General features: G+C 40.6%; 2 protein-coding genes and 1 non-coding gene across 4 annotated transcripts; 2 read left to right on the top strand and 1 right to left on the bottom strand.

Annotated features, from left to right (window-relative positions):
• The first annotated feature begins 39,374 nt into the window (after window positions 1-39,374).
• On the top strand, window positions 39,375-41,405 carry PSAF (photosystem I subunit F). 2 transcript variants are annotated; one of them, XR_016102509.1, is made up of 3 exons: window positions 39,375-40,437; window positions 40,932-41,031; window positions 41,145-41,405. XR_016102509.1 is itself a non-coding variant. In XM_088955805.1 (2 exons), the coding sequence occupies exon 1, from the start codon at window positions 39,756-39,758 to the stop codon at window positions 40,425-40,427; it is 672 nt and encodes a 223-aa protein (XP_088811931.1). In that variant the 5' UTR covers window positions 39,375-39,755; the 3' UTR covers window positions 40,428-40,437; window positions 41,145-41,405. The 2 variants fall into 2 exon arrangements, 1 of the variants encoding a protein (XP_088811931.1); XM_088955805.1 differs by lacking the exon at window positions 40,932-41,031.
• An 11,083-nt stretch (window positions 41,406-52,488) lies between these two features.
• On the top strand, window positions 52,489-53,937 carry LOC148846316 (uncharacterized). The gene is made up of 2 exons (XM_088955960.1): window positions 52,489-52,806; window positions 53,182-53,937. Exons 1-2 carry the CDS (start codon window positions 52,489-52,491, stop codon window positions 53,935-53,937), a joined length of 1,074 nt encoding a protein of 357 aa, XP_088812086.1.
• LOC148846317 (small nucleolar RNA R71) lies at window positions 52,717-52,823 on the bottom strand. Its single transcript, XR_016102657.1, has one exon. It is a non-coding gene; the product is annotated as a small nucleolar RNA R71 (small nucleolar RNA).
• Window positions 53,938-72,089: the final 18,152 nt, after the last annotated feature.

Raw genomic sequence — 72,089 nt, 5'->3', positions numbered from 1 at the left:
CACTTGCATAGCTTACAAACCTGAATCCAAACCTGGCTCAGGTTTGGTTGTAGCCCAATTTAAGCCCTCTGAAGGCACATTGACAATTCAGCTCTGAATAGCAGCCCACAGTATAGCAGATGTAAATGGTGATGTGCAATAATTCCAATAAGTATATTCAATTCAGACTCCAATTTTTATGGTTTGTTAATTGCATATTTGGACTCAGATAAATTGTATCTGAATTCAGATGCTATAATTAAGGAATGTAAATAAGATTGTTGGTTTGGATTCCCTTTTTAATAATCAAAATCATTTATGATCTAAAATCAGTGGTTATTTGAATGCTAATAACCACTTATTTCAGTATAAATGACTACTGTAATTTCAGATCTGAACTCAGATCCAAAGGTGACTGTTCTCAGTAGGTAAGTTTGCAGATCTAATTTCAAGTCTCTGCAATTTATTGAGGCATACAAGACATATAAGTTGGGACTTGAAAAAAGAAGTCTTAAACTCTTGAGTTCGGACTTATTTCAGACCTAATTGCATCATAATTCAGACTTATTGATGTTAGGTTTTTTTTGTAAGACTGTTCTCAAAAGCTAAGACTTCAGGTTTGATTCTATTAAGAGCCTGAAGAGCAGCCTAAAGATACTATATTCAGCAATTGATTTTAGATCTGATTACAGTAGATGTTAGATATGTTTACTTCTATTTAGTCTAGAATAGTGTGTAATAATATCTATTGCTAATTTAGCTAGGTTTCTTTTTCATTAATGATCTACTTCACACTTGAATGCTGGTTTTCAGTAATGGAGCTCTATTTTTCTTGTTTTTTTTTTTTTAAAGAGAGAGAGAGAGAGAGAGAGAGAGAGAGAGAGAGAAAGAGTGAAGCAAATGACTTTGGTTTGTCTTATTAATTACTTGGCTTTGTAAATTTTTCTTGTATAGCTGGTAGATTAGGATTACTTACATTCTTTTGAATTGTGAATAATAGTCTTTTTTTATTATTTGGTTTAAATTATTTTTAGTTAGAACAAAGCTTCTGATCTCTGTTGCAAGTAAATTCTAGCAGAAGAGGCTCCCACCAAAAGAACTCTTGCATATCTGGAAATTAATCTTCAGGAAATCCTCTTTACCCTTCTCTTTACTTGGTATTTCTCTTGTTGGTTTTATTGTGATCCCCTAACAGTAGGAACATTGAGGACAATGTTCATCTTAAGTGTGGGGGAGTGAGCCCAAGGCTAGGGTATGGGGGCTGAAACCATGCACCTCATTCACCCCAACACACATATGCAGGCAATGACATAACCAAAAAAAGACTGGAACTCCTCAAGTTCATTACTATTTATTTGATGATTTTTAAGAAGGAATTCAATAAGTTGAGGGAAACTGATGTACTTGTTAAGTTTTTATTCTTGTGAATAACCCAGTTTGATATATGCATGAGAAAAGGGGAGCTGAATATGCCTTTCAGCATGACTAGCCCTAACTATCTTCATGTGTATGGAAGCCCTTGATTTCATGGTTAATGGTCAAGAGAGCTAGTGCACATCTGAAGTGCTGATTCTTGAGGTTCAATAATTGCAAAGAAAAGCCCAAATTGACTCCACTATTTTGAGCTGAATAGTAAAACTAGCAGCTCAGAACATGAGTCCTATTTACCTACCTCAAGTAAGTACCAGTGTGAGATGGAGCATAAGATGCACTCACACCAAAAAAAAAAAGAGAGAGAGAAAATTGTGTGAGATGGAGCATAAAATGCACTTACACCGGAAAAAAAGAAGAAAAGGGTGAGATGGAGCATAAGATGCACTCACCCTTAGAAATAAGTAATTGTAGTGACAACTGAGGTTCAAAGGGGCACTCTAAAGTTGAACTCTCATTGAGATTTAGTTACAGATGTGAAACTTAGTGAAATTTGATTATTAACCTTGACAATTAAGGAGCTGATTTATATATGAATTTGGAGTGAAGGCTAGACTATGATGAAATTCATATTCTCCTTTCCTTGGATCTGATACATATCTTAAATGGTAATTTACAAGAATAAGAGTTGAGCACTTACAAAAGTTCCCCGACTACTCAATGCATTTCTATCTAAAAAGTTCACTAGGTAAATGGTGAGAACAGAAGGGGGGAATGTTAAGTTTATGGCTGATGTCTTTGCTTGAGGACAAGCAAAAGCTTAAGTGGGGGTATTTGATGAACCTACAATTTATCTATAATTTTTGAGGACTTTAGCATGGATTTTTACTTGAACAGCTAGTACACTTGCTAGTGTCACAATGAGCCACACATCAAGTTTTTGGCACCGTTGCCGGGGATTTAGGGAAGAATATTAGGAAACATTGGGCATTCTTAATCTGATCAAATTCAGCATTGCACTCATAGTTGGTTCAATTTGCTTAATTTTTCATTTCAGCTTGGATTGCAATTGTTGTACTACTGTAGTTGTGCTTTAGTAGATTACTTTATCTTCCTTGTTTCAGTTTAATTTGAATAAAGGGAGACATGTTTTCCTTTCTATCTTGAAGTTATTGCCTTCTAAAAGAAAAAAATAATAAAATAATAAAAATAAAAAATAAAAAAAGCTGAATGTTGCAGATCTAAGTTGCATTCGGCACTCAGATCTGCTATAGCAGAACTGCAGCACTCAGCTGAGAAAATCTGTTTATGTTTCAGCCCTTTATCTTCTTTTTCTTTCATCACAAAAAAGAAGAAAAAATATATATATAGAAATTGAAAAAAAAAGGGAGAGAGAGAACCGTATAACCAAAAGAATGGAAACCAAGTATTTAGATCAGAACTCAGACCTGAGTTCAGATATGAGTTTTGTTGTAGCAGATCTGCAACAGTTCAGATCTAAGTTCCCTTGAACTCAGACCTGAACTGTTGTAACTTTCAAGGTTAATTGGGGGTTATCACCACCCCAATACACCCTAGAACAAATCTGCTATTCCCCAAGAACAAGTGGATAGCCATGGTTGAAGAAATTCGGATCTGCAATCACCTAGATCTGAACTGGGGTTGTGAACAGAGCAGGAGGTAGACTTTGCTGTGTTAGATAACTTGTACTCCGATCTATCTGAGCTGATTTGGTTGAAGAAAAGTACATTTAATCTGAGAATTTTCTTTTTTGCCTCAAGAGATTTCATGCAAAGTGGCACTTCCACACCATTTTTTCTATTAGAGTTCAGACCTATAGCAGGGCTACTATAGCAGACCTGCTACAGCAAGACTGAATCAGGGCAGGTTTTGAATAGGTTTGTATTACAATTAACATTACTAAATTAGCATTGTGAATTGTCCTGGGCTGATCTTTGAAATTTCTTTCAAGTTAGATAGCTCTGATTTCACCTGTGCATGAATAGAAAGTCTAGCAGATCTGAATGGGTTTGTGCAGCCTTGTGTACTACATTCCAATAAGTCTATATTCCAGCAAGGGCTACATTGATGGAGCCATGTTTCTTCTCTTGATACTTGATTGTTCCATCCTTAGTTCCAGTTTTAATGTAGCTTATGCAAATCAAATTTCTCTTCTTCTTTTGGTTCTAAAAAAAAAATTAAATCTCAAAATGAGTTCAGATCTGAATTGCATTCATCCAAAAAGATTTTGGTTGCATTGCTGTATTTTGTTTTAGTTTTTTTCCTTTAAAAAAAAGAAAAGAAAAATAGAAAAAGATAAGAAAAAGAAAAAAAGAAAAGAAAAAGAAAACAATGACAGAATAACATGTGAGCTTTCAGATTTGAAGTTCAGATCTGAGTTCAACCAGTTGTAGGACTGCATTCTGCTAGGTTCAGATTTGAGTTCATCTTAACTCAGCCGGTTATATTTTCTTTCTTCTTTCTCCTTCTTCCATTCTTCCTTGATGTATTTCAGCTTGTAAAATTTCAGTTAAGCAATCGAATTCTTTTTGATTCATTCGAATGGTCATGAATTGTGCTTGGAGTTTTTTGAATAAAGGTGTTATTGTAGATTAATTCGGCCAACTAACCTTCAAAACTCAGATCTGAATTCTCAGATCTGAGATTGCAAGATCTGAATTGCTTGAAAGAGAATTCAGGTCTATAATTTTCAGATTGGCTGAATGGATCTAAAGCTTGGAATTCCTAGAATGCTTGAGAGAGACTCTAGGAATTCAGATCTACTATTCAAAAACTGAATTGGATGCAAGATTAGAGATAACTTGCACAATTCAGTTGGTGATCAATTCAGTTTTGAATTGATGCCTTAGAAGTGTTTGAAGAAATGCATGCATGGGGATTAGATTCTTGTTAGAGATAGAAGAATTGTCACTCATGCATAGGATGAACATGCGCTTGAGAGAGGCTGTTCATGACCTTGGGGTTTCACCAAACCAAGGCTCAATTATGATTTATTCGAATGATCCAAATTGATAGGTTGCTGAATTCTGAGATTGAAATTTACTGCTTACTCTTCTAACCTGATTTGAAGGCAATTGGACCAATGAGTTAGATAGATTTTAATTTAGGATTTTTTTAGCTTTCATTAAAGTTTTGATTTATTTGTTAATCAGATAAGAAGTACTCAATTTAGTATTGATACTTGTTTCCTAAATCCTCGTGGGAACGATACTTCACTCACTACTTTATTACTTGAACGGCTAGTGCACTTTCTAGTGTCACAATGAGCCACACATCACAGAGCAAACAAAGGCGAACTATGTACCAACCTCGACCTGCTATAACGCCAAGGTCAAAGGGAGTTTCTCCCGTGGTTCTCCGCGTACATCAGGACAGCAGCCTATCAACAAAGGATAGCTCGGTACTATAATGCCAAGGTAAAAAATTGAACTCTCCGCATTGGTGACCTGGTTCTCTGCAAGGTTATGGTGCCTGAGCCCGGCGTTGGCATGCTTGGTCTGAACTGGGAAAGACCCTACCGAGTAAATCGAGTACTCGGGAAAAAAACATACAAACTTGAAACCCTAGAAGGGAAACAAGTACCTCGGGCATGGAACATCGTCAACCTAAGACTATATTACCCGTGAACCACTGAATTGAGTGAACCATGAGCCACTCCCTTCTAGCCTTAGGGCCAATTCGCCGAACTAGCGACGACCTCGGCAACACGAGGTCCAGTCACCCCCTCAATAGGGGCAGACTCCAGGAAAATAGCTCGGAATGACCACGAGTCACTCCCTCCAGCTTAAGGGTCAATGCGCTAGGTCAACTGAAGACCTCGGCACTATGCATGACTCTACTGCCTCGCCAGCATAGGCTTAGCACACCAAAGACCAAAGGCATCTCGAGAACAGAATTTTCGACTCCTAGCCTACCTCGGTATGCGCTACTAGAGGTAAACACCAACCTAAATAGCCAAGCAGGCAGGTTGGGCACGCGCCTTACTATGCCTACCTCGGCGTATGTTGCTAAAATCTGATGATCACCCCTACTAAGTGTAGGAAGACATTTCGGGGTGACAACGGTAAAGGGTCGCTCACCTCAAGAACTGAATTCACTAACTCAACAGTTCAGATAAGATAAACACCCCAGCATAAGTGAACCACACAAGCACTTAACAGAATATATATATATATATATATACTCCCATCACATAAATGTGATTTCACTACAGAATCCCAAGTACAAAGAAACAAGAAAAAGAGAATACAAGGAGCACACAACTATTTGGAAGGCTTATCAGCCTTACTTGGGGCCTCTTCGGGGGCCTCCTCGGGGGTGTCAGCTAGGTCAATAGTATCAACCTCCTCGTTTCCGCCCTCATCATCGGAGTCTAGGTTCCGTGGCCTGACAGGCCATGTCATCTGTAATATTATAGGTGGTGAAGGCACTTATGTCAAGGTCAGGGTATGTGTGCCTTATCCACCACTTGTTGAGCTTAAACCCCCTACGGTAGGCCTGCGACATTGCATCGTCAAATCTAGACGACTTGACATAGTTAATGACAGCCTGAGCATTCGATTCCCCAAGAGCTTCGTCGAAGATCTCGGTCTTCTCTTTGATGTCAGCTTTGAGGTACTCCACCTCGTGCTACAAGGCCCCCTTGGCTTCCTTAAGCCTCTGCACCTCGAGCTGTGAAGCCCTCTGACACGCCTTGAGACTCTCCACCTTGAACTTCAAGGCTTCCTGACTGACTCTGAGCCCGTTCACCTCAACCTTCAACCTATCCCTCTCACAGGCCAGCTCCTCCTTCTCTAATAGCAGGGCTTCGATAAAGCTCTTCTGGGCGGTAGCGTCACTCTCCAACTGGTGAATCTTGCCTCGAGCTGCCCTCAGCTCAGTGTGAGCCACGCAAGATGACTCCTCAGCAGCCAAAGCACGCCTTAGGTGTTTGTCGGACTGGAAGGTCAGTGTGTGCACAACAGTGTTCACCTGGTAGAAGGAGGTTGGTCAGTACTAAAGAAAGAAGAAAGAAAGGAGAAAGAGGTGGCTCTTAGGGTGTGAACTCACCACCATGGTGTGGGTTGCAGCGCAGGCCCCGAGCTGACCAGGGGAGACTTCGGCCCAATCTACAACCTCCGCAGTGATAACAGTCCTCCTTCTTCTTTCAAGGCTGCTATCGGGATTCATGATGCTCTCTTCCTCCTCCTGAGTCTCCAAGCTAGATGTCGCCATGTCTGCGGCACGATGAGCCGATCCTTCGAAAACCTCAGCAGCAGTCCAGTAGGATATGGGACTTCAGCGGTAGCTCTAGCTAGCTCAACGATCAACTCTGCTGCCGTTTCAGGCCCCTAAGGTGCTAAGTCCCCCTCCAAGTCTATCACTAGAGGGGCATCAGGGAGCTCGGGCCCCAAAGGGGGGACCTGCGAAAGATCAGGTTCAGGGGTGGGGGTCCTTGGGGATTCCACACGCACCTTCTTGGCAGCCCGTTTCTTCCTCTTCTTCATCTGACGGAAGAGCCTCAGACCGGTAATCCTCTCTTCCTCCATGGGACCTACAACAGAGTTCGGCGTCTATAAGCTCAAAGACACTAGGCTGATTAAGCAAAATACTAAAGTAGAAATCGACCTACCCGAGCTCAAACCGGCCTGAATGAGCTTCCCTTCGGCAATGTAGTCCCTATGATCAAACCCGGCCTGAGACCATAAGTGAAAGGTTTCCCACGTCTTCCGGTTAAGAGTAATGCTGGGAGCTTGAGTGGCCACCCTCCAGTTGGTAAGGAAAGGCCACTCCGCGCTACTCCGGACTACAAAGTAGTCCCGCTTCTAGGCCGGGACCTTGCTTGGGAACTTATGCAGCATTTTGAAACCCAGGCGAGGGGACATATAGTATGTCTGCCCATGCTCGGGGGGAGCACCAGAGGCACTCTTTTTTATTAACAAGATGGAACAAAGGATATCCGCATCTAAAGGAAAGTTACATTTGGAACAAAGGGAGATGGTCCCGACCAAGTTCCGAATAGAGTTGGGGTGGAGTTGGTCCAGCGTGATGTTGAAGTGCGTCAACACCTCAGGAATAAGGTGGTGGAGTAGGAGACGAAGCCCGCTAACAAGTTGTTCCCTAAAGATCACGATCTCATATGGACCGTGCTCCCAAGTGAATTTGCCAGTGGGATGACTATACCAATACTCTTGAGGTAGGTGGAATTGTCGGATGAGGTGCTGAAGCCTCTCTAGCGTCATAACAGATGGACCGAACTGGTCCGGCGCCCAACCTCGACGAGAGGTAGACCCTAGTTTACCCGAGGTCACCCGGGCCTCGTGGGAAAGCCGAGCGACAGTAGGGTCACCCTGACCCAAGGTACCCACCTCGGGTTCGTCTAAGAGACTGTCCCCGCTAGACATGGAAGGGAATGAACTGGAAAAGAGAGGAGAAAGGGAAGCTTGGGGACTCACCGGGAAAAAGACGCAACTAAACTAGAAGACCCGAGCTGAAGACTCCAGACGTGAGCTTAAGGTAGACAAAAGGTACTTAGTGGCGAAAGAAAATGACCAGGGTCCCCCGTTATTTATAGCCACTGGGCCCAGACGCCAATGGTCAAGATCGAAGCGATCTGATGGTCCTCAAGAAAACTGGCTGCGAGACTCTCAAGGCAAAATCAGTTTATCACATTTTTTGGCATCTACGAAGTCTAGATCGCGTGACGTTTGCACGTAAGTTGTACAAGACCTAGGTTCTCTTTCCAAATGAACCGAATGCCAGATCGGTTCGGCCAACGAGTTACCTGACAGGGTGGCATGAGTATCGAGCCAAATCCACCCGGCGCATCATGAACTCCTCGTGCTGGGTCACCACCCCCAGCACAGGGAGTGGGGGGCAATTGATGAAGGGTGATTTGGCTTGACCTCGTAGTCCGGGGACACGTGTGTGTGACCTAGCCCAATGAACAGCTCAGCTTAATAGCACGACCGCGACTCGACGAGAGAGACACGCCGAGTCCAACGCTGGCCACTCGGCGAGTTGCTTAACTCGCCAGGGACTGACACCTGGCCAATTTTAACTCCCACCAAGTGTGGAAGGTCCCGAGCTCCCCCAGGGGTCCGAGCTCACCCTAAGGGGCCCAGAGTTCTCCCTTCCCAAGGATGGAGCACCCCGGTTTTTTGCTAAATGTTCCGAGGGTGGAGCACCTCGGGTTAGCACCGCCCCAAGTGCAGGCACCTTGGCACCTCGATACCAAGACAAACCTGACCCAAGCAGTTTGATGCGCAGTAGCTTGATTGGCTGTGGGGAGCTCTGTCTGACATTCGTACCCGCCGGACCCGGTGGCAGGGCTTTTATCCCTTGCCAAGCGACATTCTGTTTGCCATCTCTAGAAAGTATGGCACGTCTGTCAAGCCCGTACCTGGCAATGGCAGTTTGTGGCAGCAACCTGCGCCTGCCACACCTGCCCTGGCAGTAACGGCTAGGGCGGTGGCGGTTATGCCAGGTATGACCGGGCTTCAACATAAAAGAACTCTAACTCTTGCAAGGAAAAGGTATTGAAGCTTAAGCACTTTCAGCACTCTTACTCTCCACTCTCTCTTTGAGATTTTCTCCAGTTCTAACTTAGCCATCGGAGTGTTCCCATTGAGATAACTCCCTGGGAACCCTTCACTTTCTCCTTCCTCTCAGGTGCCATTCGCTCCAGTCAGAAACCAGATCACAGCCAACTAGGAGTGCCCAGATCGTGCAGCATCAAAAAGAAAGGTCATCAATAACTTCTTTTGTTCTTTTTTTTTTTCTCTTATCTATCAACATTAAAAAGGAAGAACTATTCTTTCTTGTTAATAGTATTGAAACAAAATCTATAGTTGTAACCATTGATGATGACTAAGATAAAGACATGGATAGTATCAACCTAGGTGGTGTTTATAACCAATGTTGTTTTTTGAAAACAATGCTACATTGGCATACTATTTTCTTAGTAAACATTTGGCACCATTATTGTTGCTACCACATAGGTGTTTTTGAATGGCATGTCAATTTTATTGCTATTATTGCTAACAACAGATAAAAAAATGAGGAAACACCAAAAGGGAATTTTCTCAAACTACATCTCTATTTTTAAGGCATGGTCTAAAAAATCATTTTATATAAAAACACAAAACCAAATACAAGGTATTGTCTAAAAAATGGATTTTGGATGTGACACTAATGTGGTATAGTTTTTTCAAGAAAATGACATTGATTTTAAACACCTATGACGTACTTAATCAACCATGGATGATTTTTATTGAACGAATCAAGTGTGGTTTCATACTTTGTTTTTCATATCTAAAGTTTGCTTTTCTTTAGTCCTCCTATCATACCATTATATTGAGATCTATATATGATTTTTGTAAAATTGGCTTAATACCATAATTAACCAAAATTTTTTATTTTAGTACTTATTTAATTGTTTAAGATGATGTTTTAAACATAGGCATTGTTTATCTTTTTTTTTTTAATTTTTATGTTTTGAAATCTTCATTTTAATTTTAAGTGAATTTATAATTATTTAATCTCTCACTCTTGTCCCAAATAGGTTGTCTAACTAAATTTATTATAAGTACAATCACCTACATAATGATTTTGAAGATTCTAAGAATTAATTAAATTAATACTAATCTTTGCTCCATACATAAAGTGTTTTGTTCACCAAATTACAAGAATTAGTTCTTTCACCTTATTATTATTAATAGTAATATTTGAGTTATTTAAATATTACATTCTAGCTATGGTGAATTTATAAATATTTATTATATGTTAAATTAAGATTTCAGCCAATCTCATAAAGATATTACATGGTTCACTTTTCATTAGTTCACATTTCATAAGTACTTACATTGATTCATAATTATGGTATATCATTTTATCATTAATTCACAACTTTTTTCTTCGTACTGCAGTTTATGTATCATAGATTTTGCCTTTAAATAAGCAGCAAACATTTATTTCTCTAAATTCTTCTTCTAAAGTCAATTATTATTAATCAATATATTAAATTCTACTTTTGCATCACTTAATTAACTGAGACTACTATTAAAGAATACTTTACTTAAAAGCATAACTTTTTCCTAACAATTTCCTATTTTATTCTTGTATGGTGCACATACTGCTCTAGTATTGATTTGAAACAAAAAACTTTTAGAAAGAACTTGAAACTCTTAAACAAAATTTAAGTCTTATGAATTTTATTAATGAAATTAGTTTGTCATTTACTTGTTTTAACTATAGTTTAATCTTACTTTACTATTGCAATAAAACTTAGCAAAATTAAAAAGTTAAATAGAGCAAATTTTTAAATGTGGAAGCATATAATCACTTGAATCTTAGAAAGGAAAATGTAAAACATATTTTAACTAATTGTAATCTTGATGTTTTAAAATGAAAAGATATTGCTACAACTAATAGTAATTATGTTCAACTAATTTACTACTAATTTATTTTGTATATTTTTATCTAATTTTAGCATTATATCAACTTTTAATATATATACACTTTATATAAAATGGAGGTTGAATTTGTATAGAATTAAAGTGTTGACAATGCTATAACATGCAACATGTTTTATGTTTATATGTTTTTTTTTTTGTTGCAAATGTAAGATTATATTTTATATATAAGATTAGAATAAAAATCATGAATTTTTAATGCCAAATTTATGTTTATATATTATTTTATGTTCAATACAAAGTAAAAGTATAAGTGTTGTGATTATTATCAAGTTAAGTAAGTCATTATTAGAGATTAATGTGCAATGATATTTAAGAATGACTAGGCCGATCATTCTAGTAACAATATTATCTGTCAATATAGATATTTAAAACCTAATATAGTGAAAAATAATACCATCACTATAGGGTCTAAAAAATGAATATAATGACAACCTAAATCATCATTATAGATATTGAAGACCCAAAACTCAATATTGTAACAGAGAAAATAGTCATCATAGATACTTAATATTAAATATAGTAATAAATAAAATCAAGTGACAAATAAATTCATCGCTATAGAGATCATGGCCCAAATATATTGATAAACCAAACTATCACCATAAATACTTAAGATCTAATATAATAATAGATAAAACCATCACTATAGCATCATATAATCAAATATAGTGACAAACAAAAGTTTCACTATAAATATTTATAGTGATGGATATATATTCATTGCTACATATTGTTATTAGCAACAGATAAAGCCATCAATGTTAGGGGTGAGCAAGAAAAACCAATCGAAATCAAACCAAAAATCCAGTTAACCAAATAGGTCAGTTTGGTATTTTAAAAAACCAAAGATACCAGTTCGGTTTCGGTTAACCAATATAGAAAACTGGTGGTTAACCGAACCAACCACTATACATATATTTCTATATATTTTTTATATATTTATGTATATTACATATATTTTATATATTATAAATTAATAAATATGCATTAAATATATATATATATATAATATATTATTTATTATTTAAAATATAATATTTTATATATAATTCTAGTTTTTTATTATATTTATATATTAATATAATATATATTGTAAATATAAAAAACCAAAAAACAGATGAATTGAACTAATGGTTAACTGAATCAATCAACTGGCTAATTGATCGACTTCGGTTTGTTTTCGGTTAATGGTTTTCTAGAAACCAATAATACTACTTTGATTTGAAAAATAGGCCTATGGTTCAGTAATTAGTGACAAATATATTTGTCATTATGAAATATTATAGTTATGGAAATGTTCATTACTATATTTGTTATTTTAGTTATAAATGAGAATTGTGTGACTATAGCAAAAATCTTTAGTGGGAAATGTAGCCGCCACTATAGATCTAAATTAATAATTGATTTTTGAATCTGATATTATAGGCTATAGTGACTTTTCTTCTAGTGATGGACATAATTTTTTCACCTATCCTTCACTGTAAAACTTAGATTTATAGTGGTGGATTTTTCCGTCACTAAAAACCGATTTTCTTGTAGTGACTAATCTACCTAATGACCATTATATCAAATCAAAGAATTGAATTGAAGATTAAACAATTAAAATTTATAAGGATTTTAGGTATATAGTGATGGATTTTGTCTTTCATTAAAAACTAATTTTTTTGTTGTCACTGATCCACATAATGATCATTAAATTGAATCTAAGAATTAAATTAAAGATTTAATAATTAAAATTTATAATTAGTTAAGGAATCATTCTAGAAAGTGATGCAAAAGTAAAACAAGAAACTGAATTGAACAATGCCCTAGAGATTAAAAAGATAAATGAGTAAGATAAATCAAGATTGTAAAATGACTCTTATATGAATGAGAATTAATTTGAAAACGTAGCACTTCTATCATGAAATTTCTGAAAAGCAAATGAGATTGTGAATATACAATTATAAATACGTGCAAAAGAGTGATGAATTATCTTAATGATAGAGATGTGAATCTAACATGCAAAATGAAACAATAAATAAGCAAGATAAAAAAAAAAAAAAAATTAACTTAAAAGTGGGATTATGTAGAAGAGTTGACTGAAATATAACTAAAACCAAAACATGGTAGAAGTATACAAATGATTTTCATGTATGCATGTTGAATGCACTGAAATACATAGTGAAACTAAATCAAACTAAGTGAATTGCAACCAGAAAAAGTGCCCATGGATTTAATAAATCATGTAAAAATAATCTAATGATGAGATTCCTAGTTAGAAAACAAATGACCGAGCAGGGGAGAACTGTAGATACTTGAATGAAAGGAAGCTTGTTGGAATTCTCCATTTATCATGTTTACAAGTCTCCAATTGACTCCATCATTCCTCCAACTTTTGGACTTGATTGTTGCACGAATTAATGGGGTTTTCAAGACTCAAAGCATTTTCTAAATTGTCTCTACGCTCGTTGTCCAAGAATCATTACAAGATTCTTTAAACTCTCTTTGCTCTTCTTTGTAAGACTCTTGTGTCTTTAGGTTTGAAGAGGACCTCTATTTATAGAGAAGTTTGGGTTTATCTCAATTAAATCTTAATGGCTGAAATTTGGTGTTGGAAGATCAATGGTTGTGGTTAGAGTCTTTCTTAGGTTGGGAAAGAGAGTCTTAGAGGTTCACCTATAAGGAATGGGCATAAGAGGTTAGAGTGTGATCCAAATTTGTTTTGGATTAAGAATAAGCTTGCAATATAAGATAGAATACTTTACCTAGACTCCCAAAAGGATGAGACATTCTAGTATCAATCAAAGAATAAGTAACCTATGTGCTTATTATGGGTGGTGTGCCAATTTGAAGGGTATGATTGGATGGGAATAATTTGAATTCGGGTCTCAGGATAGGTGGGCAAATGGTATTGGATTTGGGTGATTTTGGTACCGTTGGATTCAATATTTCAGGCTCTATGTACTTATCACTTCGGATATCTGTCTTGATGTGAAATAACATGGAGGATTAAAGTGATTCCAAACACACGATCAAAATCGGTCTCAACTTAGGGTCTTAGGACAATACAAATGGTGTTAATTTTAGGTAATCTTGGTATCACTGGATTTAGAATTTCATGTTCACATGCCTGTCAAGTTGGATTTGTAATGTTAATCTTGGAATCGAAAAGATTCTAAACCAAGGGCCAGGATCAATTCTAGATCTAGGTCTTAAATGGAGGCTTGGGATTGAAAATATTTCAAACTAAGTGTCAAGATCGGCTTTGGATCAGGTTCATAAAACAAAGGGGTAAACAGTGTCAGAGTTGGGAAATATTGGTGTCGTTGGATTCAAAATATTAGGCTCTACACATCTGTTAGGTTGGATTTGTGATGTTAGGCTTGGGATTGAAAAGATTCCAAACCAAGGGTTGGGATCCATTCTGGCTCTAGGTTTTACGACGGAGGGGTAAATAATGTTGGGTTTGGGAAATCTTACTATTGTTAGGTTCAATATTTCAGGATCTACGTATACGTCAAGTTGGATTTGTAACATTTGGATTGGCATGAAAAAGATTCCAAACCAAGGGTTACAATTGCTTTTAGTTTTGGGTCATAAATTGAGTCGGTGAATAGTGTCGGGTTTGGAAAATCATGGTATCATTGGATTCTACATATCTATCGGGTTAGATTGGTAATGTTCGGATCAGGATCCAAAAGATTCAAAATCAAGGGTTGAGATCGGTTCTGGCTCTAAGTCATAAAATGAACGGGTGAACAATGTTAGGTTTGAGTCATATTTGTGACGTTAGGCTTGGCACCAAAAAAATTCTGAACCTCGGATCGGGATCGGTTCGGGATATGGGTCTTACGATGAAATGGTAAATAGTGTTGGGTTTAGGTAAGTCAGATTTGTAATGTTCAGCTTAGGATCGAAAAGATTCTAATCTGAGGGTCGGGATTATTTCTGGCTCTAGGTCATAAAACGGATGGGTGAACAGTATTGAGTTTGGCCAAATTTGGTACTATTGAAATGAAACAAACACTTTTTATACAAGTTAGAGATGATTTTGAAATCAAGTGTGGATTAACGGGGATTGGATTAGAGATTTTGCTTTCATCCTAGAGAAGATGACAAGAAGTCGCCAAAGATTCCACTGGGTATAGAGATCTCAACTGGTTTAACGTCTCTCTTCATCTTGGAAGAGATGGTGATAGGAGTCAAGAAAACAAAGGTATTCTTTTTTTCAAGCAAACATTTTTTTCATCTGTTGTATTTGTGTTTTTTTTTTTTTTTTCTTTCTTTTTCTTTATAACCTTTGTAGATTTTGATCTTGAAACTTTTTGATAGATCCCTCCCATTTTGGGATTTCTTACCTTTCCTTTCTTGTTTGATCTCGTTCTTTGAAATAAAAGATCAAAATATTTCCTTTAACTTTAATCTGCTAATTTTCACTATGAACATATGAATTTTCACCAATAGTGCATTTTTGGAAAACCTTTGCGGAAGATCTGTTTCTCTTCCACAAATATGGAAAACCCTTCTGTTTTGATTTTTTTTTTTTTAATTGGAAAATAGGGAAAAATAAAAAATGGATATCTCTTCTATATCTGTTAAAAATGGCACAATCCAAGAGATTGTGCAGGAGATCCGGACTCCAATAAATAATCCAATATTAAATGGGTCAATGCAATGGTTCTAAGAATAGACGACTCCGTAACCGTGGTGGTTCATTGATACAATGATAGGTAGTTTTGGGCTTAACCCATTTTCAGTTAGGGCCTATTAGCCCATAATTCAGCCCATGCCCATCCAATTCAAAACTTTGGCAGTTGGACGGCCCACTCCATAGGTCCTACACTCCTAATGTCTCACTCAATCCTTGCACCAAAAGTGCTTCCGTGATTAAACCAATAGGATGGCCTTATTTTCGTACCCTTAAGCGAGTTAACATCTTCGCCCCCACAGTACATCATCGCCGTGTATTGGAAACATCTCCCGATGATAACACTACTTCCAATGATCTCCCCTTGCGGGGTGGTCCCTTGTGGGGTGGTGATATGATCTCCCCTTAGGCATGTTGCAAATTAGGGGCCGGATCTGCTCATAAGTCATAATAAAATGTTCTAACACGTTTCAACATTATTGTATTTACACACCACAGACATGGTGGGTTCCAATCTTTGGGATAGTATTTGTTATGAACAGATCCATGTGGATCATTAGACTCATCTAGCGTTCCAAATTTCCAATATCTCAAAGAATATCGCATTCTTGTAGTTGGTGATTTTGGCCCATCCTAGGCTCCTAACACTTTAATTAGGAAAATAAAAAAGGCCATTAACCCATCTAGGGGTGTAATAGAGCCAAGTCGAGCTTTGGGTGGTTCGAGCTCAAATTAAACTCAAAAACTTGGGGCTTGAAACTTGATTCAAGCTCAACCAAGTTTTGAGTTTCATACTTCAACTTGATTTGAGTCGATACTTGTGATTGTGAGCTATTCGAGCTCTGATTCGACTTGAGTTAATTGTAAATAAATTAATATGTAAAATATTATTAAAATATATATATTACAAAACTTGATTATAAGTTAATTTATTTATATTATAAATAAATTAATATCTAAAAGTTAACATTTATTTATGTTATAAATAAAAAGTATATTAAAAACTAATATTTTATTAAAATCTTCATTAGCCTTGCGAGTTGCTCGAGTTGGATACATTACAAAGCTCGAATTCTACTCAAGTTGATAAGCTTTGAATTAAGTTTAAGTATTTAACAAGTCGAGTCCGAATAACTTGTGAGTTGATTCACTTCCTGATGAAGGAAGATTTTGCCTGACCTCTTGACCACCCAACACGTGGAAACAATCGAGGGTGGCCTCGCAGAAGTAACAGTTCGGCACGGCAGTACGCTCAAGGCGCGAGCTCCGAGAGGAGGAACCAGCGGTCCGAGCTCCCCAAAAGGAGCCCGAACTCTCCCAAAAGGAGCCCCAACAACCCGAACTGGCCCACCCCAGGGCAGCTCGGGCCACACTTCTACCCGAACTCAAGACTTCACCTCGCACACCAATCCAGCACTTTGTCTCCAGGCCGCCGAACTGAACAACTGTACCTGACACCAAAGGAGTCCGTATCCTAAGGCGGTGCACATGACTGACTTAGGATCTGATGCTTGACAGCCACACCCCAACAACCCGAACTGGCCCACCCCAGGGCAGCTCGGGCCACACTTCTACCCGAACTCAAGACTTCACCTTGCACACCAATCCAACACTTTGTCTCTAGGCCGCCGAACTAAACAACTGTACCTGACACCAAAGGAGTCCGTATCCTAAGGTGGTGCACATGACTGACTTAGGATCTGATGCTTGACAGCCACACTTCAACGGCCACTTGCCACCGCCACCTCTAAACACAGAGGCGGCTCCGACAAAGAGAGTAGTGGCGGTTGTCTACCCTAGCAGAGGTGATGACACCCGAACTAGCAGAAGTACAGAGGTAATGATACCCGACCTAACAGGAGCTTGGGAGTGAGTGCACGAAGTGGTTATAAAAGGCCCTCTTCCGATGGATGGGATACCCAGCCTGAATGCGCTAGAACAGTGGCGCCATGAACGTCCCCCTTCCTCTCCCTATCGAGACAACCTTTACCGAACCAACTGTTGTCCCCCTGGCAACTATCCAAAACCAGTTTGATTACTTGATGCAATGCATGCGGGCAATGCAAGCCCAAATGCAGTAGTTCCAGCAGCATCAGCTCCAGCAACACCAAGTACTACACCACATCTCTCAGTATCACTATCAACAGCAGTTTCCCCAACTGCCTCTGAACCAACCACATCTTCCACCTCAGCACCCCGCTCTGAAGCCGGTTAAGCCCTCCCCTCAAGGTGAACGCCTTCACCGAGGAGAAGCCTCCCAACTTCAGAACCTCCCCAAGAGCCAGGCCTCATCCCGGGCCGGGGGGAAAGAAAAATCACCCCCGCCTCATAGCTCGCTGGTGGGTTGGGAACCTCACCCGCCAAGTCAGCACCTCGGCACACCAAGTATGAGCTCCTGCCCACAGAGAACCGATTCAGCATCCTAGCAGCGGACTACCAACAGTTCGGGTCCATCGAGCTTGGCAACACCGAGGCCAGCAGTGCCAGTACCAGGCCCACTCAGCAACGAAGATGCCGGCGAAGTCACCGAACTACCACCTGCGTCCTACCCGAGTTCCAAGGTAAAAAAGAGACAAGCTTGGATGAGGTAAAAGCTGCCCCTATTCTCTCAGTCCCTTCCCCCCTCTCATCAGAACTCCTTGCAGTCCCCATGCCCAGAGATTTCAAACTCCCCCCTTTAGACAAGTATGATGGGTCCTTCGACCCCAACGACCACGTCGATGCCTTCCAGTCCCAAATGCACCTGGCAAGGGCCAGTGAACCATGCATGTGCGTGGCCTTCACTACCACCTTCAGAGGGGTGGCCCACACCTGGTACAGGAACCTGACCCTTGGATCAGTAAGAAGCTGGACCTAGTTCGTGCAGGTCTTCACCGCACACTTCGTTACTAGCAAGCGGTGCCCCAGAACCAAGGAGAGCATCTTTGGAGTAGTCTAGAGAGAAGGAGAGTCTATCCGGGGCTACATCAAGTGGTTCAATGATAAGTGCTTCTAGATACCGTGACTGGACCCCACGGTGCAGCTTGCGGCAGCCAAGAGAGGAGTGATACACAAGGAGTTCAAGTGGCACACGGTAGTTAGCCAACACGCGACCGTAGCTGAATTCCTCAAGTTCGCGGATAAATTCATGAGAACAGAGAAGGAAATCAACCAAAGGGCCAAAAGCGGGATCGAGAAAAGGAAGAGGGAAGGCGAGCCCTCCAACCCAAATGACAGAAAAAGGAAAGATCCAGCTCGAGAGACGAGGCCGAGCCAACCGTTCTGAGCTCCCTTAGCAGCTCGGACAAACTACACACCCTTAAACGCTAAGTGGGCTGAGATCTTGATGACGATCAAAGATGCCCCGTACGTAAAGTGCCCACCTCGCCTAAAAGGGAACCCCAATTAGAGGAACAAAAACTTGTACTACAGTTTCCATAGAGACCACGGTCATAGTACCGAACATTGTAATAATCTCCGGGACGAGATAGAGGGACTCATCCATGCGGGTACTTGAGAAATTTTGTACAACATAATAATAATAATAATAAGACAGGTCGGCAAGGAGAGCACGGTAAGGATGCCCCCGAGTCCAGTAGCAGGTCGATCGAACCGTCGCAAAGACAGCCTCCGGAAGAGAGGCCAGTTCGGGGAACCATCCACGTGATAGTGGGAGATTCGGTAGTAGCGGGTTGTACTTCAGCAGTGGCCCGGGCGTCAGTTCGTGAAGCTGCCCGAGAAGAACAGCACCCTCCGAAGAGGCCGAAGACGGAGGAACTGATTTTCTTCATGGAAGACAATGCGTGGGGGGTCCACTACCCCCACGATGATGCGCTTGTCATAAAACTAAGGATCAACGACTTCGAAGACAGGCGCGTGCTTGTTGATTTAGGTAGCTCGGCGGACATTCTCTTCAAATCGGCGTTTGACCAGCTTCAGTTGCAGAGAAGCGAGTTGAAGCCCGCAAGCACTTCTCTGGTGGGCTTCAGCGAAGAGGAAGTCAGTCCCCTTGGGAAAATAACAGTACATGTGGAAGTCAGCACATGGCCCTGTGCGATCAGACTCAACCACGATTTCCTGGTGCTCGTGACCCCCTTCCCATACAAAGCCATAATAGGGCGGCCAATCACTCATGTCCTACGGGCAGTGGTCTCCACCTACTACTTGGCAATGAAGTTTCCTATAGACTTCAGTGTGGGGGTAGCGCGGGGCGACCAGCTTGAGTCCCGCAAGTGCTATGTTGCCACCCTGAAGGGAAAAACCAAGGTGGCCGACGACCTCGAACTGGAGCGGCCTACGGAGCAAGGCGATGAACGAGCTTCGCCCATAGAAGAAACGGTCGCAATCCCAACTTCAGCTGCAAACCCGACTCGGACACTACAGATTGGTGCTTCCGTCTAGGAACCTCTACGAACCGAACTAGTGAGTTTCTTACTTCAAAATTTAGATATTTTTGCATGGTCCGCGGCTGATATGCCCAGTATTGATCCCAGCCTTATAACTCACAAACTTAATACTGACCCTGTAGTCAGACCAATTAGACAGAAGAAATGAAACTTAGCCCTAGAATGCTGGAGGGCAGTCGACGAGGAGGTCGAAAAGTTCATCGCAGTAGACTTCATAAGGGAAGTTCATTACCCGAGCTGGGTAGCCAATCCAATGCTGGTAAAGAAGGCAAACGACAAGTGGCGCATGTGCGTCAACTACACCAACCTAAACCAAGCTTGCCTGAAAGATTTCTTCCCCATCCCCATAATTGACCGCCTAGTGGACGCGACCTCAGGACATGAGTTGCAAAGCTTCTTGGATGCCTACTCGGGCTACAACCAAATCAGGATGGACCAGTTCGATGAACAAAAAACTACCTTCATAACCGAGTTCGACCTGTATTGCTACAAGGTCATGCCCTTCGGACTGGAGAATGCTGGGGCGACCTTCCAAAGACTCGTGAATAAGCTGTTTCAGCCCTTAATTGGCACAAAGATACAGTGTTATGTAGATGACATAGTCCTCAAGACACAATTTTCGCATTAATTAATACAAGACTTACATTCTGCCTTCCAAATTCTGCATCAATTTAGCAATAAACTAAACCCAAACAAGTGTGTCTTCGGAGTCACCTCGGGTAAGTTCCTAGGGTACATCGTCAACCAGTATGGTATTGAGGCCAACTTGGACAAGATAAAGGCCATCCTAGATATGAGACCACCCCGAAAGATAAAAGAGGTTCAGAGGCTAAATGGCCGCATAGCCGCTCTAAGCCGCTTCATGTCCAAGTCGGCAGACCGCTGCCTGCCTTTCTTTAAAGCAATTAAAGGTAAAGGGTTTGAATAGACCCGAGACTGCCAGCTCGTGTTCGACAAGCTAAAGAACTACCTCGCTAGTGTGTCAGTCTTAACCAGGCCCAAGGAGGGTGAGGTCTTGGAATTGTACCTCTCGGCAAGCGACGAGGTGGTCGGTTTTGGTACTAATAAAAGAAGTAGATTGGGTCCAACGACCCATCTATTATGTTAGTAAAATTTTGTAGAGAGCAGAGACGAGATACCCGCAGATAGAAAAGTTGGCATACGCACTGATAATTGCAGCTCAGAAACTCCGCCCATATTTCCAAACTCACACTACCATCGTCTTGACTAACAAACCTCTGAGGCAAGTCTTACTCAAGCTCGAGGTTTCCGGTCGGTTGACGAAGTGGGCCATCGAGCTTAGTGAGTACAACCTCCAGTATAAGCCACGAACTGCTATTAAGGCCCAAGCCTTAGCAGATTTCATCGCCGAGTGCACGTTCAGCCTCAAAGTCCCTAGGCCAGTTGAGTCTGAGATCCCTAGTTCGGGTGAGCCGGAGCTCCCAGGCCAATAGAGTTTGAACCCCGTGAGGTAGCAACAAGGGTGGCATCTCTCCTAGTTAGGCCAAACACAAACTAGAATGAGGAGCCCTAGATCCTTCACATAGATGGCTCCTCAAACCAACAGGGTAGCGGGGCTGGAATAGTCCTACACGGCCCGGGTGGCACAAAATTGGAATATGCACTACGTTTTGAGTTCGTGGCATCCAATAATGAGGTGGAGTATGAGGCATTCATAGCCGGGCTAGCCCTAGCGCAAAAGGTAAGAGAAAAACACATAGTTATCTGTAGTAATTCCCAACTTGTGGTCAACCAGGTTACGGGCGAATACGAAGCACGCGAGCTAACTATGATCACATACTTGGCAAAGGTAAAGGAGGCTCTGCTCAACTTCCAGTCACACTTCATCAAGCAAATCTCGAGGTTAGAGAACACTGAGTCTGATGCCCTATCTCGGTTAGCCAGCATCAGTCACAACGCCATGAGAACCGTGTACATAGAGGACTTACCTTGGCCTAGCATTCTCGGTGGGGCAGAGGAGGTTGCTCCCATCCTTGAAGCAGAGTCGAGCTGGATCGACCCACTCGCGAGCTTCTTGCTAGATGGGACCCTCCTTGCGGATCGCAATGCAGCCAGAAGGGTGTAGCGCTAGGCAGACAAATATGTCATAAGAGACGAACGGCTGTACCGATGATCCTACACGCTCCCCTACCTACGTTGCTTGCGGCCTGTCGAAGCCGAGCTCATACTCCGCAACACTCATGAAGGTCTGTGCGGCGGACACTTGGGGGCAGGACCCTCGCCCAGAAGGCACTTCGACAAGGGTACTATTGGCCAACGATGAAGGCAAAGGCCATCAAGCTTGTCAGAAAATGCGACAAGTGTCAGAAGCATGCCAATATCCACCATCAGCCTGTCACTGACCTCAAGTATCTCACCAGTCCATGGCCCTTTACGCAATGGGGCATAAGTTCCTAGTGGTGGCGATAGATTACTTCACAAAGTGGGTAGAAGTTGAACCTCTCACAACAGTCACAGCTCGAAATGTACAGAACTTCTTTTGGAAGAACATAGTATGTCGCTTCGGGTTACCTCGGCTACTGATCTCTGACAATGGCAAGCAGTTCAAGGACATCAAGTTTCAAGAATGGTGCCAAGATATGGGGATTCGGCAGAACTTCACATCTGTCGCGCATCCGCAAGCAAACGGTCAAACAGAAGTGATGAACAGAGCTATCCTCTGCGGACTAAAAGCGCAACTAGACCGAGCTGAAGGATTGTGGGCGGACGAGCTACCACGTGTTCTATGGGCTCACTGAACTATGGAAAAAACCGCCACGGGAGAGACCCCCTTTAACCTCATGTACGACACTAAAGCGGTAATCCTTGCGGAGATTGAAGTACCTACATTGCGACTAGAAGCATACGACGATCAGACAAACGGAGATAAGCTACGTACCAACCTCGACCTACTAGACGAGGTAAGAGACCTCGCGTACATCTGAACCGCAGCTTACCAGCAAAGAGTAGCTCGGTACTACAATGCCAGAGTAAAAAAGCGAAACTTTCGCGTCGGCGACTTGGTTCTTTGTAAGATCATGGCACCTGAGCCCGACATGGGCAAACTTGGACTGAATTGGGAAGGGCCCTACCGAGTAAAGAGAGCGCTCGGGAGGGCATACAAGCTCAAAACATTAGAGGGAAAACAAGTACCCTGAGCATGGAATGTTGTTAACTTAAGACGATACTACCTATAAATTACCAAGCGAAGTGGACTAGGAGTCGCTATCAGAGCCTGAGGGTTAGAATGACGAGCTAACAAGGACCTCGGCACCATAAGACTTAGTCACCACTTCGGCATGGGTATGCAAAAGCAAAATGCTAACACCAAGCTGACAAGCAAAGTGATAACAACAAGTTGATAAGGACCTCAACATCTCATCATCAAAGGCATATGGTCAATTTGACAATATAGTCAGTTCGGAAAAAAAGAGGGTGACAGAACAACTTAATCAAAAGAACGTTTCATTACAAAATACTCTGCTTACAATCCAATATATATATATATATATATATATATATATATATATATATATATATACTCTTTTTACATTTCAGCAGTCTGACAATCTCAGTCCTCACCCTCGGAAGGCACATCGGCGATACCCGAGGGTCCTGCCTCATCCTTAGAATCCGGTTCACCATCAGCCGCGGCCATCTCCCGAGTAATGCGTGAAGTAGTTATGGCGCTGATGTCGAGCTCGGGGTATGTATTCTTGATCATCCACCGACTCAGATTAAAACCCCTTCTGTATGAGCCCACCATCAAGTCGTCAAAGCGCGGCGATGCGATATAGTCTTCAACGACCTTCTTCTTGGCATCCTCGATGCCCTGAGAAAAGATCTTTGTCCTCTCCCTAATATCCTCTTGAAGGTATTCGACCTAATGCTGCAAGTCTAGCCTCAGGTCTGCCATATGCTTCACCACCACTCCCATGGCCTTGGTGTCTCTCAGAGACCTCGCCAGCTTGGCTTATGCAGCGCAAGAAGCCACTTCAGCAGCCCGAGAAGCCGCTTCGGCAGCGCGGGAAGCCTCTTCGGCAGCTCGTGCCCACCTCGAGCTCCTTTCCGCTTGGGCCACTAAGGCATGGATGGAGGAGTTCACCTACCAAAAGGAAAAATAACAAGAATATTCAAAGAGCAATAGCAAGAAAGGTAATGACAAGGAGCCCGACAAGAAATTGCTGACTTACCACCACGGCATAAGAGGCAGCACGCCCGGCTACATGGTTCAAAGGAAGCTCGGTCCACACCACGACCTCCTCAGGGTAAACAGCCTCCCTACTTTTTTGAAGAGCATGGTTCAGTGACAACAGCTCCTGAACTCGCCTTGGCCTCCTGAGCCTGAAGGTCCAGCCCGCGTATAAGCAGCCTCAGCGTGAGGAGCCCCCGTATAAGCAGCCTCAATGTAAGGGGCCTCTGCCGCTTCTTGTACTGGAGGGGCCATCTCGGGCTCCCTGGGCGGATCCACTGGCGGATAGCCCAATACCTTGGGCTCCGCATCTCGGGGCAGTTCGGCACGAGTCCGTTTGGCAACTCGCTTCCTCCTCTTCATAGCTGAAACAAGTTCCCACCACGAGCCTTTTCTGCGTCCATCACACTTGCAAAAAGAGTTCAGCATTAGGAAAATGAAAGAACGGAAAGCAAAACAAAAGGCAAGCCTCTAAGCAAGGAACCTACCTGAACTCAGGCCAGCATGGATGAGCTTGGCCTCCATCAGATAATGGTGGCATTTTATCCCAAGCCGTGCCCATTCCCGGAAGCCCTTCGCCGTCTCCCTATCTAGTGTAACACCAGGATCGGGGGCAGCCATCCCCCACCCGATTTGGAACGGTCACCCCATTGCACTTCACACCCCGAAGTAGTCCCGTTTCCACGCCGGAACCTTGTTGGGAAGATCGTGTAAAAGCTTGAACCCTGGGCATGGAGACAAGTAGTACGCCCGCCTACGCCTGGGAAGGGGACCCGCTTGCTTCTTAAGCATTAGAATGGGAGAAAAGATCTCCAGGTCTGAAGGCAAAATGTGTTCGCAAAAGAGAGAGATTGTCCCAACCAAATTACGGATAGAATTCGGGTGGATCTGACCAATGGTAATGCCAAAGTGGTTCATAACCTCGATGATGAGAGGGTGGAAAGGTAGGCGCAACCCAGCGATGAGCTGCTCCCGGAATATCACGATCTCGTCAGGACCGCGTTCCCAAGGGAAGTCACCCAAGGGTATAAATTAAGTATACTCCATAGGTAGGTTGAACTGAGTGATAAGGGAGTAAAGCCCCTTGGGTGTCATGGTTGAGGGCCCAAACTTGTCTAACATCCGACATCGACAGGAGGAGGACGCCAAACTACCTGAGGTGACTCGGCCTACGGGTTTGAACACTTCCTCGAAGAACTGTCTAAGCTGTCCGAGCTAGACATCAGGAGGAAAAGAATACCAGGAAGAAAGTACTGACTCACTCGGAAAAAGAAAACGGGCTACGGAAGGTTGATGCGAGCTAAAAACTTGGATGCGAGCTAAAACTTGGACGCGAGCTCAAGAAGCAAATGTAGGAGAATGGCAATGAAAAGCGACTAGGGGTCCCCCACTATTTATACACACAGTGACCGAAAACCGACGACTCTGATCAAGGCAAATCCAATAGCCCATGATCAAGCTGACCGCACACCTCCTAAGACCAAGACGAGACTGGCCGCACGTCTTTTGAAATTGAAGCAGCGTCGGCGCACGTCTCCCAGGATTGAAGGCAGCAGCAACGCATTTTTTCAAATTTGAAATAACGCCCACTGTCAAGTCTCCTAGCGGCGCATTTTTTAAAATTTGAAATAACACATGCTGTCTTGTCTCCCTACATTTAAGATGGATTGGTGAATTTCCTGACTTTTTGGCGCTCGAGGAACCCGGAAATCTCCTGACGAACGCATACTTCGTGCTATCAGTCAACCGGTTCAAAGTACGGGTCAAATCCACCCGTCACCTTGCAAACTCCACGCGCCAAGGCAAGCCCCTTAGCGCGAGGAGTGGGGGGCAATTGATGAAGGAAGATTTGGCCCAACCTCTTGACCACCCAACACGTGGAAACAACCGAGGGTGGCCTGGCAGAAGCAACAGCTCGGCATGGCAGTATGCTCAATGCGCGAGCTCCGAGAGGAGGAACCAATAGTCCGAGCTTCCCAAAAGGAGCCCAAACTCTCCCAAAAGGAGCCCCAACAACCCGAACTCAAGACTTCACCTTGCACACCACTCCAGCACTTCGTCTCCAGGCCGCTGAACTAAACAACCGTACCTGACACCAAAGGAGTTAGTATCTTGAGGTGGCGCACCTGATTGACTTAGGATCTGACGCTTGACAGCCGCACTTCAACGGCCACCTGCCACTACCACCTCCAGTCACAGAGACGGCTCCGACAAAGAGAGCAGTGACGGTTGTTTGCCCCAATAGAGGTGATGACACCCGAACTAGCAGAAGTGCAGAGGTAATGATACCCGACCTAACAGGAGCTTGGGAGTGAGTGCGCAAAGTGGTTACAAAAAGCCCTCTTCCCCCCAAGAAGGAGGTACATGATAAGTTTGCGCCATCTGGTTTTTCATCTTGCCTTTGAGGAAATACTAACTTGAGCTTCAGAACACTCTCACCGATCTCCTCCCCGAAGATAACTCGCTTTCTTCCCCGTTTTAGGCACTTTTGCTCCAGCTAGAGGCAAGACCGTTAATAGCTAGGACCGATCGGATTGCGCTCCATCACTTCCCTCACACCACAAAAGCTACATTTAATATGCCTTATTTTAAGGACTCATCTCCTTTTTTGCAGTTAAAAGAAGGAAGTCTAGGAATTTTCTCATTTTTTGAATTTTTAATTTTTATTCCATGTCATTTTTGAAACAACTAATGAGATGCTCTCTTTCCCCGTAAGAGGAAGGACTCTCTCTCTCTCTCTCTCTCTCTCTCTCTCTCTCTTTTCTCTCTCTCTCTCTCTTTTTTCTCTCTCTCTCTCTCTCCCTGCACATTCCCAATCACCTAAATAATCTCCTCTCCTAAAATTTCTCTCAAACTACCTTCACCATTTTCTCTTACATTATCTCTAATTCCAATTTATCTCCTAAATTATCCCCAATTCCTATTTATCCTCTCCCCCACTTTTTTTCTATATCTATCTAAAGAAAGTTTAAATTACAAAATTTATGAATGATTTAAATATTCTAATGAAATTATATAATAAATTTAAAATATTTATTAAAAACAAAAAAATAATTATAATAGATTTAATAATATTCATATTATTAATAATTTTATATTTTTACAAAATTCATCACAAAATTATGTATTAAAATATAAATTATGATTTTTTGGATTATTCAATTTAAATTTTACACAAATAATAAAAATTTAACATTAAAAAATAAAGTATTATTTAAATATTTCAATAACTAAATATCTTATATAAAATATACTAAAAATAGCTAAATAATTATATAAAAAATATTTAATACTATGTAATAACTTTAAAATAAATAAAATTCAAATAATGAAAAATTTTAAATATTATATATTATTTAAATACTTAAATAACTAAATATTTTAAATAACAAAATATTTAACATAACTAGATTTTAAATAGTTAAAATAACAAAATAATGTAATAAATTTAAAAATTTCCTTAAAAGAATAAAAAATTATAACATAATACTCAAATTAATAATAATTTAATATATTACAAAGTTAATAATAAAATTATGTAATAATATCATAAATTATGAATCACAACTAATAAATTCAATAAATAATTAATGTTTTAAAATTTAAAGAATGATATTATTAAATAACCAATTTCACTCATATCAATTAGTAATTCTAGAAAATAACTTTATAATTCTAGAAAATAACTTTCAAAAAATTAATATTTATGAAGAATAATTTTAAAATATTATTCTATATTTATTCTATATTTGTATATATAATAAAATTAATTTAATTGTATTTTAAATAATTATTTTTAGTTTTTTGTGATAAATATATTTTGAATAATTATGTATGAATCTATTTTTGTTTTGTTACTTAACAAAAAATTTCAATAATTATTGGAGATTAAACTACTTTTATTTAACTCTTTAAATTTTATTTATTGTATTTTTGTTATAATTTATTGATTAATATTTATTAGACATTAAACTATTATTTGAGATTACACTATTTATTGACTAATTTAATATATTTTTAGTATTTATTGTTGATGTAGGCGCTTATGGCAGACCAATGGCACATCCACGTGTGGTAGAGGGCGGCGTACAACATGGACCCAATAAGGACATCACACGGAGTAGAACTTGGCGTGTGATGTGGGTCATCCACGCGTGGCACAGCCACACGCGGTGACCTCAGATGGCCGTGCACACAAGGCCGAGCTGCTTCCTGGAGGTTCTCACCCACCTACCTACAAGCGGTCTCAAGTATAAATAGGGGATGACCCCCCCCCCCCCAAGGTGAGTATCTAGACACTCTACTACTTGGAGCCCAGTTGCTTTCCTCATGACCCGGTCCGAGCTATCCTAAGTTCCTAACTCAAGCCTCATCCACTCATCATCATACTTTCACTAACTTGACCGTCGGAGTCTCCGCCTCGTGTTAGCACCCAGGGCCTCTAACGTGTTCACTTCCTATGTAGGACTGACCTACAAGCCCTCGGCCACCTCAGATCTCGAACTCATCAACTAGCCCTTGGCTCGGAAGTGTAATTACCTTGTTACCCTCATCCCATCCAAGGTATCAACAATTGGCACCATCTAAGGGAAAGACTACTAAGACTTCCCTCAACTGAACTTTAACTTAAAATTCATTTTAAAATCAACCTCTAGTTTTCTGTCGAGATGGCAAGAAACACAAGGAATGGTCAGAACTTGGTCACAATGGACCAATTCCAAGTGGTCCTCAACCGGCTCGACAACCTTATGCAGAGGCTGGACGAGGTGGGGTGCCCGGTAAAAGGCTACCAATAGGGTAGCCGCCTAGCTGGGAGCTTGGGAAATCATAGCGAACGATCATCTCTAGACCCACTAGCAGCCATCCGAGGTCACCCCAACTTTGGTAGCTGTCGAGGACCTCCTGACCCCCTAGTCGACGAGGGGATGACTCAACACAGTCTCGCGATCATCGCCGAGACAAAGGACATCGTCACCAACAAGAAAGCCCCCAAGATGAAGGCGGGCGATCGAGCCACCTCAGCCCACCTCTAAGGGCTGAGGGACGATGCCACACCTCTCCCTCTCGTGTCTCAGACCTCTGATAGCTCCTAAACAACCGTGCGCCAGAAGGAACTGAAATGCACCTGCGTCGAAGTACTCGGGGAACAGGGCCAACCCGTTCTGTGCCCGAGAGAACTAGGATGAGGCTAGGCCTCCATCGACCAACAGATTGTCAACTTACAGGTGGAGCTCGAAGCCGACAAAGATGAACTCTGCTTAGTTAGGGAGAGCCAGTCAATGCTTCGGCAAGTCAAACCCTTCGTTTGGGAAGATGGGCGCCTTCACTGTTAACATCACCTTAGAGCCCCTCCCATCGCACTTCAAAGCTCCAGCACTCAAGATGTATGATAGAACCACCAACCTGGATGACCACCAAGAAAGCTTCAAGGCATTCATGCTCCTCTATGGGTATTCTAATGCCTTGACGTGTCGAACCTTCTAGATGACCTTCAAGGGGATGGCCCGCCAATGGATTTCCAGGCTCCCCCCTAGATTCATTAGCTCATGGGAGCAGTTCGCCAATCTCTTCCTCACCCACTTCATCAGTAGTTGACGGTGCTAGAAGAGCATCGTCTCACTCATGACCTTTCGGAAAAAGCATGGAGAGAGCCTATAGTCCTACATCAACCGCTTCAAGAAGGAGGAACTAGAGGTCTGGGACCTCGACCCCATGGTCTCCATGCATGCAACCATCAATGGCCTCTTGTCGGGCTCGGTCCTTAAATGCTCTGTGGCCAAGGCACCATCCAAATCCAAGGTAGAGTTTTTGAAGAAAACCCAGAAGTACATCGCCGTCAAGGAGGCCTCAGATGGCGACCGCTCGGAAGGAGAGACCGACCATCACCATAGAGGCTCGAAGAAGAAGAGGAGAAATGGAGATGACCATAATGTCAACAACAACAACAACAACAACAACAACAACAACAACAACAAGGACAACAAGAAGCCACCAGCCTCGGCCCGGTCTTATAACAAATACATTCCACTCCACCTGAACACAAATTCTCATACAAGTAGGGAAGGAGGAGTATGTGAAGTGGCTTGAAAAGATGAAGAGTAACCCCAAGAGGGGTAACCCAAAGAAGTACTGCAAGTACCATCATGGCACCGACCACAACATTGAGGATTGCTACATGGGTGGCAAGGCCAGTGCCCCATCCTTGCAACAACAACTATAGCTGCAATAGTTAGTTGGCATCATCAACATCATCATTGGAGGCATAGCCTTGAGTGGTGCCTCGACCTCGGACTGAAAGGCCTATGCTAGGCAACTAAACATCCATGGGCTGGTTCCCAATAAGCCGAAGCAAATCAAAGCCCTCACCTTTATGGACGAAGACTTGAAGGGGACATCCGTCCCCCATGATTACATACTAGTAGTATCTATCATCGTCACAAACTTCGTGGTGAGGAGGATATTGGCCAATAGCGGCTCCTCAGTCGACATCCTCTTCTATGATGCCTTTGACAAGATGAAGCTAGCACCTAAGCGCCTTCATCTTGCTGATGTGCCACTCATCAACTTCTCCGAGAATGTTGTTAAATCGGAGGGAAGAATCACCCTACCAGACACAATAGGGAAAGAACCCAAGTAGGTGACAAGGATGAATGAGTTCCTGGTCATGAAGATCGACTCCCCCTACAATGCTATCATCGGGCGGCTGACCTTCCATGCACTCAAGGTAGCCATTTCCTCTTACCACCTCGCTCTCAAGTTCCCCACCGAACACATCATCAGAGTCGTCTGCAGGGATCAGCAAACTGTCTGCCAGGTCCAACCTTCCTCTAAACAGCCTTTCTAAACTAGTAAGTTTCTTCAAAGATAATGCTGACATCTTTGCTTGGTTTGCCGCCGACATGCACAGAATTAACCCTTTAGTCATTACTCATAGGCTGAGCATGGACTCGAGCTCTAGGCCAGTTCGGGAAAAGAAAATGAACTTTGCACCAGAATGATGGAAAGCTATCAGAGAGGAATTTGGCAAGCTACTCGACGTCAGCTTCATTTGAGAGGTACATTACCCTAACTGGTTGTCCAATGTGGTTATGGTAAAAAGAAAGCTAATGGGAAGTGGTGGATTTGTATTGACTTCATAGACCTCAACTGATCCTACCCCAAAGACAGTTTTCCTTTGCCGAGAATCGAACCAAACCAAATCTGAAACCAAACCAAACCAAATCTGAAACCAAATTAAGGGAGGGATATACCTGATACGGAATCTATGCAAGAATGTTCCTCCCAATGTAGGTGTTCACGCCCAAAGAGAGTACCAAATCCTCCCTCCACTGAAGATGATACAGCTTAGGGTGAGGAAGGATCAATAGGTAGTTCTTCACCAAGAACTAGTGATTCTTCAGCAAGAATCGAATAGGACTATGAGCACAACTTTTAGATTGTTTCTTTTTGCAAGAAACAATATCAAGATCCAATCTTGGTTGAATCCAAGAACTAGAGATCGAATAGGGTGGGGCAGCAAGAGCAGGAAGAAAAAGAGCAAAAGGCAAGAGTTGTCTGACTGTTTGTCTTTTCTCTGTATTCAGCGAATGTGTCTTTGGAGGTTCTCCCTGCTCTCTTATTTATAGCCTTAAAGAGAAAATCTCGTAATCCCCTTAAGAGTTTCCTAATCCAAATCTTTTATTTGGATCTGGACTCTTTAAGTGATAAGGAAAATCCCTTATCTTATCTACAGATAAAGATCAGCCTTCCTAATCAAATTAGAAGTTCCTTTGATCCAACTTGTTCTGCGTTCGATGGCAGGCAGCCCTATACACCCTCCTCGAATGAAGGCTATATTAAAGGTCTTTCACCTAGCCCTACCACCGATGCCTCTGTCGGGAGAAGGGCGAATATGTGCTTCGAGAGATCAATGAAGGCATCTAGGAAACCACCACTGAGGTAGAGCATTGGCCCAAAAAGCACTAAGGCAAGGATATTTCTGGCCAATAGTATAGAAATGCAACTGATGCCAAAGATATTCCAATATCTCCCATCAACCAACCACAACTGTTTTATCTCTTAGTAGTTCGTGGCCTTCCCTTACCTCAAGCTACTGGAAATATGAAATATCTCATCATCACCATCAACTACTTCACTAAGTGGGTGGAAGCCGAGCCCTTAGCCACCATCACAACCAGAATGATTCAAACTTTCTTCTAAAAGAGCATCATCTACCGCTTTGGCATCCCCCTCATGCTAGTCACTGACAACGGGAAACAATTTGACGATGTGAGATTTAGAGAATGGTGCACCAGCCTTAGCATTAAGTAGCAGTACACCTCGGTAAGCTATCAACAAACCAACGACGTAGCCGAGGTCACCAATAGGACAATTCTAGAAGGACTGAAGACCAAGCTTGATAGAGCCAAAGGCCTCTGGGCCGAGAAACTATACAACGTCCTATGGGCCTACTGGATGACACCTTGGACTACCACAAGAGAGACCCCATTCAACCTAACTTACGGCATCGAGGTTGTCATTCCAATAGAGATCGGCCAGCCGACACTTCGAACTGAGGCGTATAATGAATCCGAAAATGGTGAAGAGCTCATAAACAACCTAGATCTATTTGAAGAAGTCCAAGAGCAGGCTCAACTCAAGGTTGCAACCTATCAACAGAGAGTGGCCCGTTATTACAACTCTTGGGTGAAGGAAAGACACTACAAGGAAGGTGACCTCGTCCTTAGAAAAGTTATGTTGCTCGAGCCTGATGTGGGCAAGTTTGGCCCCAACTGTGAAGGTCCCTATGGCCCCGGTACATTTCGGCTCAAGTATTTGATGGAAGACCAATCCCTCATACCAGAATTCGGAAAATCTTCGGGTGTATTATCAATAAATGTACTGCTTGATGGCTAAACAGCGAATAAAGTGCAAAGCTCCTCCCTCACGGCTTCAACTTTAGTCTATAAGTTCTTGTTTTGCATAACTACCAGGACCCCTCAGACGTGCAACCAACCAAAGCACGCAATCTTTCCCAAGGTTATACACTCGGACTAGACGGTAGCCTAGGCACACGGTTCCTTATGAGCCATACACCTACTTGCCCTTCTCGCTAAGGCAAGGAATGGCAAGTACCTTGGCCATAAGCATCGACCAATAAAAACTTTGGCCCACCTTGAATAGATACACTAAAAATAATCTAAGTACTTCACAAAGCAGGAAAAACACCATGAGCTCGGCCAGGCACGCTCCCACGGCCTTGGCCACCCGAAGGCTCACACCCTAAACAACCCTAAGGAAAACCAAGCTTGGTTAGCTAAGGCACGCTCCTCGCCCTGACCTCTCGGTGGCATCAAGCAGCCTCAGCTTAGCTTCCTTGGCAGGGATAAAGAATAGGATGAAAAAAGTTAAGGCTTTCGCCTCCCTTTCCTTCTTGCTAAGGAAAAGGGGCCTCGAGCCTTTTGGCAGCATAGCTCTGCCTTGGCTAAACTCCCTTAACTTAGATTCCTAAGAGCATCTAAGTAACAAGCCACTTCGGAAAACTTTTTTGCAACTTATGACCTCTCGGAAGGGGGCATCAGCCCCTAAGTAAAAAAAAAAAAAAAAAACAATAGGCAACAAAGGCACAAGTTATGCAAAAAGACTATTTCATTGATATTATCTGTTCAGCTTTACAAAAGTATGGCCTCGGTTGGGGGAGATTGAGCCCCTTACAAAATGTTTTGAACAAAAGAAAAAACAAAAGGGAGGAACAAAGGAACAACTCATGTGACGTCCTCGGTGGGAGTAGGAATCTCAAAAAAAGGAGGGACGTCAATAGCTGGGACCTCGGTGGTAGGGACCTCAGTAGCGGGCACTTCGGCAGAAGGAGCCTCAATAGGTAACCCCAATTGGTTGACCGGAAAGTCGGGCATCAACTGCAACACCTGGAGCTTGGTGTCCTTCATACCCTCCAAATAAGACTCAGCCCCATAGTCAGTGAGCGCCATCTAGTACTCTATCATCGTCTTCCACACCTCAACGACAACCTTGGCCTTCTCCACCACCTATGCCCGAGCAGCCGCTAGAGCCTTGTCTAGCTAGACACGCTTAATCTCGGGCTACTTCAGCATGTCATCGGCCTTCTTCAAGGCTTCCTTCAGCTCCATTGTAAGAGCCTTCTCTAGGTTGAGGTCCTCCTCCAAAATCTCCTTAGCTCCTTCTCCTCCTGCATGGCCAAGGCAGTTGATTATCGGATGCTCTTGGCCTCAACAACCCACACCTCAAGCTTTTCCCTCTTCTTCTCAAAGTTCTTCAGCTGTTATAGAAACACTTCAAACTTGTCACATAGGTCGACGAAGTACTATGACATCTACAACAAGAACACCTTCGTCAGTAGCTTAGAGTCAAAACAAGCAAAGTTTCATTGAAGAGACAAGTCAAGAATACAACATACCTCGGCCAAGTAATCCAGAGCACTATTGCGAAGGTCCTATGGGCTCTAGTTTGTCATTGCAAGATGATCCCCTTAAGGAATCACCTCAGTCACCAGGGCCCTTCCGCCACCCCTTTTGTTGAACGAATCACCCTCTTTGATGTTCCACTATGGGTGGAATGTACACTGTGTCACTAACTGACCTTTACCTCGTGGCTCGGGTGAAGATTAAGGGTCTGAAGGATGAGACCCCCCTATGGCCCCCTTGGCTAGAGGCCCCCTTTGCGTGTTGCTGACTTTTCCTCCTCTGTTGCCACCCTCGGCTAGGTGATCCTTGTGTGCAAACCTCTTCCCCGCTTGGGGTTGAGGTGGATCAACTGGCCTCTTTTGGCTAGACTCTCAGTGCCGGTCTCCCTCGACTGGCCTCTTTCCTCGATTAGCTCCGACACTAGCAGGCACTAGCGGCTGATGGGTTCTCTCAGCTAGCACCACATCCCTCGGTGCCTGTCTCTATGACGAGCCGATGCTTGGCATCCTCTTCAAGGACTTAGCCTTCTCTAGCAACATTTGCTTGGCATCAAGAAGCATCTCTGTAAAGAAACAAAGTAAACATATCAGTACTCATACACAAGAGAAGGAAAGTTGATGTGTTAAAGCCGACTACAGAAGTTCTCCTACCAAGGCAGGTGAGGCTGAGACCAGTCAACACCAAGGGTAACTCCTCTACTAGGGGCTTGGCCTAGATTGTCCCTGACACGCGAATGTGGGTAATCACATCAGCTTCATTGTCCCAAAAGATAAGGGGCTACCTTCTCGACAGTCAGATTCTACTCCCCCCAACCTGACCTAGGTAGGTGAGGCTGAGACCAGCCAACACCAAGGGTAACTCCTTCTCTACTAGGGGCTTGGCCTAGATTGTTCCTGACACTCAAATGTGGGTAATCATATCATCTTCATTGTCCCAAAGATAAGGGGCTACCTTCTTGATAGTCAGATTCTACTCCCCCCAACTTGACCTAAACGACCAACCCTCAGGACAAGAAACAAAGAAGAATTTCCTCTTCCAGTTGTGCGGGATGTAGGGTTGTATACAGCTCGGCCGCAACAAGCATAGAAATAATATATGCCTATCTCTTGAGGGTGCGGCCTCGACACGAACATGCCTCAGAAGATCTTTTTGGTCAGCTCAACATCTCAGAGTCAAGCCATCACCAACACCACTATTATTGTCTTGAGGGCGTTGGGGGCTAGCTGGCTTATTGTGATATCGTACCACCTCAGCAGCTCGGGGATTAGGGGAGGAAGAGGAAACCTAAGGCCAAACTCTAAGTAATGTTGGAAGACATAGATTTCACCCTCCTCCAATGCCCATGGCTGATCACTAGTGTCTGGGACCCTAAGCCTATAGTTCAATGGGATATAGTACTTTTTGGCAAGGGCCTTCACTTGCTCAAGGCCGAGGACGCTATCTAGCTTAGAATGGGGAAGATGCCTCATTGTCACCCTCGAACCATGTACTCGGCCATTGTCATCGAACTGGGCTCAGGAACTTCCTCGCCCTTGACTGCCTTGGGGGACCCCAGGGACCCCTCAGCTTCTCTTGGCCCCATGGACCCAACACTTTCATAGGGAGAATCACCGTCCCTTCGTCTGCACTAAGCGCCTATAGGAGCAGTCCTTTCCCTCAACACTTTGACCTCAGGACTTGAAGCAGGGACCTTGGGGTCACTAGAATGGCCTTCTGTACTGCTGGGCGACGTCAGGGTGTGGAAGGAGCTCACTCCAGAGGAGTGAAGGAGGTCATAGTGCTCAAGGCCAGAATCTGAATAAGACATCACCATGGGTTGAAGTTCTTTACCTAACGAAGGAATCCTGAAAAGCTAAGGGAAAGAGAAGAAGAAAGCCGAGGTCTCTGAAGTCTAAAGCTCTTGGAAGCAAATGGTAAAGGCGGTCTTGACTAAGTCCCCCATTTAAAGGAAAATTGATAGCCCAAATTGCCTCCAATCCAGTGGCCATGAAGTGGTTGCCTCTACGACCCAATTCAGCCATCGACACACGTCACTCATTTCGAGAAGAAGAAACGATGCCGAGTGAGTCAACTGGTCCACTCACTGAGTCAAGCGGTTTGCCCAAAGATCTTGAACTAAAAATAGCATGACCTAACAAACTTGGTGATCATCTCACGTATGGACATGGCACGACGATCCATCCCACGTATGGTTACAACCTGAAGCCCGTCTCGGGCATGGTCCTGACCCGTTAACATGGGGACCCATACCACACACAGTCTACACCCAGTGCCAAGACCCGTTTTCTATACGATCCTCAGCCTATCAACAACAACACTCGTCTCGCGCACAACCACAACAGACCCACTTGTCACCCATATCTCACACGGCGACCACCAGCTGAAGCTGACACCTTCCAAAGATTCTTCATGATACTGGTAAAGTGCATAATTGGGGGCACATATGTCTCATACCCATACATAGTATAGTACTGAACTCCCTGAAGTTGAGGCCAATGCCTCTGCACGACTGGTCCTCCACTACACTCATCAAAGGTACAATCAAAGCCTAAGTTGATGCCACCGTTATCAAAGACAAAGTACCTCCTTAACAAGCCGAACCGAGGTTGAGGTCCTTATCAGAGAAATCCACTCAGCACCTCTTAGCAAGGATAACACACTCTCTTCGGCCAAAGCCGAGGTCCTTAGTTGAGACCTCCACCACGGCCTCGAGAGTGGGGGGCAAATGATGTAGGCGCTTATGGCTAACCAATGGCACATCCCCACGTGGCAGAGGGTGGCGTACAGCGTGGACCCAATAGGTACATCACACAAAGCAGAAGCCGACATGCGATGTGGGCCTAATGGCATGGCCACTCACTGCGACCTCGAATGGCCGCGCACACAAGGCCGGACTGCATCTTGGTCATTTGCACCCACCTACCTCTAGGCATTCTCTAGTGTAAATAGGGGATGACCCCCCCCCCACACACACACATACCCCAAGGTGAGTATCTAGACACTCTACTACTTGGATTCTAGTTGCTTTGCTCATGACCCGGTCCGAGCTATCCTAACTTAGGCCTCATCCACTCATCATCATACTCTCACTAACTTGACCATCAGAGTCTCCACCTCGGGTTAGCACTCGAGGCCTTTGATGTGTTCTCGTCCTACGCATGACTAATCTACAGGCCCTTGGCCACCTCGAACCTTGGACTCATCAACAAGCCCTCAGCTCGGAAGCATAATTACCTTGTGGCCCTTGGCCCATCCAAGGCAACAACAATTGTATTTTTATTGGTTATTTATTGTAATTTCATTATCAATATATTTTCAATAATTGTATATTTTTGCTATAAATTTTCAATACTTATTCGATATTAAATTATTGTTATTTATTAGAGATTTGGCTATTAATTTAGCTGAAATTAAGAATGTTCACGGGTTGGTTCGATTTAGTTCTAAGCTGTTTTGCCAACCAAATTGACCTAGAGTTGGGGATTTGGTCACTTGAAATCGACTAACCATTAGTGAAAACATGCTAGCTCGGGTTGTATCAGTTTGGATTGATTTTTGGTTTGCTCGGTTGGTTCAAAAGATTTAAACTAAAAGAAACTATATTGAATTTAAAAGAAAATCTACAGTGACATTATTAAAAAATAAATTTTAAAATTTAATTTATCATATAAAATATTTAGTCTAAGAAATATGGGAATATTCCCACTTTCCCATGCTAAAAGTTATATTTAAAATACAAAATATTAATATATATTTATGGTTTGGTCGTTTGGTCTTGGTCGGTGTACAAATGGCCAAATAAAAACTGATCCAAAGCCCAATAGAAATACTAGAAAACTGACCAACTCAGGTCAAGTTGATTGACTTGGTTAGTTTCATCAGTTTGATGAAAAAGCCTAGCTAAAAGAAATTATCATTTTTTTTTTGTATTATAAAAAAAATTATTAAAAGTAGTATATAAAATATTAATAATTATTAATTATTTAAAAATTTAAAAATATAAAACAATCATATACTCGTATGTGCTTCTATTATTTCATTTTTACTTAACAAATCCCATACATCACAAGGTATGCCAAATGCGGCATAAAACCCATCTAAAAATGTTGCGGTCCAATGACCCCTTACATATTTACATTGTAATTTAGTTCGTGGAAGGCATGCATACACATGCCTACCCTATGGCAAATTGGCAAGTGTAAAGCACACCATATATGTAGACAAACTATAATTAATTCTTTAGGGAGAGCACATCTGCACCCCACAAAGGGTGCCCTACAAACCCCTCACATCCAAGTGGACAATGAACCAATCAGGGGTTTGGTTTTTGGGTCAAACGGTCTGATTATTCAAATTGAACGGATGATCAATTTTAACAAAAAAATAAAGGATTAAAAAAAAGAAAAACCAACCAAACCATTGAACAGTTCGAACGGTTTAACCACCAAAATCAAGGATTTATTAACCAAATCAATAATTTTTGAGAAAATATCGATTCTAAAGCAAAACAAAACGGATCACCTAACCGGTTTCTAGTTTTTCCGGTCCCATCCGATTTTGAAAACCATGCCCACATCAACATCTCCCACTAAAATTGGAATATGCTTGGGGCGTTGGGGGGCGCAGATGTGAATTCCCATATAGACATGGCGGGGCCCACCAAATCACATTCTCCAACACAAAATTATCTACAAATCCCACTTTGTCTCCAGGAATTCCATATACTCGTTGCATAGTAGCATTTCCTCATCTCAGAACAAATCAGCCAAGAAATTTAAATTTGAGGACCCCCTGTTTCCACGTACACTAAGCAATTTCTTCATTACTTATTGTCCATTGATTAATGATCGATCACTCCTGGTTTGATGAACGGTCTTGATTGATCCATAAAAAAACTAAATACCTCTAATCTGTAGGGCCCACACAGCATAAATTGCAAATATTTTATTTTGAAATGATTTTGATTTCACAATATAAAAAGAAAAAAATGTACAAAGAATAAAAGAAAAAAAAAGGAAGAAATAATCCCCCCTTTGGAGATAGAAAGAAAATCTCATTAGACCCCAAAAACCAAAGACAGGCACCCTCAACCAATCACCAAGCCCCAGCTCAGCCATCTCACTCCTCCTAACCTTATCCTCTCCATCTCTCCACCTCGCTTCTCCACCTCTTCTACCTCTCACCGAATCTAAAACCAACCCCTCCACACTCCCTTCTCAATCTCTCTCTCTCTCTCCCTTCTCTGCAAACCCTTTTCTTTTTTATTCTGCACAACCCAAAGCAGGGAGTAGCGAAGAAAAGATGTCTCTCACCATTCCCACCTCCCTCTCCAAACCCATCTCCAAACCCAGATTCATCTCCCAGAAAACACGCACTCCCATCCTCTGCTCAGCCTCTCCAACCCCAAACCAACAGCAATCTTCCTCCTCCACATCCTCCCTCCAAGCCTTCTCCGCCGCGCTAGCACTCTCCTCCATTCTCCTGTCGGCTCCGCTCCCCGCAGCTGCCGACATCTCAGGCCTCACACCATGCAAGGAATCAAAGCAATTCGCCAAGCGCGAGAAGCAGCAGCTCAAGAAGCTCGAGAACGAGCTGAAACGCTACGCTCCCGACTCTGCACCCGCGCTAGCCCTCAAAGCAACCATGGAAAAGACCAAGCGTAGATTCGACAATTACGGAAAGCAGGGGCTGCTCTGCGGATCTGACGGTCTCCCTCACTTGATCGTGAGTGGGGACCAGCGCCACTGGGGCGAGTTCATCAAGCCCGGGATTTTGTTTCTGTACATCGCTGGGTGGATCGGGTGGGTCGGCCGCAGCTACTTGATTGCGATCAGGGATGAGAAAAAGCCGACTCAGAAGGAGATCATTATCGACGTGCCGTTGGCCTCGAGGTTGCTCTTCCGAGGCTTCAGCTGGCCCGTTTCAGCCTACAGAGAGTTCGTCAACGGTGAACTCGTCGTCAAGGATGTCTGAATCTAAGGAGGTTCGTCTATTTTCTCTATCAATCAACCGACTTTCCGTTAAGAATGGTTTGTACTTTGTATTGTCGTTTAAAAATGGTTTAAGCCCATGCCCGGCCCATGAACATATCTGATTACCACTACATAATGTTTAATGGGCTGAGGCCCAAACAAGTAACAAAACTGAATGACAGGAACGGATTGCCTGCGTTTTATCAAGAGCAAAGTTGTTTGGGGCTTAGGCTTTGGATCGGGCCCATTCAAGTTTTGCCAAAACCCGGCCCATGAACTGATCTAATTACCACATAAACTGAATGAAAAATGCTTAATCCAGAGCATTGACATTTCTATTTTTTATTTTATTTTGATTAAATATATTGCAATGGACATTATGGTCAAAACCGTTATTTTTCATTTCCGTATAATGGAAGGTCTATTAAATCATTTTAAACTATTACGAGTGTTAAAATGAGCCTCTAAGTCATTATAATCTTTTGTAATTTATTTACTTTTTCAGTGAATGTGCGGTGGTGATTACTTTCAACGATGCATCCATCAATTGGGACCATCTAATTTTACCCGTGGGCCCATCTACGACATGGGCTTCTAGTTGGCTAGTAGATAACTGACTCATTTCTCACGTCTAGGAATCTGGGCCATCCCATATATATATATATTCAAATTACTTGTATTTATATCTTATTTCTTTTATCCATTGATAATGGTTCAGGTGCATTGGGAGAAGGGAAGATAGGAGGGGAAGAGAAGAGCTTCACATTTGGTGGTTATTGAAGAGAGAAAGAAGAGATGAATGAAAAAGTCTTGTACTTATAGTTGTAATTGTATTTATCTGTATTTTTGTTGAACACAAACTAAAGTTCTTCATGCTACATTTTGTGATTAGTGCTTTAGTTATCTTGTTTGATATCTGTTCCAAACAATGGATTTAGCAAAACCAATCAAGAAGAACAACCTCTGCTGGATTTGTTTAGATTTTTTAATTACAGATTTCTAGTTAACAGACTAAAGAAAAGGGTTGTTTTTTATTGTTTAGATCATTTTCTTGCAAATTTCTAGTTAATTCTACAAATTATTCAATGCTAACAAAGCAAAAGTAAACTAATCCATTCAATAATCCCCTAATTGGATAATTTTTTGCTTTTGAGCTTTGTGCACTAAAACAGCTTTAAAAGCTCAAATCCTGTAGCTTATCCAAACCCAATTTAAATTATACAAATGCACCAACTATTAAGTAACAAAATGGGGGCCATAGGCATGTATTAAATCATAAATTTCTTAATTCAAATCTAAATCATGCAATTTAGGGGGCGTTTCTATAACAACTTTTGTTTTTTGGAATTGCTATATTAGTAAAAAATAAAAACATGTTATTGAACTCTATTTTTGTTGTCAAAGGGAAAAACAAGTAGGTTTTATGTTGAAAATACAATACATATTTTTGAAACCAACAAAATATTGATTTTTAAAACAAAAACAAAATTTCTATTATAGAAAATATGATTTTATGGAGCATGGTATTGAATATTCAAGAACATGTTTTTTTTTTTATGTTTTTGTTTTAAGAACAATCTGTTTTCAAACATAATGGTTTTAATTTGATTATGGAACCAGCAACAAGAAAAACAATTCACATTGTAGAACACCCTCTTAAATTTAATATGTCCTAATATATGGTTATTTGCAAACTCTGGACCTAGTCATCAGTGCAGAGACCAGTTCATGCCAAAATTGGACATGAATCCAATCTACTAGTCAATTTTAGTCGGCTTTCTAGGTTCTACAATTTTTAGAGGCTGGATGATCGAGTTGTTAGTTAAAATGGTAAGCTCTGCTAACACAATGAGCTTTCCAATTTTATAGGGATGCAAATTAGGGATGGCAATTTCTCCCATAAAAATGGGGCATCGCCTCAAGTTTTACCCGATCTTAAACAGGGATGGGTGGGCACAAGGAAAATATTTTTGCCCTGAATTGGGGACGGGGTGTGGATGGGGTTTGCATATAATTCTCTGAGCCCGCTTTGAACCTAATGGTAAATTAATAAAATATCTCTAGATTTAATATTGTTTTTTAAAATATCTCTAAGTTTTCTCCAAATTCTTAAGATCCTTGGATCCCATAATTCTGTTTGTAAAGTACCCCCAAATTATCATAATTCAATTTCTAAAATACCCCCAATTATCATTATCCTATTTGTAAAATACCCACAAATTAGATTATTTTTAGGTGATTGCCTTGGAATGGAAAAAAATCGGGGATTCCCCGCCCTTAACGGGGAGTGAGTTCCTTGCCCTGAACCCACCTTGACAATGGGGACAAGATGGAGATGGAGCAGAGCATCTTAACTTTGGGGTGGGGATGGGGACGGGGTGCCCCACCCCGAACCTGTCCCATTGCCATTAATGCAAATGGTATCTTGTCCTAATTTGAATTCAAATTTGAATTGTTAAGGGTAATCTGAATTCGATCATTTTATAATTAAATCAAATATAGATCCTTAAGGTTATGCTTGGTTTGAAAGAAAAGGCAGAGAAAAAAAGGGAAAGAAAGCAAAACCTATCTATACAAGATTTATAAAGGTTTCCCTACCTTTCCCTACTTTTTCCTTCAAACCAAACACACCATAAATGTTATATTACATTAATTAATGAAGTTGGTTTGGTTGTTGTTGTGTTGTGCTTTTTCTTTTTTCTTTTTAAATTTCCATAAAAAATGAAAACCTCATCAGATTTCGATGCTCCCCTTGAGGGATGGCTGTGGCTAGGGCACTTTGACATGCAAAAAACAAACAAGGGATTTGAAACATAGTCTACTAGAGCAGTATGCAATGGAGAGCTCTCCAATCTGAACTGGGCTAAAAATAGTGGGAGGTTATTTTCCCTTCCCAATATGTTATCTCACATATGAGATGCCATTATGTAATGGCTTAATCCAATGTTTATTTCCCTATTTTTTAGGTGAGGAATATAATTAATTTGCATGTTGGGAGAAAGAGACTCAAAAGACCAATTCAAGCTCCTCTAGACTGAAACAAGTGTCTCACTACCCAAAAATCTTATATCACTTAATCATCTATGCTAAAAACCAAGCCAAATGGCTTTCCATTGACATAGTAAGAGTTGGAAAACAGAAATAAGATCTAATTTAATCCAATAACAGTGGTTCTCGGTGCATAAAAAATCATCTTCAAAGAAGCAAACGCCGAGAATAAATTTTTTCTTTTATAGAAATAGGATCTAATGTAATCCAATAACAGAGGTTTCTCCATACATAATAACCTATATTCATATTTATACTACTGATGTTGTTCAATTCGAGGTGGTGCACGAACAGAGGAGAGCAACCATATAGTCCTTACCAATAGGGCGGAGCTGAGCTACAATGATCAGGCCGCGTTGCAAGATCTGCGATCAAGAAATGAGAAGTCAGAGGCCCGAGGAGCTATCCCCGGGTAGATACTCCGACTTTCAAGTTAGTAGGAGTTGGTAGATGGTCGGGCCAAGCAATGAGAGAGATGGTCCGAGCTAAGTAGTAGTATGGGTGTCAGAAGTTGGGGGGTCCCTTACTTTGAGCATGGAGTACCTTTTTATAGCCGAAGATCCATGTCCTGGTTGGATTGGGCTTCTGGGGTTGTCGGGATGAGGTTAGCCACCGAGGTATTTGGAATAGAGTCTCATTCCCCAGCGGAGTCGCCTTCCTTACTTCTCTTTATCCATAGTTGTGCTCATCCGTGTGACGTGTAGCTAACGTGGCTGAAAGGATAAGATGGGGTAGTGGTGTTCGGGTCATGGTTGAACTGGTCCTGAAAGACACGTGGCCGCCCAGTTCCCTTGATGTTCCTCAGTGTTTGCTAGAATGTGAGGTCTTCACAATGTGGGCTGTAACCGGGGAGTCCTTCAATCGTCGGTTGCAAAACTCGAAGAATTCTAAGTTTGGAATCCAAACACCACTCCCCTAGTTTTGGAGCCGAGGAGGGGGGATGCTTGGCCGAAGTGTTGCGCGAACGTGTAGCTTAGCGGGGCACTGAGGTGTCGAGTTGAGCTTCGAAGTTTGTCTCCTTGGTGGGGTCGAGGAAGGGCTCTTCATTCCTCAGTTGAAATGCTGTGTGGTTGCTTAGCTTGGCCGGCTATCAAGGATGGGCTTTCTGATTCCTGGTGGAGGCCGAGCTTCGGTGTTGAGGCCATTGTGATGTTCGTCCATGGTGTGCCGAGCTCCGAAGTCGGGAGCTTAGCTCGGCCGAGTATCGAGGAAGGGCTTTCTGATGCCGGTGGGAGGGCGAGCTTCGGTGTTGAGGCGTCAAGCCAAGGAGCTTTGAGTCAAAGTATTCGTATTTCTTGGCATTTGACTGTGAGACGATTTGTGCAACCGTGCAATGTAGATGGTGGCCAGGGAATCTTCAATCGTCGGCTGTAGAACTTTAAGGTTTTTGATTCCGGAATCTGAACACCACTCCCCCAGTTCCATAGTCGAGGAGGAAGAATTCTCGGCCGGAGTGTAAAGCGGTTGGTCATCTTGATTGGGATGCTGAGGTGTTGGGTCGGGCTTGGTAGGCTAGCCGTTTTGGTGCTCAACAATGTTGTGCCATGGAAGATTGTCAAGGTGTTGAAGTTCAGGTCTCCATGATGCTCAGTGATGCTACGTCAGGGAAGGTGCCGAGTCATCGAGCTAAGGAAGGTTCCGAGCTTCGAAGTAAGGGTCTCTCCGAGGCTTGGTAGTGCAGTGCCGAGGAAGGTGCTGAGCTTCGGAGTCTGTGCCTCTCCGATGCTCGGTAGCATTGCACCAAGGAAGGTTTTGAGCTTCGAAGTCTAGGTCTCTCTGAGGCTCGGTAGCACTGCGCCGAGGAAGGTCCCGAGCTTTGAAGTCTGGGCCTCTTTGAGGCTCGCTAGCATAGTGCCAAGGAAGGTGTCGAGCTTTGGAGTCTGCACCTCTCCAATGCCCCACTGAGGAATGTCCCGAGCTTCGAAGTCTGGGTCTCTCTGAGGTTTGTTAGCGCTGTGCCGAGGAAGGTGGCGAGTTTTGAAGTATGGGCCTCTCCAATGCTAGGTAGCATTGCATCGAGGAAGGTTCCGAGCTTCGAAGTCTGGGTCTCTCTGAGGCTCGGTAGCGCTGCACCGAGGAAGATGCCAAGCTTCTAGATCTAGGTCTCTCCGAGGCTTGGTAGCGTAGTGCCGAGGAAGTTGCTGGGCTTCAGAGTCTGTGCTTCTTCGTGGCTTGGTAGAGCTGCGATGAGGAAGGTGTCGAGCTTCGAAGTTTGAGTCTCTCCGAGGCTTGGTAGCATTGCGTCGATGAAGGTGCCAAGCTTCAGAGTTTGTGCCACTCCGATAACCCGTCGAGGAAAGTTCCTAGCTTCGAAGTCTAGATCTCTCTGAGGCTCAATAGCATTGCACCGAGGAAGGTGACGAGCTTCGGAGTATGGGCCTCTCCGATGCCAAGTCGAGCTATGCCGAGGAAGGTTTCGAGCTTCGAAGTCTGGGTCTCTTCGAGCCTCGGAAGCGTTGTGCCGAGGATGGTACTGAGCTTCGGAGTCTACGCTTCTCCGAGGATTGGTAGAGCTGCATCGGGGAAGGTGTCGAGCTTCGAAGTCTAGGTCTCTAAGAGGCCCGGTAGCGTAGTGTCGAGGAGGGTGCCGAGCTTTGAAGTCTACGCCTCTCCAATGCTCTACTGAGCAAGGTTCCGAGCTTTGAAGTCTGGGTCTCTCTGAGGTTTGGTAGCGTAGTGCTGAGGAAGGTGCCGAGCTTCAGAGTCTGTTCCTCTTCGAAGCCAGGTAGCGTTGCGCCGAGGAAGGTTCTGAGCTTCGAAGTCTAGGTCTCTCCGAGGCTTGATAGCGCAGTGCCGAGGAAGGTACTGAGCTTCGAAGTCTAGGTCTCTCTGAGGCTCGGTTGCATAGTGTCAAGGAAGGTGTCGAGCTTCAAAGTTTGCACCTCTCCGATGCCAGGTAGTGTTGCACCGAGGAAGGTTCTGAGCTTCGAAGTCTAGGTCTTTCCGATTTTTGGTAGCACAATGCTGAGTAAGGTGCTGAGCTTCAGAGTCTATGCCTCTCCAAAGCTAGGTAGAGTTGCTCCGAGGAAGGTTCTGAGCTTTGAAGTCTGGGTCTCTTCGAGGCTCGGTAGCGCTGCACTGAGGAAGGTGCCGAGCTTCGAAGTTTGGGTCTCTTCGATGCTCGGTAGTGCAGTGTCGAGGAAGGTGCCGAGCTTCGGAGTTTGTGCCTCTCCGAGGCTTGGTAGCGCTGCGCCGAGGAAGGTGTCGAGCTTTGAAGTCTGGGTCTCTCCGAGCTTTGGTAGCGCAATGCCAAGGAAGGTGCCGAGCTTCGGAGTTTGTGCCTCTCCGGTGCCCCGCCGAGGAAGGTTCCGAGCTTTAAAGTCCGGGTCTCTTCGAGGATCGGTAGTGCTGCACTAAGGAAGGTGCCAAGCTTCAAAGTCTGGGTCTCTTCTATGCTCGGTAGTGTAGTGCCGAGGAAGGTATTGAACTGTTGAGCCGAGCTCCCCTGATGCTCGGCGATGCTGAACCGAGGATGGGCTCTCTATTCTTCGACTAAGGAATTTGTAATTTAAATTTCGGAATCTGAATAGCACTCCCCCAGTTTCAAAGTTGAAGGGTGGAGTGCTTCGGCCGAAGCGTAATGTGGCTTCCCTTGGTTGGCATTGCTTTAACTTATTGTACTAATGTCTTAACTTAATGAAATTGTTTTGTTCTAAACTTGTGTGCATACATATGAGTTGATTCCTTGGCCTTACTTTGGCTGAGGTCTGGGATTGACCAAGATCTTCAGTCTTCGGCTAGTGGGGGTGGAGTATATTCCAAGCTCTCATCTTTAGGACGCTTAGTTTCTAGTCTCGGGAGCCCTTGGGGCCCTTCGTGGGTCAGCCGTTGTTTAGTTGGCTCTGCGACGTTTTGTCACCGAAGTATGGAGTACGATGACCACCCTCTAGCCGTTCAGCCGAATCAGATGTTTGGCTATACACTATCGAGCTAGCTACTTGCTATGCATTAAGGGCTCGAGCCGTTATAGGTCGGTTGAGTCGGTTTTCTTAGTCGGTGATATACTGTCGAGCTTTGTGCCGTGCTCGCTGGTGTCAGCTGATTTAGTGTTGCGCTGCCCGCGTTGCGCATCATTTTTTGCGCGGCCTACATGATGTATGTGCAATGTGTCGTGCGCGCGTCGGTCAATTGGTTGTGTAGCACGGCGATGTAGCATGGCTGTGTAGCGTGGGGTGTAGTGCGACTGTGTAGTGCAGCTGTGAAGTGTGGCGGTGTAGCACGGCTGTGTAGCGTGACTGTGTAGCGTGGCGGTGTAGCACGGCTGTGTAGCATGATTGTGTAGTGCAGTTGTGTGTGTGGTTGTTGGGCTCGCGGGAGTGGCCCGTGGAGGTAGACCACTTTGCTATTTCTTGCTTCTCATGCTTGGACAGTGCTCCCCTCCTTTCCGGCCAGCAAATTTTGGGGTCTTTGGGATGAGGATCATCCTTTGTACGCGTCGGGGCATGAGGGGGGCCGGCCCAGCTGGGCGGTGCCACGCATCCTAGTGTCTGCATTATCTCGAAGAACTTATCGACTCTCTTGTATTGCTCGGAATTATATAGGATCAATCGCGGGTGGAGTTTGTGGAATTTCTTGATGCGAAGGGTTGCGATGCCGAGATTCCTGAGATGGGGATCCGCCTATTGATCGTTCGGACTAGTTCTTGGGCATCTTGGTCACTTTCTTGATTGCGCGGTGAGGAATGAAAGATTTTCAGGAAAGGCTTTTTCTGTGTTTCCCACAGACGATGCCAATCTAATGTTGCTCAATCCGAGGTGGTGCACGAACTGAGCAGAGCAACCAGATAGTCCTTCCCAATAGGGCGGAGCTAAGCTGCAAGGATGAGGCCGTGTTGCAAGATCTACGATAAAGAAAGGAGAAGTCAGAAACTATATCTAGATAGATACTCCGACGCTCAAGTTAGTAGGAGGTGATAGATGGTCGGGCCGAGCAATGAGAGAGCTGGTCCATGCTAAGTAGTAGTGTGGGTGTCAGAAGTTGGGGGGTCCCTTACCTTGAGCATGGAGTACCTTTTTATAGTCGAAGATCCGTGTCCTGGTTGGATTGGGCTTCTGGGGTTGTCGGGATGAGGTTAGCCACTGAGGTATTTGGGATAGAGTCTCATTCCCTAATGGAGTTGTCTTCCTTACTCTTTTTTATCCATAATTGTACTCATCTGTGTGACGTGTAGCTGACGTGGCTAAAAGGATAAGATGGGGGTCCACAATAATAGCGTAGCTCGGCTGAGCTACGCCGACGTGGCCGGGCGGTGACTGGCCGGCCACATGTCTTTCAGGACCAGCTCAGCCATGACCCGAACAACTACTATTAAAAGTATGAGTGAAGTGAAAATTTTCTTCTTCGCTAAAATACCTCTATCCTTAAATTTTGTCTCTCTCTAATTCTAAGGGCATTTGAACTACTTCTTCTTACCTCATTGAATTCCCTCCTATTAGATCTTATGTTTAAGGTACTAACTTATATTTTCTCTCATTGAAATATTATTCTTGACTAAAATACCCCTATCTTTAAATTTGCTCCCTCTTTCTAATTCTAAGGGCATTTGAGCTACCACTTTTCACCTCATTGAATTCCCTCTCATTAAATCTTATGTTTAAGGTACCCATTCTCTCTCAATAAATCCTATATTTAAGGTATTTTTTCTCACCAATAATTTTTATTAATTAAATCTAAATTCAATAAGTTTAACAATAACCATGCTTTTTTTTTTAAATTAACTTAGGGATACAACTATTCTTCTATCTAGGTGGTAAATAAGAAATTCAAACATCTAAGTCAAATGGATAAACCCATTTACATCATACTTAAACAAAAAACGTAAAGTTTGAGGACACCTCTAATATTTTATATTAATCGTATTAAAGAAAAATATATATGCTGAAAGACTTGTTTTTATTGAAAATGGAAATGAAATACAAAATCTAAAACCAATCCAAAAATGGAATTGCTTTCTTTATTTGGTAGCAAGTTAAAGGTTCAACCTTTTGGGTCAAATGTGTTAACAATTAATGCCATAATTAAATAATAAAAATAAAAAAGATAAAATACAAAAATTATAAAAATAAAAATTTTGTAGAAAGAATTTGGGTACATTTTTAATATTTTATATTAATCATATAAAAGAAAAGTAAGTGTGATAAATAAGAACTAATTTTATTGATATGAAAATGAAATAGAAAATGTAAAAGTGACCCAAAAATGAAATTATTATTTTTTTGTTTGGTGGCAGATTAATATTTTAACCTTTTGTGTTAGATATGTCAATCCTAAATGTCATAATTGCATAATAAATAAGAATTAATATTTTAAAAAAAAGATACAAATATTAAAAAATTATGAAAAATACATAAATAAGAATTATTTTTATACATAGAAGTATAAAAAAAGTGTAAAAAATTTTGGACACATATTACTAATATTGTTATTATTATCACCTAAAATTATCACGTGCAAAGTACGTGCACAAATGCTAGCATAAGATAAAATAGAAAACTTGGTTGTGTGTGATAATGTAGCATAGAATAATCAATCTTCCATCATGTGGCTTACGACATGGCTCTTGGATTTTCCAACATGTTGAGGATCAAAGGAGGGCCTATGGCCACTCTTCCATAAAAAAAAATTGTGTTTTACTAAAAAAACATAGATTCAAGTTTGAAAAAAAGTTATTTTTAATTTATTTTGTTCATGGCAGACAATATCAAAGTTATTTTTATTTTTTATTAACAAATATAATGTTTTGATCATTCTAAATCTAATTCATTAATGCTATATTTAATTTCTAAATGCAATTTAAATTCAATCCGATATAAAATAGATGGATAAGATTCGATTCAAATTTAAATATTATGCAACCCTACAATTTTACATCTAATCTAGGGTTAACTCTGTGTATGTCTGGTTTGGGGAGGAGTAGGTGTTGCAGAATTCTAATGCTTCTAAACCTCCAAGGTACAAAGGTATCAAACTTCCATTTGTTTTTCTTTGAAAGAAAAGTAGATTTAAATAATGAAACAATGAAAAAGAAAGATCTGAAAACCATGGAATCTTTAATATTGTCTATGGTTTGATAGAAAACAACAGAAAAACTAGGAAAGGTTTTAAAAACCGGATCAGATACTGATGTGTAAGCAAGCTACACATAATTTTTTATGTTTTATGCATGGTTTTGATGCTGATTTGCATAATTTCTTACCCCAATTTAGTTTAATTTTCAGGAAATTAAGAAGGTAGACCAGCTTAGGAAAAGAGAGCATAGAACCATGAGAAAGGGGCTAAAGTGGAAGCAATTTAGCCTAGCTAGAAGAAAGGCCCAGCCGAGAAGCCTAAGGAGGGCAATTCGACCCATGAAGCCTATGCAACACTCTATGGGGGAACCCAAAGAGAGCCCAGCTGAAGCTCTCTAAGGGAGACCATTTGGCCCAGCAAGGAGGAGGCCCAAATGCAGCCCAAGGAGCTCCTAAAGGCGGCAAACTTTCTAGAAGAGAGAGGGAAGAGGGGTTCGAATTATTTTTGGGAGATTTGAGAAGAGAGGCGTGCAAGAGAGAAGAGAGGAGAAGATTCAAGAAGATTCAAGAGAAGAGAAAAGGCTGAAGTCGAAATTGGAGAAGAAGCCATTCAAGGAGATTGAAGATCAATCTAGGTTGTCTTCTTTGATTCTGCACAAGTGGCAACCGAACTTAGCTAAGGTTTTATGCTATTTTCTCCATTAATTCCTCTTTCTTGCTATAATCAAATCATGTTTCATGAGATTTCAGATCTGTAATTAGTTCTCTAGGGTTATTCGATTCTTTGGATTCATCTTTGATGTTTCTTGATTAGGGTTTAAATGTTAGAATAGCTTAGTCGAATTAATCTTGAATGTTAGACTTTCCAAATTGCTTGATAAAGAATTTAGACAATCGGATATCATTTTGGCCGAACTATTCTTAATTCTTGGAATGTCTAGATTGCTTGAGAAAGAGTTTAGATATTTAGATCTGCTAATCAAGAACCGAATTGAATACAAGATTAGAGATAACTTGTATAATTCGGTTGGTGATCATTCAAATTTGAAATGATGCCCTTCGAATTCTTGAGCTTAATGCATGCATGAGGATTAGATTCTTAATAAGGATATAAGAATCACTATTCATGGATAGAATGAGCATGCACTCGAGAGAGGTTGTTCATGTCATTAGGGTTTCACCAAACCAAGGCTGAATCCCAATCCAATCGAATGGTCTTGATAATTGATTGCTGAACCAATTCTGTTTTGCTCACATTCAGTTTGTCTTCTTGAATGCCTGAAAGGTGTTTGATCCAAATTCATAGAGATGGTTGCTAGTTAGGAATTCAGTTTTTTTTTAGGTTAACAATTTGGTTTATCAGATAATAGATGGTGGATGTAATACTAGTAGTTGTTGTATAAGTCCTCGTGGGAACAATACTTTATCCATCACTTTATTACTTGATCGGCTAGTGCACTTGCTAGTGTAGAAAATACGCATCAAGTTTTTGGCGCCGTTGCTGGGGACTTAGTACAATAATATTAGGAACCACTAGCCACTGTTAATCTGATTGTTACTTTTGTATATTATGGTTCAGATATGTGTACATTAGCCTTCATTTCTGATACAAGTAATTTTCTTTCTTAGTGCTAATTGCCTTTGTCTTTGGTTGTTGTTCTTGTTTCGGTATGTGTAGTTTTCTTGTTTAATAGATTATCTTTTTGATTGGTGTACATTAGCCTCTTTATGACTTTGACTTGTATAGTTTATGACACATAGAAGTGACTGGAGGGCATCACCTACGATCCCAAGATTGAAAGAACCCTTCGCAACCGCATTCGAGCTTCTAGGCAAGTGAGAGCTGAACTTGAAGAGATGGCCGAACCAAGAACTATGATGGACTATGCCAAACCAACCCTTACTGGGGCTGCTTCAAGCATTGTGAGACCAACCATAGCTGCTAATAATTTTGAGACAAAACCATCCATAATTTAGATGATACAAAACACGGTTCAGTTTTGTGGCATGGCTCATGAAGACTTGAACACTCACATAGCCAACTTCTTGGAAATTAGTGATACTTTCAAGCACAATGGGGTGATTGATGATGTTGTTAGGCTCAGGTTGTTACCATTTTCATTGAAAGACAAAGCCAAGACTTGGCTGGATTCTTTGCCGACTGGATCTATAGCAACATGGGATGAAATGCCTAGCCGATTCCTCTCCAAATATTTTCCTCCATCCAAAACAGCAAAGATGAGGAATGACATCACCACTTTCTTTCAGCAAGATGGAGAATCATTGTATGACTCATGGGAAAGGTACAAGGAGCTGTTAAGGAAAGTTCCTCATCATGGACTTCCCATATAGCTACAAGTGCAAACCTTCTATAATGGGCTGACTAAAGCCAACAAGACAATTATGGATGCGGCAGCCAGGGGTTCCATTAACAACAAAATCCCTAAAGTTGCCCATGCACTCATAGAGGAGATCGCTACAAACAATTATCAATGGCACTCCGAGAGAGCACAAGTTAGGCGGCAGCAAGGTCTTCACAATGTAGACACCTATACAGTTATATCTACGCAAATAGGTGCATTCAGCAAAAAGATAGATGAGATGCAGATGGCAGCCATGCATGTCTAGTCCGTGACTTGTGATTGGTGTGGGGGAGGTCATATCAGCACTGAATGTCAAGTTGGCAATCAATTTATGCAGTCCCCCGAGCAAGTAGACTTTGTTGGCAACTTTCCAAAGCAGCAAGGAAATCAGTACCCTCGTGCCTTTAACCCCGGATGGAGGGGCCACCCGAATCAGTCATGGCCAAATCAGAATATGCCAAAGCCTTCCCCCCAAAACTTTAATCAGCCGGAGAAGAAATCTAACCTAGAGGAGATGATAACCAAGTTTATAGCTAGTGCTGAAACAAGATTTCAGAACCAAGAAGCATCAATAAAGAACTTGGAGAATCAAGTCGGGCAGTTGGCACAAATGATTTCAGCAAGAGTACTGGGCACTCTACCCAGCAATACTGAAGTGAACCTGAGGGAGCAAGTGCAGGCTATCACTTTGAGAAGTGGTAAGGAGCTGCTTGAAGTGGAGAAGAAAGCAAGGGCTGAAAACAAGGTAGATGCAACCCTTGAAACCGAAAAGAAAGAGGAAGAGCAATCTGAACCAAAGAAGGAGAGAAACCCACAGCCGCAAGTACCATTTCCGAATAGGCTGAAGCAACACAAATTGGAAAGGAAATTTCGTAAGCTTCTTGAAGTGTTTAAGAGTTTACATATTAACATCCCTTTTATTGATGCTTTAGCCCAGATGCCACACTATGCAAAATTCTTGAAAGAGATATTGGCAAATAAAAGGAAATTGGGAGATGTCGCTACTATTGCACTCAATGAAGAATGCTCAGCAATCCTCCTTAACAAGCAGCCCCAGAAACTGAAAGATCCAAGGAGTTTCACTACCCCTTGACTATAGGCAGTTTGAAAATTGATAAGGCATTGTGTGATTTAGGAGCTAGTATAAACTTGATGCCATATTTGGTTTTTTAAGAAATTGGGGTTGGGTGAACCCCAACCCACTAGAGTTGCATTGCAGTTAGCTGAAAGGTCCATCAAGCATCCTAGGGGAATCATAGAAGATGTACTTGTTAAAGTTGATAAATTCATTTTTCCTGTGGACTTCATAGTGTTAGACATGGAAGGGGACGTTGACGTCCCACTTATCCTAGGGCGACTCTTCCTAGCTACAGGAAATGCCACGGTTGATGTCCAAAGAGGACAACTCAGCCTTAGGATTCAAGATAAGGAAGTAACTCTTAAAATGTCAGATGCTAGGAAACATGCATCTTCTAATGATGACTCATGTTGTATGATAGATGTCATTGATTATGCGGTTGATGGATGTTTTCAGGTCAACGGTTAGCACCTCAAGCCATATATAGTGGATGGAGCATTGCCTACCTTACAAATGGTGTACCTAGACGTTCATTGATCCCACTGGAATGTCGAGCTTCAAACAGAAAACAAGCGCTTATTGGGAGGCAACCCAATGCTGATAAGTAGTTTTTAATTTTTATTTGTTTTTCTGTTTTTCCTTTTTCCATATCATTTGAGTTTTTCTTTTCTAGGATTCGAATTTCATAGATTTCTGATTACACCTAGTGTATCATTTTCTCCTCCTAGTTTCTTTTGATTCTCAACAGCTAGAAGGGCCAAATGGAAGAGCCAACTCAGAATTCAGCATGCTCCTCAGGGAAGTTTTCTAAACCCCTTTTTATTGCTTGAAGTCCCACTGCCCTCATTGCTGGATTCATCTTCACTCTCTAACACTAGGAACATTGAGGGCAATGTTCATCTTAAGTGTGGGGGAGTTAGGATGTAGCTATGCACCTCAATTACCCCAGCACATACAAGCATTGATAGGCCGAATAAACTGAAATCCCCTCAAGATTATTTCTATTCATAAGGTAAACTCCAAGAGGGAATACACTGACTTAAGGGAAATCTTTGTAAGTGTGAGACTTTATTCTTGTGAGTGATCCAATTTTATCACATTGCATGAGGTTAAGAGAGCCGAATAGGACTTTCATCATGACCAGCCCTAACTTTCTTCATGTGTAGAATGCACTTGATTGAATTATTAATGATCATTCGAGCTATGTTCACATCTGAACTGTTAATGCATGAGGTTCAACAATTGAAAAAAAAGAAAAAGAGAAGAAAAGAAAAGGGACAAAGTCCAAATGACTCCGTTGTCATGAACTGAATAGTAAAACTAGCAGTTCATGATATGAGTTTAGTCCCAACTCCACTATTCTGAGTTGAATAGTAAAACTAGCAATTTGAAATATGAGTATTGTTATCTGCCTCTTGCTTGTGACCAGTGTGAGATGGAGCATAAAATGCACTCACACCAAAAAGAAAAAAAGAAAAGAAAAGAAAAAGAAGAAAGAAAAAATTCCTTGTGTGAGGTGGAGCATAAAATTTTCTCACACCAAAAAAAAAAAAAGGGAAAGAAAAGAATTCGGTGACAGCTGAGGTTCAAAGGGACAAAAGTTAGTTGAACACTCAATTAGGTGCGTTAACAGATTTGAGACCAAGCTCAAAGTAATGGTTAATATTGGCGGTCAAGGAGCTGCTATACATATTGAATGGAAGTGAAGGTTGGAGCATGAAAAATCTCATATTCTCCCCTTCCTTTGCTCTTATGTATGTGGTAAGAATGGCTAATCATGGGGATAAATTAGAATACTTATGTAGGTTTCCTGACCACTTAATGCATTCTCATCCTAAAATTCATCCAGTAGATGGTAATAATCTGGGGGCTAATCAGTTTATGGGTGATGTCTTTGCTTGAGGACAAGGAAAAGCTTAAGTGTGGGGGTGTTTGATGTGTGTGCAAGCTTCACATAATTTTTGATGTTTTATGCATGATTTTGATGCTGATTTGCATAATTTCTTACTCCAATTTAGTTTAATTTTAGGAAATAAGAAGGTAGACCAGTTTAGGGGAAAGAGAGCATAGAATCAAGAGAAAGGGGCTAAAGTGGAAGCAATTTAGCCCAGCTAGAAGAAAGGCCCAGCCGAAAAGCCTAAGGAGGGCAATTCGTTCCATGAAGCCCATGCAACACTCTATGGGGGAATCCAAAGAGAGAGAACAGCCGAAGCTCTCCAAGGGAGACCATTCAGCCCAGCAAGGAGGAGGCCCAAATGCAGCCCAAAGTGCAGCCCAAGGAGCTCCTAAAGGCGACAAACTTTCTAGAAGAGAGAGAGGGGCTGAAGAGAAAACTATAAAAGGAGAAGAGAAAGAGGGAAGAGGGGTTCAAATTCTTTTTGGGAGATTTGAGAAGAGAGGCGCGCAAGAGAGAAGAGAGGAGATGATTTAAGAAGATTCAAGAGAAGAGAAGAGGCTGAAGTCAAAATTGGAGAAGAAGACTTTCAAGGAGATTAAAGATTAATCTAGGTTGTCTTCTTCTTTGATTCTACGCAAGTGTTAACCGAACTCAACTAGGTGTTTTATGCTATTTTCTCCATTAATTCCTCTTTCTTGCTGTAATCGAATCATGTTTCATGAGATTTCAGATTTTTAATTAGTTCTCTAGGGTTATTCGATTGTTTGGATTCATCTTTGATGTTTCTTCATTAGGGTTTGAATGTTAGAATAGCTTAGCCAAATTAATCTTGAATGCTGGACTGTCCGAATTGCTTGATGAAGAATTTAGACAATTTGATATCATTTTGGCCGAACTGTTCTTAATTCTTGGAATGTCTAGATTGCTTGACAAAGAGTTTAGATATTCAAATATGCTAATTAAGAATCGAATTGAATACAAGATTAGAGATAACTTATATAATTCAGTTGGTGATCATTCAAATCTGAAATGATGCCCTACGAATTCTTAAGCTTAATGCATGCATGAGGATTAGATTCTTGATAAAGATATAAGAATCATCACTCATGGATAGAATGAACATGCACTTGAGAGAGGTTGTTCATGTCATTATGGTTTCACCAAACTAAGGCTGAATCCCAATCCATTCGAATGATCTTGGGAATTGATTGCTAAACCAATTCTGTATTGCTCACATTCAGTTTGTCTTCTTGAATGATTGAAAGGTGTTTGATCTGAATTCATAGAGATAGTTGCTAGTTAGGAATTCAATTTTTGTTTAGGTTAACAATTCGGTTTATCAGATAATAGATGGCAGATGTAATACTAGTAGTTGCTGTATAAGTCCTCGTAGAAATGATACTCTATTCATCACTTTATTAATTGATCGGCTAGTACACTTGCTAGTGTAGCAAATACGCATCAGATACAAAACCGTTTTGGTGATCAATTCCTAAGTCAAACGGTCTGACAGTTCAATTCAAATGGATAGCCCATTCTGATTTAAAAGATAAAAAATTAAAAGATAATTAAAATAAAAAAGACCAAAAACCATTATCCGAATTGATGGTTTGACCGCCTAGATCAGTGGGTCACAGACCAACTCAATCCATCTGATTCCCAACATCTCTATCTCTCTCTTCTGTTCATGATTAATTAGAACTGTGGGCTGTAATTAGGATAGACACAAGTTGAGCATTTGTTAAAATTTGAATGAACCCAGCCCGAGAGCCTTGGCCCAATACAATGTAAATTCTTCTAATCAAATACTTGCATCTATATTAAAGATGAAACTGCCAAATGGCAAACCAGAATTGCAACTTCTCCCATGTTCGTAGAGCTCATAATCGTATACAGAAATTGATACGATGCATCTCATACATGTTATGCTAATCATTTACCTACCAGGCCACGAGTTCGAAACGGCTTTCTTGGGTTTGCTCATAAGGCTCAGTTTGGAAGTAGGGGGATGCAAACGTACGAATCTGATCCGATACTGTTTGTGTCGGATTTGATTCGATCAAAGACCTGGTTTGATTTATTTTCTTTAAAAATTGATAAATTATTAAAATAAAGATAAAATATATTAATTTAAATAAGGTAAAAATAAAAAATACAAGTATTTTTTAATTATTTTCATCATATATATATATATATTTTATAAATCATATAATAAATTTATAAAAGTATAATATAAAAATATATTAATAAATAAATAACAGATATATGTATTATATATATTTATATTTATGAGTATATATATTAGGAGATCTCTAAAACCCTCCCAAAATGATCTCTTGCAATGCATCCAATAGAGTAAATACGATCACTATTAGGAGAAACATGAAAATTGTTTTTGATGAATCCCTCATGAGGGAAGAACCAACGAATAGGCTTCCATGAATTACTTTTAAGGGTGTCCACTCCCTATTGAGGTTAACTTAATTTCCATAAAAGAAAATCTTATATTAGGGCCCTCCAAATTTGATCCAATAGTCACCCAAATTTTCTAGGCATAAGAGCAAATCTTAAATTAGGTCTTCTTCCCCAGAAATGGCACAACCCCTATTATTGAGGGTAGTTTATAACTTACCCGATGCTATCCCAACATTGAAATTTAATGATATTCAATTTAGAGAATCAAGAACCATAAGCAATGATAAGATGCAATAGGCAAAAGATAAATGTGGCTGTAGTGTCTTATGAGAGGCTTGTTGGAAGGGTTTGTTCGACCATAGTGTATAATAAAAACCAAGGTTCAAAATTTCATTATGATACGTCTCCTCATATCAAGCGTATCGTATCATATTGGTAGGGATTTGAAACAGGAAATATAGGCCTTTTGATCCATTTCAAGGGATAGATCGTCTGACCTATTTAAAAAGCCTAAAAAAGGCTCATTGGGGGTGTATTGATACTTTAAACCTTGATAGAAACCCCAAGGAGATGCAGGACCACTAGTATTGGTCAAGTGGGAAGCTTCAATGGGCCAAGAAAAGAGGCCTCCGCTTCTAGACGAATGGAACCTTTTGGTCAGGAAGCCAGACCTCTAGGGTTAAAAGCATGAACCCTAATCAGTAAAAAAGCAGCCTTAAAAGTTAGGGCTGTCAAAGCAATGATTTTTAATGAGCTATAATAAACTTGTATATATTTGCCAAAAAAAAAAAAATTGTATGGGGTTTTTACTGTTTAGTCCACCCCCTAGAAATCTTAATTCCACCATACTGGTGAGATGAATCATGACCATGAGTTGATGCCAAATTCAAGGACAGATAAGCTATTGGAAGAGACCAATGGAACAGCCCTTCAAATGACTGATGGGAACACTGGTTTGAGGCACTCTGGAGCAAGGTTTTTAAAACAGACCCGGAGACCTAACCGGTCAGGTGTCCGGTTCCTGGATCAACAGTCAGCCCATTCTGACAATAAAATATATAAAAATAAAAAACGGTCAAAATTGTTGAATGGTTCAAACAGTTCAACTGCCTGGGTCAACGGTTTTCTGACCAAATCAATGATTTTTTTGGAAAAATTTGGTTTTGGAGAAAAACAGAACCGATCACCTGACCGATTCCCGATTTTTCTGGTCCAACCGTCCAACTGTTTTGAAAACCATCCTCTGGGGTATGGATTGTTTTACCTCTACCAAACGAAGCTTCCAGGCTATTTTTGTGTGGGGCCCATTCTTGGAAAGCACTAAGTAGTAGTCTTTTCGGAAGTAAAATGGAAGGTGATACGAGACGTAGGGCAATGAACAACTAAGGAAGCATATGCAGCACTTACACTTAAAATTCCAATAGAGATCACACTGTATATATCTTGGACATTCTTGTAGGAGAGAAGAATGCAGTGGCTGGTTAGGTCCGATTGACCCTTAGATACCAACCTATCAAGTCCGATCAGAAACTACATGAATGCTCTCAGTCTCTCATTCAATTGAATCGAATCAATATAATTACAAAAAGCTATATTCGTCGTAGATAAAAGTAATCTCATAAATTACTCTAATCTCACAACTTCAATGATACACATCATACAACCTTGTTACAATAATTCTTTAATAGAATTATAGAGTATTGACATTCTTGTAAAAATTGCATATCAAGAGTTTACAATTTTTTGATATATAATTTGTACGGTATTCTGTCGGGGGATACATCACATCACTAATTTGAAATCACCTAAATCATTGTATTTAGGGTAAAGTGAGACCCTGAAAATCAATATATATATACTCTGTGATATGTATCAATACTTTGAACCTTGCATAACATAGATGTTTGATTCCATTGTTCATAGTGATGTGATCAAAATCTTATTCTCTTTCAAATGGGTTTAGGGCGGCCTTGTATATATTTATCTTCATTAAACTCTTAATTAGTAATTTTATATTCGAGCTCGAGCTGAGATCACTTTTGCAGTAGCGTAAGGTTTAAACCAAAAATCAAGGCTGTGTCAATCCTTTAGGCTTAGTTTGAAAGGAGTACAAATGTAAATATATATATAGTGCTGAACATTAAAGCTCAATTTGGAAGGACTACAAATATAGAGTGCAAATACATATAAAATAATACAAAATATAAGGTTTTGCACTCTATATATTTGCATTTATACTCTTTCCAAACTAAGCCTAAAGGTTTTATTTTTTATTTCAGTACAATATCTAGAAAATGTGATTTGTTTTTGAGCTAGAGTGGCTCATATATATTGAGCTGCTACCAGAGGTGCCTTGTGTGTCCCAATTATAATTGGATCAGGATTGGTTTTGATTGTTCCAAACCAATTAAGACCCGGGCTGACTATAAATATATAATTGTATGCATAATCGTGTGTATATTAGGATATTACAAAGATACTTCTAGTTTAATACCAAATTTTTTATTTCTCCATAAAATATATATTCCTATTATTATATTATATTGTGTCTAAATGCATTTATCTAATAAATAAGTAGGTTTTATCGTCAAATTTGAAGTTAAAAGTATATCTGCAAATCATAATCGACCGGGTCAGACATAGAAATCCTGATTACACTTTGTTGAGAACTGGTTCTGCGAATTAGCTTATTGGGTTGGGTCTGGTTCTGGACTACCCTCTGAGTGACACCGCTAGCTGCTTTTGGTATTCCCTCTACTTGGGTCTGGATAGCCATGGAACCTAACTATCATGGGTCTTCCTCATTTTTCTTTTCGTATAATATATCTACTAAGGGGGTGTTTGGGAAATCATTTACTGTAATCTTTTGGGTTTTTCGACGTTTGGGAGGCCAAAGTTAGGCCTTTCTCCATTTGGTAATGAAGAAAGCTGGAAAGACTTATGCCCTAATAAGTTTATAGAAGCTTGAAATGGTCAAAAATGTGAAAGTTTCTTTTGAAGCTTTCTGTCTTTGAGTGCCTAAAATCTTTCATTTAACAGTTTGGTAGAAGATCTTCAAGTGCCTAGAATATTTATCAATCAGCCTAGATCTTTAAAAACACAACCCCAAAAACTCATTAATGTGTTTTTAGGCATTTGGGCTGTTGGAAGATCATCCTAAATAAAAGATTGGCCTGTCACAACCTTTGGCTTTTTGATTAAACCCTATATCTCGTCGCACTGTTCTTTTGATTGAATTATATTAAAGGTGTTTGCACTGTAACCTAAAGAAGATTCTACGCTTCCACTGCAACCTTTTGTACGAAGATGGGGGCATCAATTCCATACAACATCCACCATTAGGCTGCAAAGTTCTAAACTTCTTTTAGTAACCACAGCTCTTTCTATAAATACAACTTTGGAAGTTTTACAGTACAAAAGCATGCAACCATGTCTGGTTGCAGCATTTTCTAGTCGCCTGTAACTTTTGTAAAAGCAAATCAGCTCCAAATCCTCTACAGAGAGGATCCTCACTTGCCCAATGATTTAATGCCAACTCAGTTAAGTTGGTATGCATCAAAAGAACTTGGATTCGATCTTCATATGACCGTCACACCATCCTTCCAGCCACTAGCAGTTGTGTATTGGGAATATCTCCCTATAAAATAAAAAAGACATACAAATACGGAGATATTGAAATTATCTTCCTATAAATAAAACATACTAACACGGTTACAAGTGACTATAAGGACGGTCCAAGCACGGTCTTGTGAGTACTAATCCGATCTCACATCAAAATTCATGAAGGTTTTGATTTACCAAAGTTCTTCTCATATTATGTATTTGTGGTATTGCCGGTCCTACTAAAAGCCAAATCACAACCCAATGAATTAGCATAATATCGGCCATTAGTGGATCTTCTTCTCACTAGCTAGTATAGGATTAGGAGAACATGGCCAAACTCCCTTGTGACTCTCAATGAAATGCAGACAGACCAATGATGAAATATATATATATATATATATATATATATATATATATATTTGTTAATACGTGAAAATAGAAAAATTTTTATATTTCTTATTATAAAATATTTTACATAAATTTAATTTTTAATTTTTTAAGTTTAAATCCTTTGAATCAATTGACCAAACTGAAAATCGACCCAAACCAATAGAACATGAGTTGGCCGGTTTTCACTAATGGTTAGTCGGTTTCGGGTGAGCAACTCCCTAATCCGACCATGTCAATTTGGTTAGCCAAAATGCCTACAACCGAACTAATCTGATCCATGAACCCTCCTAATTTCAGTTAAATTAATAGTCTAATCTCTAGCAAATAACAATAATTTAGTCTCCAGTAAATATTGAAAATTTATAGTGAAAATACAAAATTACTGAAAATACAAAAAATACAATAAATACTTAAACATATATTAAGTTAGTCAATAGATAGTATAGTCTCAAATAAGAATTTAATATCTAATAAATATTAATCAATAGATTATAACAAACATACAATAAATTAAGTTTAAAAAGTTAAATAACAATAATTTAATCTCCAATAATTATTGAAAATTTTCTATTGAATAAGAAGACAAAAATGGATTTATACATAATTATTGAAAATATATTTATCACAAAAAATAATAAGTAATTACTGAAACTATAATAAATATTAATTTTAGTATATATAAATATATATTAAATACAGATTAAGATTTTAAAATTATTATTAATAAATATTAATTTTTTGAAAGTTATTTTCTAGAATTATTAATTTATATAAGTGAAATTAGTTATTTAAATAGTATCATTACTTAAATTTTAAAATATTAATTATTTATTGAATTTAGTAATCTATAAAATTATAATTTATACTAATATTACGTAATTGCATTATTAATTTTGTAAAAGTGGGGGGAGGGGATAAGTAGGAATAAGAGATAATTTAGGAGAGAAACTCTCTACTAAATTAGAGATAACTTATGAGATAAATAGGAATTAGAGATAATTCAGGATATAAATAGGAATTAGAAATAATTTAGGAGAAAATGGGGAATAGTGGGGGAGGTAGTTTATGAGAAATTTTAGGAAAGGATATTATTTAGGTTATAGGGGATGTGTGGGAGAGAGAGAGAAAAAGATTTTAGGTATTTTTTATGGGGAAGGAGAGCATCTCATTGGTTGTTTAAAAAATGAAATAGAATAAAAAAAAAAATTTATAGACTGTTGCGTTTTAGTATATATACTAGTGGGGACCCGATTTGTTCAGCAAAAGCTAAACAATAGAAACACATAGGAGTATACAATTGTTTTATATTTTTAACTTTTTAAATAATTATAATTATTTATATTTTGGGTTCGATTATAATATGGGAAAGATACGATATCTGAAAATTTTTTGAACAATCACTTGGTATAATAAATGTGGTAGCCAATTAGGTGTTATTTATCAAAATTCATGGATGAATTTTGATTGGTCAAAACTCTTCTGATACCATACTACTTTTAATAATTATTTTATAATAAAAAATAACAATAATTTATTTAAGCTAAGGTTGTTCGTTAAACTTATGAAACCGACTAACCTGACCAACTAGACCCAAGTTGATCGGTTTTCTAGTATTTTCAGTTGCCTTTGGTTCAACAATTTCCCAACCTGACAGGTTGGATCAGTTTCGCTTTGGCCATTTGTAAATCGACCAAAATAAAATGACCCAACCATAAATATATATTGATATTTTATATTTTTAATACAGGAAAGTGGAAAAATTCTAATATTTCTTAGTATAAAATATTTTATATCATGAAGTTAATTTTTAAATTTGATTTTTTAAGTCTAAATCTTTTAAACCAATTGACTAAACCAAAAATCGACCCAAACTGATTCAACCCGAGTTGGTTGGTTTTCGCTAATGGTTAGTCGGTTTTGAGTGACCTGTTAGACAGTGTATGCCCTTAGCTCCAATCAGAATGATGTACATTATGATATTTATTGTAAATGAATAAAGTACATATTTGATTCGTGTTATTATGGTGTGTTTCTGTGTAATACCCTTAAATTGGACACATATGAGACTCGTGTTAATATAGAATCTTCACAACCATTGGATAGATCTGGGAAGATTTGTCCTGCCAAGGCTGACACTGATGTGCTGCCAAGTTGGTTGTGGTGCATTGTCTCAGTTGCCAGGGTGAGACCTGAGGTACATGCAGTGTGGGTTTTCTTGAAACCCAGAACCAGACAAGAATTCTAGTATTGCCCTGGACCTTGGAGATAGATGGGCAAAACTAGAATGTAACACCTGACCCCTATACTCGACTATGATACTACACTAGGTGTCAGATTGGGTTGTCTTTGATATTTCAATCAGTGAGATCCTTAGAGGGGGTCAAAACCTGGGTATGTTGGGACAGTCCGAAAATTCATCTAAGTGGGTGATTATAGTGACAGGATCAGCCCCTTTGTCGGACAAAGTGAACGATCAGGGATGCACTTTCTCTAATGGAAACCTAAAATGCCGACAGTTGATTTCAACCGTTAAAATTGGTTTTGCAAAATATATTTATATAGAAATATACATACATACATACATACATACATACATACATACATATATATATATATATATATATATATATATATTATGGTTTCAAAATGTTTGCAAAATGTTTTAATTCCCTGAATCCATGTGAATAGAAAGTGCAGCATTGTACCTCGCAGCCGAGGGAGAGGTCATCTCTTGTCGGAAGTGTTTGATCATTATGGGCTAAGAGGTTAAGTGTAAGACCATTGAGGGTAATACTTGATGGGCTAATCTTGCATCTGCCCACAGTCCTTGTGTTTTTATAAGGTGGCTTGACCCAAGGAACATTTAGTGATGGACTCAGAGGTTCACTGTCTCCTATAGTGAATTCGGCCAGGCCTTATAACAGAGGTTGGGCTGAACCCATGTGACTGATGTGTAGATCAATGTTTGGGTCCCATGCCATACAAGGATAACCGACTAGGCAACAGTTAGGAGGTTAAGTGAGCAGATGTACTTAATGGGGCCTAAATCTCAATTCGAACTGGCTTAATGAGATTAATTAAAAGAGGGCGGTTCTAGGATTTAGATCAACAGATAAGATAAGGGATTATCCCTATTCACTCAAAGAGTCTAGATCCAAATAAAGTTTTGGATAAGGAAACTCCTAATTAGATTAGGAGGGTTGATCTTTATCTACAAATAAAATAAGGAATTGTCCTTATCTTTTAAAGAGAGTCCAGATCCAAATACAAGATTTTGATTAGGAAACTCCTAATAGGATTAGGAGAACCTCTCTTTAAGGCTATAAATAGGAGAGCGCAAACCCTTAGTGTACAATAGAAATCATCTGACTGATTGCTGAATTCTAGAGAGAGACAACACAGTTTGACTGCACTGTCTCCTTCTCATCTGCTCTTGCCGTCATACCAGTTCGATCTCCACTTGTGGGAGCAATCAAGAAGGGCTCTTGATATTACCTTTTGGCAAAAAAGGTAATCTGAAGTCGTGCTCACTAGCCCTCCATCAGATTCTTGCTGAAGAATTCGGTTCTTGCTGAAGAACCATCCTGCTGATTCTACTTCATCCTACATTGTATCATCTTCGGTGGAAGTCATCTTTGGACTTTCCTTTGGGCGTAAATACATTCATGGGAGGTTATTACTACTTCGTATCAAGTATATCCCTCCGCTCCCTTTTGGTTTCAGATCTAGTCTGGTTTGGGTTCAAAATTGATCATTGAAAATGTAGTTTTCTAAAATAAGGAATGTGATTCCCACATGGGAGAGAGAGAAATTTTTGAAATTTTGCCCAACCTTCCTGCAGGGTTCGGCCATCCATATGATGGATCTCTCATCCCTTCATAACCAACTTCCCAATCTAACTAGGTTAATTTGTTTGGCCAAATAGCATACAACCAAACCGAACCAACCCGTGAACACTCCTAATTTCATCTAAATTTATAGTCTAATCTCTAATAAATAATGGTAGTTTAATCTCCAATAATTATTGAAAATTCATAGAATACATAATTATTGAAAATGAAAATACAATAAATAACATTAAAAATACAATAAATACTAAAAAATATTTATTAAAATAGTTAATAAATAGTGTAATCTCAAATAATAGTTTTATCTATAATAAATATTGATTAATATTTATATATAATTATTGAAAATATATTTATCACAAAAAGCAATAAATAATCACTTAAAATACAATAACTATTAATTTTAGTTATATAAATATATAATAAATATAGGTTAAGATTCTAAAATTATAATTAACTTATATTATTTTTTTGTACTTTATTTTCTAGAATTGTTAATTGATATAAGTGAAATTAATTATGTATAATATTATTTAATTATTCAAATACTATCATTATTTAAATTTTAAAATATTAATTATTTATTGAATTTAATAACAACATGTGGGAGAGAGAGAGAGAGAGAGATTGTTGGTAATTTTTATTGGGAAAGAGAGAATCTCATTAGTTGTTTAAAAAATGATATGGAATAAAATACATAAAAAAGGAAAAAAATAAAAAAATTTCTAGACCGCCACGCTTTTTTGTGCGTGTGTGTGTGTGTGTATATATATATGGTTGAGTCATTCCATTTTGGTCGATTTACAAATGACTAAAGTGAAATTAATCCAATTTGGGTCGAGTTGGTCAAGTTCATCAATTTGATGAACATGTTATTCTTGTATTGTAAAAAAATTATTAAAAGTAATATATAAAATATACACAATTATTAATTATTTAAAAAATAAAAATATAAAATAATTGTACACTCTTATGTGTTTCTACTGATTAACTTTCCTTTAACAAATCCTGTGCATTGCACAAGTCCCCGCTAGTTAAATTGTAAATATCATTTTAACTACTTTTTAATTTCTACCATTGGTTGCATGTATTTGATTGAGAGTTACAAGGGAGTGCAGTGGCAACGGTTGGAGATGTGAATTTCCTTCTGTTTTGACCATATCAATTAGTGTTCTGAATAAGTGTGAGCATGGGTTAGTTAGGTTGGGTTCCAATCTAGAACCTGGAACCTACCTTGTAGGGCTCGGTTCCAAGTTTTTGGAACCAGAACTTGCCTTGTGAAGGTTGGTTCTATCCTCTAGGGTTAATTCTACTCTTGGTGGTTCCAGGGTCAGTTTTAGGGTTACCCATGGAACCTGTTCTTTCTTTCCTCTCCCCCTTCAAAAGAAAAAAAAAAGACAAAAATGAAACATGCTTTAAAATCTTAATATTCAATAGTTACAATATATAGCTTAAAACTTATATCATTTTTATTGATTAATTTTATATGTAGATTATCATAATCAAAATTTACCATGTAACTTAAATTTTATAAATATTACCTTTTACATTACTTATTATATACATTCAAATATTAAAAATTAAAACAAATGATTAAATCACTTGGGCTTAGATTGGGAGGAGTACAAATGCAAATATGTAGAGTGCAAAACCTTATATTTTGTATTATTTTGTATCTATTTAAGCTGTACATATTTGCATTTGTACTGCTTCCAAACTGAGCCTTAAGTAATTTGATGGTCAAATGAGACCATGGCTTTTATAACCATGAGCGCTTGGGTTCAAATTTTTATATCCTCCAAAATATTTTGGAGTTTATTTCAAGGCAAATTTGGTTCCAGGGAAGGTTCCACCAAGGCCAATCAAGGCAAATTAAACCCAAGAACCGGCCTGGGTGGGGATCAATTCCAAGAATTTCGAATCAGACCCTACCCTATAACAGATTGATTTCATTCAGTTCTAAGGAGAACCTAACCACTTTCTCATCCCCTAATTTCAAATATAAAACAAAGGACGATTGCTCTATGAGATTTGTAGCCTTGACTTTATAGATAGTGGTCTTAGCCAGTAACAGTTATGGCTTAGTGTGCAACATTTACAGCCTACATTACTTTTAGGTTAAGGGATATATTTTACAGTCGCAGCTTTCAGCTTTGCGGGATATTTTGAGTAGGGTGTCAATTGGACTGGATTTGGTCCAATCCTGTATAGTCCAATGCAAGTCCATTATAAATGGACCAGGTCCAATTCAATCCAATGAATATTCTGGACTATTTTGGACCAATCCAATTCAATGATTGGATCGTCCAATCTGTTCAAATTCATTTTGGTTTAGATTGGTTTTAACTCAAACCTGGTCCATTGACACCTATATTCTTATCTTATATTAATGGATCAGATATTGGCTTAACTCAATATAATCTAATCCAATATAAATTTATTACAGACAGATCAGGTCCAATCCAATCTAATAAATATTTTGAACCAAATTGGTTCAATCCAATATGTCTTATTGGTCCGTTCAATCAATCCAAATTGATTTTAGACTGAATGGGTTCTAATCCAAAACCCGTCCATTGACACCCTTACTTTTGAGAGGGGTGGACTGGATATAATTTTAACCTTTTAACATTTTTTTTTCACAAAACAACCGCTTTCAGACTCAAACTGGCAATCTCATACTTGTTAATAACCCAAGATTTTAACTTTACACTATATAAGGGCCCAAAGTCCATGACGTATATTTTTGTTCCAAATAGTGCTGTATTTTCACCAAAAATTCTAACCATATTCCTAGATAAATTGATGAGCCATTATTTCGATGTTTACAACTTAGGCTCAGTTTGGAAAAAGCACAAATGCAAATATGTAGAGTGCAAAACCTTATATTTTATATTATTTTATATGTATTTGCACTATACATATTTACGTTTGTGTTCAGTTTGGAAAGAGTACAAATGCAAATATATACAGTACATACGCACAAAATAGTTCAAAATACAAGGTTTTTACGCTATACATATTTGTATATATACTCCTTCCAAACTGAGACTTATGCAATAAATTATTCATATCCCACTTCACAATTCATCACATCTATCGCTCCTGAGTGCTTGGAAACCTTTAATCCCATTTTCTAAGGCTTAGATTCAGACATTCTTTATACCAAAATTATGCTTCCACTGGTGCTTTACATTTGAGGTAGTAAATTAACATCAATCTTGTCTCATTAGTCAAAACAAATAAACTCAATATGCAAAAAATATATGAATTGAAACTCAACATTTACCAACTGCTTAAAAGGGATGGAGGAATTGATTACCCCAACTCTCTATAATTTGTCAAATGCATGAAAGATGGAAAAGGTAATCGAAAGAATAAATTCAAAAGAGGCAGTGCAGTCTAATCCCATTAACATATTTAACATATTTGATCACTTGTTGTAATTTTATCTTTGAAATCATAAATCTAAATTTTACAATTTGGTGTAAAATCAACTCACAGAACAACGATTTATGCTATATTTCTATTATATCGATGGAATCACTAATAAACCTTGAGGCTTCGAGGATTTCTAACCAACTTTGTAATGGAATGGGGCTGAATAAATCCAAGTGGATAGCGATTCTAAGATGGTGCTGCACGTATCACTCAATCAAAAAAGCAGTGATTGATGTTGGATTGAAATATATTCCATTCTCACTAGGCTAGCTGCGTGTGTGTGCTCGGACTCAAAGTGCAATTCTAGGGATAAATTTGAGTTGTAAAGCTAATTGGTTTCAAAACTCTTCAGGGCATTGAGAAGTTTTCTGAATCAATTCCTAATGCCTTGTGTTATTTGATAAATTTGACATTTATGATATAAATATATTAAGAAATGTATTAAGCAACTAATGGTCTTGAATATTTTCTTATCACAAAAATAGCCTTTTTCTAATATATTTCTCAACAAAATCTTGGTAGAACTAACCATCACAAGGAAGATCAAGTTTTTAAAGACTTTTTAAACTATAAGGCTGCATTTGGAATCAGTGTAAAATGTATACACTGGTTACGTTTTACACTGAACCAGAATGTGATCATTGCTTTTTTGAAAATAGTGATGGGTGAAAGAGTGTAAAGTTTTTCATTGATTATCGATGCAAAACTTTAGAGCTGATGAGGTTTTACATTGATTATCGACATAATAATACACTCTATTCAAATACATGCAAAACTGAACCAGAGTATAGTTTTACATCGACAATAATTATATCCTCTTTCCAAACGCATACAAAACCCAACCGATATAAAATTTACATCGCTTCTTAATTTACATGGCATCCAAATGCAGCCTAAAAATTAATGCACTAAATTTCTCATAAAGAAATTGATGAGGGTAGATTTGGCCCTCCAATGATATTGTGACACATGGCACCTCGGAACAACTAGGTGACACCCGGAACCACTTAGGCAACAACTTGCCTTAGCCAAGTTGATGGTGTCCCACATGGTGGTCTGGCATAGATGTGAATTGGCGGCCTGGCCCTGGCGTGACTTAGCGGCCTGGCACAAGCCTTGACCTGGCAGCTTGGCACAAGCGCCGACCTAGCGGCCTGGCACGAGCGTCGACCTGGCGACCTGCGAGATGTGCTCACCGACAAATTTGGCATGCATATCCTAACACTCCCACGATCCTTGGAAGTTGGCCCACGTGCCGAACGATCCAGAGGGTGGTCAACGTGCATGGCGGTTGCCTCAAGGAATCTCGAACCACTTAGACGACTTCTCAGAAATCTCGGATGCGGTGCATGAAGCCCACACCAAACAATGCCTATATAAAGGCACCAACCCCAATGGCATAGGGGGGCAAGTAAGCATATTCTAGTTCTCATACTTTGTGATTTTTAGCTTGCAGTCTACTATGAGAGTACTGACTTAAGCATCGGAGTAACCTCGTCGGGTTAGCCACCCCGGGTCCTTTGACATTGATTCCTTGCAGGTCTCTAAAGAACTACGAAGCTCAACAATCAATCCAGCTCGCCACCAGGCAGCTCGGCTCTCTGGTCAACTTGATAACTAATAGGCAGCTCGGCACTCTGGTCAGCTCGTCATCTAACCTGCCTAGCTCGGCCCATTCTTCACCTAACCTGCCTAGCTCGACCCAGTCAGTTCGGCACCTAACCTGCTAAGCTAGGCCTAGTTAACTCGGCACCTAATATGCCCCTAGCACGTCTTGGTCAGCTCGGCATCCAGGTCCTCATCCAGGAAAAGTTTAGTTCGGCCTCTGAGTCATTGGCCACTTGGAAGCAGACCAAATGACCGGGTACTTAGCACAAAAAATTGATACATCACCAAAAATTGATTCATCAATTAGCGCCGTCTGTGGGAAACGCTACAAAAAGCTAAGTTCTCATCCTTTGAAAGGCTAAGTTCTCTTCTTCCAGAAAGCTAAGTTCTCATCTCTTAGAAACTAAATGCTCATCGAATTAGTCATTTCAGGCCAAAAGGAGCAATCTACTCCCTTCGCCGAGTTACTTTTAGCTCAAGAGTGGGGGGCAAATGATGAGGGAGGATTTGGCCCTCCAATGATATTGCGACACATGGCACCTCGGAACAACTAGGTGACACCCAGAACCACTTAGACAACAACTTGCCTTAGCCAAGTTGATGGTGTCCCACCTGGCGGCCTGGCACAAGTGCGAACTGGCGGCCTGGCCCAGGCGCGACCTGGCAGCCTGGCATGGGCACCGACCTAGCGGCCTGGCATGGGTGCTGACCTGGCGGTCTGGCATGAGTGCCGACCTGGCAGCCTGGCCCAAGCACGAACTGGCGGCCTGGCACAGGCGCCGAACTGGCGACCTGGTACAGGCTCTGACCTGGCGACCTATGAGATGTGCTCGCCGACAAATTCGGCATGCATATCCTAACACTCCCACGATCCTTGGAAGTTGGCCAACGTATCGAACGATCTAGAGGGTGGTCAACGTGCATGGCGGTTGCCTTAGGGAATCTCAGACCACTTAGACGACTTC

This window comes from Nelumbo lutea, chromosome 7, assembly GCF_056320005.1.
Source record: "Nelumbo lutea isolate HS-2025 chromosome 7, American lotus-T2T, whole genome shotgun sequence".
Classification (NCBI taxonomy): domain Eukaryota; kingdom Viridiplantae; phylum Streptophyta; class Magnoliopsida; order Proteales; family Nelumbonaceae; genus Nelumbo; species Nelumbo lutea.
The sequence above is the reverse complement of the archived record's forward strand: the minus strand, read 5'-3'. Positions and strand labels throughout refer to the sequence as shown.

Excerpts from the sequence above, each read along its gene's own strand:
- PSAF (XM_088955805.1), top strand. The coding sequence starts at position 39,756 with ATGTCTCTCACCATTCCCACCTCCCTCTCCAAACCCATCTCCAAACCC.
- LOC148846316 (XM_088955960.1), top strand. The coding sequence starts at position 52,489 with ATGGCTCATGAAGACTTGAACACTCACATAGCCAACTTCTTGGAAATT. Across the intron at positions 52,807-53,181 it reads ACAAGGAGCTGTTAAGGAAA|TCCCCCGAGCAAGTAGACTT; the intron begins GTTCCTCATCAT and ends CAATTTATGCAG.